Below are 60,948 nucleotides of genomic sequence, written 5' to 3'. Positions count from 1 at the left end.
CTCCGGTCATTTCATTGTGAATTTACCAAAATCCAGAGATTTTCCAGCTTCTCATTTACAAAGAGGGCAGAGTGAACGGCGTTACCATCAGACTCTGAAACTACTTTTTGCCAAGTTCGTAACACAAACCTTCTCGGATGACAGGCCGGCAGTAAACTGTGAAAGGCAAAGAGATGTGGCCCTGACCTCTCTTCTTCCAAATGAGAAGACGTGGCTCCACAGGTGAGACAGGTTCAGACTCCTCAGGGCTCCCTCCCACAGCCTCCTTCTCCCCGCTCTGCCCCCGCAGGTGCAACCGCAGCCCCGCTGCCCGACACGGATGGCGGGCACCAACCAGAGAGGAGTGTCCACCGCGTCCCCGAGGGCTGCTCGCAGGCGGGGAACCATCCCCCAGCAGGATCCAAGCCAGAGCCTCAGAGCTCCCGGGTCACAAACCAGCTGTTTTCTCTCTGCGCTGGAGGAGAGTTTGATTCATCTCCTCACATCTCCCCAGTCACCATGGGCACAATGGCTCCGGTCAGGGAAACTGTTCTTACATCCCTGGAGTTAGGTTCCCCCAGCTGTGAGGAACTGACCACTGGACCCACGACATCCAAATGTGTGTGGTTACTTAACACCAAAGGGTCTAGAAGAATGTGGGCCCAGGCTCACCGTCTCAGCCCACTGCCTTGGCCTTTAGGCTCATGGGATCACCATGGTAGCTGCAGATTCCAGCAGTGTAGGCAGAACATCTTATCAAGGAAAAGGAGGCTTTCTCCTTTTTTTCTTAATGAGGGAGGAACACAGGAGGCCACAGGCAGACATCCCCCATGAAACAGGAAGGAAGGGGCCAGGGCACAACCTTTAAAAGAATGACAAGAGCCTTTGAAGATATGACATAAATTGACTTAAAACTGACTAGGTCGGAGATGGCAGAAGATTTGACTCCCAGCAGATCTTGAGCCTCATTATGCACTCACTGTAATACACTAGCATACGCTAAGTGACACACCATGACATCTCTGAGGCTGATCATCAAAGGCCAAAAAGTGGGTGGTGGCCCCAATCCTGGAAATCTCCTCCCCTTCCCCAAAAGAGTTGGAATAATCCTCCCACTGTAGTCAGCCTATGAAATTACACAGCCCGCAAAAACTAACCTGGGGCGCTCTCACCTTTTGAGACAGTCCGCATTCCGTCTATGGAGTGTATTTCTCCCATGGCTGCTCTCACTTTCTGAGTCGACCCCATGCCCTGGGGTTGCTCTCAAGCCTTTTGAGACGGACCACGTTCTTCTGCCTGTGGAATGTGTTCTCTCTCTAAATAAATCCACCTCTTACTTATCACTTCGTCTCTGAATTCTTTCTGCGATGAGACACAAAGAACCTGAGCTTCAGCAAGTCCTGACAAGAAGTGAGCAATTTTAACTAACAGTGGTTTAAGTCCCAATCAGAGTTGTGTGGTTTCACTTGGGGTCCCACTGGCAGGGACTGGTTCACAAGAGTCTGCTGCGGGAAAAAGCGGGAGGGCACGGAAGGGGCTGGCAGCTCAGCAGTGAGCCAGCCTTTTCCCACGACACCTTCTGACCCTGCTTTTTACCTTTACCTAAATTTGTTCATATATTGTTAAAACATTTATGTTATAAAAGCAATTCATCCTTGTTGTTGAGAATGAAGTAATAAAAGGTACTTCAAAGGGAGCAGTCATTGACAGGCAACTCCTGTTAACATTTTGGTGTCTCCTGCTTGTTTCTGTTCGGTTTCTACAGGGAGAAAGGGGGAAGGGGGAGAAGGGGGAAGAGTGTTATTTAAAACCTTCGCTGCAGCTGCTGCAGCCTTTTAAGAGAATGATGTTAACTCACCACGAGGGGCCTTGATTTTTCATCTGGGAAATGTCTCAAAGGGGGTACTTTAAGGGGGAAATGTAAGTAGCGCTAACCTCCACCCTCCCTCCCACGTGGTCTAAAGGGTGAGAGTAAAACATAAAAAGGGCTAAGTTGGCAGACGTTTTAGACATTATTCTCTGAAAACCTAAAGGAAGGGTAAGGCTTGCAAATGCGAAGAAAGGGTCACATGTGAGGAGAGACTATCTAAGCGCACGTTTTGTGCTTCCATCACTTACCTTAAATACAGAGCAACGGTATCCATCCTTGTCGGGCCCTCCTTTGACTTTACAAGACCCATGAGTCGGCTCTTCCCTTGGGCACAAATTCTGCCAAGGGCCTGCCCACTCAAACTGCCTCTTGGCTTTCGGGGCCCCTTTCCCATGCTCGCTTCCATCTCCTACCAACACATCCATCAACACGTGTCACCTGTTTTGACTCCTTAAAGGGTTGGTCCTATATTAACTACACGTGGGATAATCAAGCAGCTGATGGAGACTGTGAGAGGGTTCTAATCGCTCACACAAAATCCAGGGGAGCTGGCTTAATATAAAGATGAATTCCCAGTGGATTAAAAGAACCCCAAAGACGTCAGATGGGCCTGCCACATTTCTCATACTCACCCTTCCCCTCTCTCTCTCCCTCCATCCTGCAATAAATGCCTACCCGACGCCAAGAGAAAAGAGCTTTATCCCCAAGCTCACACTCAGAAATACAGTTATAAATAGCTCAGCTCCGGCTGCTCTTCATCTGGCGAGTTGATGGGAACATGATAATGCCAAGACCATTTAGCGTAGAGCTGGGGAAAGAGTAAGGAGGGTGAAAGGGCAGCCCTCTCAGGAAAGGGCTCAAAGCACCAGCTCCCAGTAAGCCAGAAAACCTCTGATGCACTGGGGCCGGCCTCAGAATCCAGGTCCCTGAGCCCCTTCTCCCTTTCACGCACTAGGTGTGGCAGATTACTGTACCCCACTATTCCTTGCCCACCCTGTAAAAGAACACAATATTCCTGGCTGCCAAAAAATGACGTGCACTACTTCCTGTGAGACCAAACCCCTGCCCCACCCTGCCACAGACACTGGGCTGGGCATGGGCTTTGCTTTGGTCAGCAGATACAGATGTTAGTGTTTCCACCAGCTCCTTCTCCTTCCACCAGCTCTTTGTCCTCTCCCTCTACAAGAATGGCATGTTCCAGACAGCCTTGCCCTTCAGCTGGGACCCTGAGGTGAGAAGATACACACAGTAGCCAGGGCTGGTAACCAGTAGCGTGCGGTGTGGATGCAAAGAACACATGGTTGTTGTCAACCTCTGAGATCTGGGAGCTGTTCTTGCAGCATAATCTGGCAAAGGCTAACATGCTGGGGTCACAGACTCCATGCTTACAGGCAAGCAAAGTAAATGAGTGAGGCAGAGAGCAGGTAAGACCACGGGGATGTGGCAGGGCTGTGGATGGCAGAAAAGCAGCTGCCTAAGGTTAGGCTCTGTATTAAACTGTTACCAGTTAAAATAAAAGGTGCTATTCATGTGGTTAAACGTCAGAGGCCAAGATTTTAATAACACAGCTGACTAATACTACTTGAAAGCAAACATGAAGTTAAAAACAAAAAATATCACGACCCAACCTCAATGTTTTTCATAATCATTTAACTCTTTAGAGATCTCTTAAGCACCAACCTGTAGTTGAAAAGGAACAATCTTCTAACTGGCAATTACTCACGTTTTACTGCTTTTTTTGGTCTCATCTTAAAGGGAAGGGAAGTTATCTTTTATTTTAAAAGTTCTCCCTCTATAAATTATTTGACTTAGCTTCCCAAATACCAATATAAAGTTAGGCAAATTGGATCAAATCTAATCCTACCACAAAAATAGCCACCACCTGTGTCTTAAAGAAAGTGACTCCCGGGGGGTGGGTGGTGGTGGTGGGATGATTTGGGAGATTGGGATTGACATGTATACATTAATATGTATAAAATAGATAAATAATAAGAACCTGCTGTATAAAAATAAATAAAATTCAAAAAAAAAAGAAAGTGGCTCCGTATGGATGGGAATTAGCAAGGGCATAGATGGATTCCACAGAGTATTTCATTTAATTGATTTTATTGTAACTGGATCAGGTCTGAGAGGAGGGAAATGGAAATAGCCTTGTTATCAAGAATCAAACATTATAATGTTTCTAACTGAAATTAAGCTTTTCTTATAGGAGAATTATAAATATATGAGTATTACAAGAGCTGACTATATATTTTCAAGTTCGTATTTTCTGCCAACAGATTTGATCTTTCACCATCATGTAATCCAGAAAAAAGGAAATCACTTGTCCCGTATCAGGCATAATGGGAAGTTGCACAATCCCAAGAACATGGGGGCAAGGAGTGCTTCTCTTGGACCAACTAGCAGGTCAAAGCTGACCTACATCACCACTCCTATGAAAAAACGTGCTTCTCCATGACATGGAAATCAGACTTGATTTTAGACCACATAGTGGGGCTTTCCTCTTGATGTGAAACCAATAACAATAGCAGCAGTGTTTTTTTCTTCCTTTTTATTCTCAAACTGATTGTTAATTTAAAAAAAACACGGAGCAGTTAACAATGCAACTTGAATCTTTAGTCTTCTCTTTCCAGCTCAAGCACTGAAATATGCCACTCCTTTCATAATATTCTGGCCATCACGTTCTCTCTTTTCTTTCTGGCTTCAGAGTCCTTTCCAAAAGGAAACATGCTGCCTGGCGCTCTACATTACTCCTAGTTTCCAGGTGGAACAATGAGACAGATGAAGTGACATCTAAAAACACCAGGGATTATATTTTTAAAAACAAGGCAATAATTTAGATCTTCTTGCTTTAATTCTTCTCTATATTACCACGAAGAAATATTTATCAAAGTTCAGGAGATTACTGATATGCAATAATGACCGATATCTACACATTAATGGAGCTATTCATAATAAACTCATCAGTGAAGTAACTGGAAAAGAAGTTTAAATATAGAGTGATTTTTCACTATTCTGTTTATACAGTATTGAAACAACCATAACATTCAAACACCCATAAAAGTGCAAAACTTTAAGTACCATTAAATAATAATTGATAACTGAAATACTGCAACATCCTGAAGTATCTTCCGAATGACCAAAAAGAGATGAAATTTTGTTCAGCATAACTTCACTTGTTTTACACACAACTATATATTTTAAAAAACTGTAATCCATGTAAGATATACACAAAACCCTGAACTGACTAGATTGTTCAATGAATAATACTCCACACTGCTTTGCTGTTATGGACAGATGAGCTTATAATTCAATGAAACCCATTTAAGAAGTTTTAATCTATAGAACGACACGTTCAAATTGTTTGGTCCTATGTGTTTTATTAACAAAAACCTCCCATTCCTTTATAAGATGTTTAATTCCTCTGAATCTCATCTTTAAAAGGCCTGACTTGATTGTTGTCAAAATAAACCACAGGTCAAGTACAACCCTCCAGTCTCCAGCCTATAGCCTCTTCATGAGTTTCAGTTCCATGTAAGCCACACAGTGACCTTCCCATGAGTTTTCCATTGGAGATTTCATAGTCTAACTTTAACGTTTTCCACAAAGTATCCCTCCCTTCTCTAGGCTTTGGGTAGAATGTCAAATTAATAATGGCATGTGGTGTTCCTTAGCATAACCTGCCAAAATGTGATAATTTCCTTGGAAGAAAAGCCATGGGCTGCAATCACGCGTCTGAGTTGACAGACATCCAAATGGATCCTATATAAAAAGAAAAGGTTGGTGTCCTCTGGAATGTGAATGTCCACTTTTAATAAATTCAAACAGATCCCAACATAAACATCTTCAAACTTGATGGGTTTTACGTGACTCATCATTTCATAGATTCTTGGCACCAAATCTCTGGACATTATATAACCCAATCCACTGCAGTAGGGAGGAAACACCTTGAAGGGATACTCCTGGTATGAAATATGGGTTTTTTGGTAAAATCCTCTATAAGAATAATTATCAATTAGAGGATAACCTGTGAAAAACTTCTCTGAGTGGTTTAAATTTAAAAGATACTTCACCAAATTGCCAGTATTGATGAAAACATCAGTGTCTGTCTTCATGATGTACCTGGCGTTGGGGCAAAACTCAGTTACCCACCTAAATGCCATAATCGTTTTCAAGGTCAGGTTATTGTACGTGTCTAAAAAATCTTGTCTTATTATGTCGCCATAAAGGAGGTGTTCATCCTCTAAGGATAATGCTAACATTTTGTCTTCCCTTTCAGCCTGCTGGCCTAATAAGAAAAATGTAAGAACCTCATATCCCCACCAAGACTTCTTTTCACCCCAAGTAACTCTAATGGCCTGTCTGGCTTTCACATCTGAGGGGTTTGAGGTCACCAGGATGACCAGAAATGGGTTTTGATGAGAGCAGTTCGAATGCTCTCGAAGTGTGAAGCGGAAGTCTTGTCTGTAAATGGGCTCATACTCATAGAAGTACATCCAGTTCACGCGTTCTATCACATTGTAGTGGGGAAGACTGAGGTACCACATCACCAGGAAGCTCAGGAGTGACAGCAGAAGGAGGCTCCATTTCAGGGATCTCAGCGACATCCTACCCGGAAGAGTGGTCAGGAGCGCTGGGGCCATTCACAGCAACTCAGGAGCACGCGAGCCTTGGGTTCTGGAAGATTTATCAAAGACCTGCTTAGCATGCCACCACCCAAAACACATTTTCAAATGATACCTGATCATCTACTTAAGGAAGAAGAGTTGGGAGAACAAAAGCTCCAAAGCAAAACCAAAAATCCTGACCTGAATCTACTTAACTTCATGTAACTAGAAGCAAACGGATACCAACAACCAAAAGTGTATTTCAGCTTTTTACATTAAGACCAATGTTAAAAACATATCCTCAATTATTTGAGGAAAATTAATACTTCTTGTTTGACCTAACTGTTGAAATAATTCTTTACTTCTTTTTCATAATGGTAAAGAAGAGAAGCAGTTTGCTTTATTTTTTACTGTAGATTTATCTTGTAACTCCCCCATTACTCATCTTTTTCTGTCCCTCTGGATATCTAGAATAAAATCATTAATGCAAAGAGATATTATCAGCAACATGTCCAAATAAACCAAGGGTCTTTCTCAGCTGTGTGATCTGATGTGAATTCTAGCAAATCCGGAGTAAGAAAAACCCAACAGCTACAATTATTCACAGTGACCTGCTTGATATGGGATGAGATAAAGGTGGAGATGCTTCCCCTGAAAGGTCAGGCCTCTAAACACAAGAAGAGTAACCATCTCTGGAGTTTTCAAATGCACAAGACTATGAAACAGCGTTTACCTGCCCAAAATACCACCCCAGCCCCCTTTCTACCTCACTAGCTGAACTCAATGCTCAGTTTGGACAGCAAGTGCTTAAATTAAAGGCCTGCCCATAGTATGAGTTTTTGTGAGTTTCCCATTCTAATCTTACTCCCATCTAATCTAATCTAACTTCCCTGTTCAGAAATCCTGCACCAGATCAGAATCATGGGATGGAACCTCCTAGAACACTTGCTTTTACAGGGAACTTCTAGCTGAGACAAGAAAACTGAGCTAGGAGACACGGTGCATTCACGGTCGCAGCCTCAGCTCTGCTTTGGATCCCAAGGATAAGGTTGGTTTACAATTCGGGATCCCACAGGGCTTTCCTGGTGCCATGATCGTGGGCCTCAGTCCAAAGACATTCATGTACTAAGTGTTTACTAGAACTTCAACATCCACAGACTGCACCAGGCACTAAGGAGGCCACAGGAAGAAGGAAATGGGAGGAGTGCAAATCCCAAGGCAACACGTAAACATGTCACAGCAATGTAGTACAGACTGTTTACATCAAATGCTAAAGAACTTCAGAATGAGGGACAGATCAACAACATGAAGGGCAGGTTGAGGAAGCTTCTGACCATGCCCTTTCACCCACAATCAACTGGGGGAGAGATCCTGGGAACCCAGAATTTGCTGTGGAGGGCATACATTAATGTCATTATATGGAAAGGCTGGTCTACCAAGGGTTCTACCTTGGGGCAATCTTAGGTCTTTGGACATACAGGTCTTCTGCCTCTTAATACATATAAAAATGACAGGATCTCAAGACTCTTTGTCCTTTCCCTCTGGCCATATCTTACCTGCCCTGATTACTTCTTGCTACAATATCCTTTCCTACCTCTAATGTTTTTTATATTTTAAGTCACACAGTACAATGGAATGTTTCGGCAAACTCTCTAGTTCGGTTTCATGTATATGTGTCTTGCCTTTCCACTTATATTCTATGACCTTGTCGGAAAGAACATTTTTCTTTTGACAAGAGTCAAAGTACAAGACAGAGACCTACAGCAAGAGTGCAATGAACACTGACCTGTCTGATGTGCTATTTCTATTTGTAGAAACATAAAATGTAGGTCTATCCATCCCACCCCCATCCTCCTTTCTCCCCCTTACTAGCCTTACACAGCTAGCTCCCAGAAAAAGCTGAAGCAGAATAGACCTAGAACGAGAATTATGGAAGGAATTAATATCTTCTTACACTTTCTCCTCACCTGGCTACTAGACACAGCACAACCCTCGGGAGCTCCACCTAATCTCAGCCATCAATGACCCGTACATTTATTACAACTGTCATCAAATGGCAGTTTTACGTCTCATTCTAACAAACTGGCACATTATAACAAATTTCGGACACATGGAAGGAAAGCATCTGAGTAAGGGGCTTCACGTATAACTGCACACAGGCAATGGAGGCCCGGCTACTCTTCAATAATGGGAAGAACTCAAAAACAGCAAATCTTACTATAAAAGTTATCTTTTATGCATTCTACAAGCCACAGTTCATAAATGTGAAATTGTGTCTGTAGTTATGATGTCTACTGCTTATGGGCCTATGAAGAAAATAAAGTAGCAGCAAAAAGAACAGGAACTATCTATTCCAAAAGTGGGGGAAGGTCTTTGAAGGACTGGCTGGAACAGACTTCAGGTTACCCACAACACAGGTGGCTCCAAAGGCAGAGACCAGAGCCCACACCTAGTTCTGTCCTTTGCCAACCAGGGAGAGCTACAGGTATGTTATTTACCTCCGGAAGCCTCAGTTTCCTCATCTCTACAGAATGAAGATGTTAATACAGTGTGAATTAACAGATGGCCCGTGTCAGGTACGCAACAAACAGAGGCTATCGTCGTGAGCCGTGTTCTACCCTTTGCGGCTATTCCATCCTGTTTATGTTCACTAAATTGATTTTTATTGTCAAAAGGGATTATCCTAAAGAAATAATCTTGATGAATTCTTCTTACTTGATGAATGTTTCGAAGCATCAAAAGATTTTATTTCTTACCTTCTTGATTTATTTCTTCTGAGTGAAAGACCTTCAATTTCATCAACTGAACATTCAGTAGCAAGTAGCAGTCAAAAATAGTGCTTGAAATTTCTGTAAGATACGTAAGAAACTTAACAGCATCTACTTATGGGTCAGGGAATTAGACGTCAAAGAGGGGAACGGAACCCCTTCCCCATTCCAATTTCTTTCTGAACATATGCTGAAATAAAACGTTAAAAAAAGCCCACGAATCCACAGAATTCAGAGAGTTCATGGGTTCATCAGGGAAGAAGAGCACTTGGTATTCAAGATGTAAAACCTCTAAGTCCTCACGTCAGATGGTGTCTTACGACATCCTACCACAGTTCCACTTCCCTGGATAAAGAACTCAGGGTCACTAAAAGAAGTGAAACACGAAACTTCTAAGAGACACTCTGCTGGTATCCTCTCTTTAATTCTCTGTTCCACACACATACACAGAAGGTAACCCTGACATGAGACTGTCAACTACCACTTCCCAATCCACTCCCTCCCCTTTGAACCTCTATCTCTACTTACAAATACCCAAGACACATTAGTAAACCGAAAACTATGAAGCACATCTCAATTCCTGCCATGCTTTAGGATGCTCATATACTGATTTTCATCAGTCAAATTTAAAAACCAGAACAGGATGTGACAAACAGGAAGGCACTGATGTGTATCACTCCTTATACCAAAACCACTCCAAATGGATTAAAGATTCAAATGGGAGAAAAATAAACTGCTAGGAGCACAGACACACAAAATATACAAATGAACATTTACCAGTTTTGAAGTGGGGAAGAACTTTTAGTTATCCCATCTAAGGAAACAACCCAGAACTCATAAAGGAAATTTTGATCAAATAAAAATTTCATAAAGTTCTTGAACAAGGTTGAAAAGCAAAAAAACAATGCGATAAAAAGCACAAACAAGGTTAAAAGATTAAAAAAAAAACAGGGAAAAAATAAGATATTTATAATAATTTATAAGCCAAATAAGAGTTCATACAGCTTAATAAGAAATGGAAAGCAAAAAGAGAATAAACAGCCAAAGGGGAAGTTCTCAAAAGAATTACAAATGATCGATAAAACAAGAAAAGATATTCAAACTCACAAGTAAGCAGAGATATTGACAAAAATCTCAAACTGGAAAATTAAGGGGGAAAAATGACAATACTTAGTTTGTGTGAGGAAAAGAGGCAAGAATTGTGCACTTTTTGGAGAGATTTATTAAACATGTATCAAAGACTTGAATGTGCACACTCTTTGACCAATATCACTGCTAGCAATTTATCTTAAAGAAATAATCAGGCAACTGTGCATAATTTATAATATAAAAAATTATTTTAAAGTCTCCCAATAGGGAATTGGTTAAACAAAATTATGATACATCCATACAACAGTATACATTTATTCATTATATGCAATGATACTTAGCTATACTCTCTTGATATATTACTTAGTGAAAAATGCAGTAGCAAAACTGCATATGTAGTATGATTCCTTTTGAAAGATGAAAAGACAAGCCTCCAGAATCCACATAGCCACACATGCAGAGCAAGATGCCTGGAAGGATGTGTCCCAATATGTCAATGGTTTCAATTCCATGGACTTCCTGGAAGATTTATTTCTCTCTTTCTTTTATCATTTGGATTTTCCATGCTATTTGTGTACTGTCTTTGTAAATAGATAAAAACAAAGTAAAAAAATTGGACTTCATGCTTGCGTATCTCAAAGTTCCAATGAATGGGAGTAACCCTAAGCTAGCAGTTAGGATCCCGAGTTTCACCTTATCTCATCTCTTCTCCCAAGGTGTGAGCATGTACAATTCATGATATTTCTAGTAGGTATTATTCTCTTTGTCTCAGTAAATATTAACTAAGTACAGTAAGCAATGATTTTTAAAATCCATTCAAAACACTGTAATTCTAATATAACTCTAATAGGATGTATATTAGCTAATAATAATAGCATTACGTACACACACAAAACCGTTTATAAAGTATTTCAACAAATTTTATTAGTTCCCCCCAATAACCCAATATTGTGGGCCAACTGGTTTTACTGTACATATTTTACAGGTGAATTTTAGAGTTCAAGTAAAATGAAGGTGAAATAAAAACACTGTGAAATGGACTAGGACTTATAAAGTGCACAAACTCTAGCTAAAAGGAGTACCAAGGGAATGTATTTTAGTATGAAGAAAAATGAACTCAGGAGGAAGGAACGGAATTCAAGAAACAAAGGTAAGTAAAGAGATTATTGATAATGAAAACTAATAAATATACATAGTAAAAGAGAGAGAGAGAGAGCGAAGAACAAAAACAGTGTTTTTTGGTGTGGTTAAAAAAGTGAAACCAAAATACTATATAAAAATGATGTGGTTGCTTTAAAAAGAGTTTCATTTAATAATGTGTATTAACCTTTAGAGTGACGACCCTGAAAGAACAGAGACTGAACATATACATTCCACACAGATTAAGAAATAAAAGAAACAAAGCAAGCTATCAACTCAATAGAGGGCAGGAAAAAAGGAAAAAAGCAGAGAAAATGCATGGCAAATGGAAAACCACAGAAGGAGGTGGCAAAAGTAAATTTAAATGCATCCGATATCAGAGTAAATATAAACGTAAACTCACCTACTGAAAAACAGACTCTCAGATTGGCTTAAAACTCTGCCATATACTACTTATAAGATACATGCCTAAAACAAAACAACACAAAAAGTTTAAAAATTAGGAAATTTTTTAAAAATCAGGAAAATGCCAATCAGAAATCTGCTGTAGTTATTTATTAACATCATGTATTTAAATGAACAGCATTTAAAAGGGACAAGGAGATTTTGTTACTAATAAAAGGAACCAACATATACATTCCACACAGATCAAGATAATTTAACAATCATGAAGCTATAGAAACAGAAACATAGTCTCAAAATACATAAAGCCAACTTTGAAAAGTATCAGTACAAATGGGAAAATCTATAATCCTAATAGGAGATTTTTAACAAATCTCTCTAAATAACTAAATACATCAAGCAGAAAAAAATAAGGATGGGAGTGTTTCAAATAAAATTATTATTAATAGTCTTGATTTAGTACCTTTCATTCAATTAAAAAGAACAGGAATATTCTTTTCACGACCACACAAAACATTTACTAAAAAACTTGATCATGGGCTTCCCTGGTGGCGCAGTGGTTAAGAATCCACCTGCCAATGCAGGGGACACGGGTTTGATCCTTGGTCTGGGAAGATCCCACATGCCGCGGGGTAACTAAGCCCATGCACCACAACTGCTGAGCCTGCATGCCACAACTACCGAAGTCCGCATGCTCTGGGGCCTGCATGCCACAACTACTGAGGCTGCATGCTGCAACTACTGAAGCCCACATGCCTAGAGCCCATGCTCCTCAACAAGAGAAGCCACTGCTCGCCGCAACTAGAGAAAGCCCGCATGCAGCAACAAAGACCCAGTGAGCCAAAAAAAACAAATATATAAAAATAAATAGAATGATTATACTAAAAAGAAAACTGATCATATTAGGTTACATAAGCTGTCTCCAAAATTCAAAACTTAATTTAACACAGGCCCCATTATCTGACCACAGTATTATTTCAGCTTAACTACCAAAACATATCTTGAAAAACACATAAACAAACAGACAAAACATCCTGTCAGGAAACTCAAAACCCTTACACACCTAACTTTTGTTTAATCCATAAACTTAAAGAGAACACCACAGTGGTAATCATAAAATACATGCAACTGAATACCAGCAATGTATAACATTTCAATGAGGAAGATATTATACCAGTCCCTTACTTGAAAATTACTGGGGGAGAAGACAAGTCAAATTTTTTCTCTTGTTGTTTTGTTTTACAGAGTGATTTGTAGTTCAGGGAAGATAAATAGCTCCAAGTGAAAAGGAGAAGCTCTTCTTTATAGAAAACTGCCAATTATGAATGTAGATAGGATGACAGAATAAGAAAACTATCATGTTGCAACCTTTCATGAAATTACTGATTCAGGCAATGATTATCAATCAGTGTTTTAATCATCAAATGGAAGATTGATGGGGAATTAGACATTGTATGGTACCAAAGTAACACCACAAAGATTACTTTTTACTTGTAAGGACTGAAAAAAATATAAAATTCACAGTGAAGGAATGCTACCACTCTCATCCATCATCAATCTCAGCATAAATAATGGAACAAACACATATTATGTGTCTCCAAACGAGATACAATGTGAAGTGTACATCCTAGCCAAAATGTTTAACTGGAATCTAATCACATTTTATATGAAATACAGAGAACAGAAGAACAAGCTAAGAACTCCACAGAGAAACACTCCAACAAACCCAGGAGGTGGGGTGTTCTATGGGACAACTAGCATGGTGTCTACAGCTAGTCAATCCCGTAAAACAAGGGATGCCTCAATATTAAAAGAGATTAAGAGACATACACAATTGCAGTGTATGATCCCAGACTGGATCCTGGAGAAACTGAAGACAATGTTGATATTAGGTGATGTGAAAAGGATTATTTATTTTGTTAGGTGTGATGATGTTAACTGAAAATGTTCCTGGGTAAATAAATGTGCTATATCCATACAATGGAATACTATTCAGCTGTAAAAAGAAACAAAGTACTGATACTTTGTTTGGCTATAACATTTTATTTAAGAATTCAGAACATGGGGATGGCTTCACTGGGGAATTTACCAAACATACAAAGAAGAACTTATACCAATCGTTCTCAAACTCTTCCAAAAGACTGAAGAGGAGGGAACACTCCCAAAGTCATTCTATGAAGCCACTATCACCCTGATACCAAAATCAGACAAAGCACCAAAAAAGAAAATTACAGGCCAATATCTTTAATGAATATAGATGAAAAAATTCTCAACAAAATACTAGCAAACCGAATTCAAGAACACAAAAAAAAGATCATACAACATGATCAAGTTGGATTCATTCATCCCAGGATCACAAGGATGGTTCAACGTATGCAAATCAATCAATGTGACACACCACATCCACGAAAGAAAAGATAAAACCACATGATCATTTCAACAGATGCAGAAAAAGCATCTGATAAAATTCAACATATTCATGTTAATAACTCTTATCAAAGTGAGTATAGAGGGAACATATCTCAACATAATAAAAGCTATTTTTGACAAACCCACAGCCAACATAATACTTGGTAAAAAGCTTAAAACCTTCTCACTAAAATCTGGAAGAAGACAAGGATGCCCACTCTCACCACTTCTATTCAACATAGTATTGGAAGTCCTAGCCACGGCAATCAGAGAAGAAAAAGAAATAAAAGGTATCCAAGTTGGAAAGGAAGATGTAAAAATTGTCATTATAGGTAGATGACATGATACCATATATAAAAAACTCCACACAAAAACTACTAGAACTGATAAACAAACTCAGTACGTTAGCAGGATACAAAATCACCGTACAGAAATCTGTTGCATTTCTTTACACTAAAAATGAAATGTAGAAAGGGAAAGTTTTTTAAAAATCCCTTATAAAATTGCATCAAAAAAGAAAAACACTTAGGACTAAACTTCACCAAGGAGGAGAAAGACTTATATATTGAGAACTATAAGACATTGATAAAGGAAACTGAAGCTGATTCAAAGAAATGGAAAGATATACCATGCTATTGGATTAGAAGAATTAATATTGTTAAAATGGCCATACTACCCCAAACAATCTACTGATTTAATGTGATCCCTATCAAATTACACATGACATTTTTCACAGAACCAGAACAAATAATCCTAAAATTTATATGGAATCACAGAAGGCCCAGAATTACCAAAGCAATCCTGAGAAAAAAGATCAAAGCTGGAGGCATAACTCTCCCAGACTTCAGACAATACTACAAAGCTACAGTAATCAAAACAGCATGGGCTTCCCTGGTGGCGCAGTGGTTGAGAGTCCGCCTGCCGATCCAGCGGACACGGGTTCATGCCCCAGTCCAGGAAGATCCCACATGCCGCGGAGCGGCTGGGCCCGTGAGCCATGGCCGCTGAGCCTGTGCGTCCGGAGCCTGTGCTCCGCAACGGGAGGAGAGGCCACAACAGTGAGAGGCCTGCGTACCGCAAAAAACAAAACAAAACAAAAAAACAGCATGGTACTGGCACAAAAACAGACATATGGATCAATGGAACAGAACAGAAAGCCCAAAATAAACCTATACACCTATAGTCAATTAATCTTTGAAAGGAGACAAGAATATACAATGGAGAAAAGACAGTCTCTTCAGCAAGTGGTGTTGGGAAAGCTGGACAGCCGCATGTAAACCAATGAAGTTAGAACACTCCCTCACACCATACACAAAAATAAACTCAAAATGGCTTAAAGACTTTATATATAAGATTTGACACCATAAAACTCCTAAAAGAGAACATAGGCAAAACATTCTCTGACATAAATTGTAGCAATATTTTCTTAGGTCAGTCTCCCAAGGCAATAGAAATAAAAGCAAAAATAAGCAAATGGGATATAATTAAACTTACAGACTTTTGCAAAGCAAAAGAAACTATAAACAAAACAAAAAGACAAATTACAGACTGGGAAAAATACCTGAAAACGATGTAACTGACAAGGGCTTAATTTCCAAAATATACAAAGGCTCACACAACTCAGTTACAAAAAAACAAACAACCCAATAAAAAAAATGGGCAGAAGACCTAAACAGACATTTCTCCAAAGAAAACATATAGCTGGCCAATAGGCACATGAAAGGATGCTCAACTTCACTAATTATTAGAGAACGACAAATCAAAACTACAATGAGGTATCACCTCACACTGGTCAGAATGGTCATTATCAAAAAGTCTACAAATAATAAATGCTGGAGAGGAAGTGGAGAAAAGGGAACCCTTCTACACTGTTGGTGAGAATGCAAACTGTTGCAGCCACTATGGAAAGCAGTATGGAAGTTCCTTAAAAAACTAAAACTAGAGTTACCATATGATACAGCAAACCCGCTCCTCATCATATATCCTGAAAAAAACTCTAGTTTGAAAAGATACATGCACCCCAATGTTCACAGCAGCACTATTTACAATAGCCAAGACGTGGAAGCAACCCTAAATTTCCATTGACAGATGAATGGATAAAGAAAATGTGGAATACAATGGAATGCTACTCAGCCACAGAAAAGAGTGAAATAATGCCATTTGCAGCAACATGGATGGACCTAGAGATTATCACATTAAATGAAGTCAGACAGAGAAAAACAAGTATCATATGGCATCATCTATATGTGGAATCTAAAATATGATACGAATGAACTTATTTACAAAACAGAAACAGACTCACCAACACAGAAAACAAACTTATGGTTACCAAAGGGGAAGGGGGATGTGGGATAAATTAGGAGTCTGGGATTAGCAGATACAAACTACAATATATAAAGTAAATAAACAAGTTCCTACTGTATAGCACAAGGAACTATATCCAATATCCTGTAATAAACCATAATGAAAAAGAATATTTATGTGTGTGTGTATATATATATGTGTGTGTGTATATATATTTACAGACACACACACACACATATATATATAAATGAATCACTTTGCTGTACACCAGAAACTAACACAACATTGTAAATTAACTACACTTCAAGAAAAAAAAAAAAAGAATTCAGAAAATGGGTGAACCTAAAAAACATTATGCTAAGTAAATGAAACCCAACACAAAAGACCATATTATCATATGAAATGCCCCTATAGGCAGTAGGTTAGTGGTTACCTGGGAGTGGGTCCGTGACTGACTACAAATGGACACAAAGGATCTTTTTAGGGTAATGGAAATATTTTAAAATTTGACTGTGGTAATGGTTGCAGAACCCTGTAAATTTAGTAAAAATCATTCAGTTGTATAATTAAAATGAAATAATTATATGGTATGTAAGTCATACCTCAATAAAGCTGTTAAAAATTTTTTAAATTTAAAAAATATATTCCTATTTTTAAGAGTCATACACTGATATACTTAGGAGTAGAATGTCACAACATCTATACCTAATTTAAAATATTTCAGTAATAAAAACTAAAGAGAGTTAAGAAAAGAAAAAAATTCCCTCTCTCATGTATTTCTGGTAGAGTAAAAAGTGGTAACACCTCTATGGAGGGCAGTTTGGAAATACATACTTATACAAATTACAAATACTTTTATTATTTTATCAGTAATTTTGTTCCTGAAGTTTATTTCAGATACAGGTGCATATGTCCAAAATGATGCATGTATATAAGGTTATTGGCTGCAAAATTGTTTGTAACAGTAAATAATTAAAAATAAGCCAAGGGATCACAATGAGAGATTTCATATATAAACCATGATACATCCACCCAATAGAAAACTTTACAGCAGTTAAAAAAAAAAAGAATAAGGATGTTCTCTAAGTACTGACATGGAAAGATTTCTAGAATACATCAAGTGAAGAAGTAAGATATAGAACAATGTTTATAATATGTTAACTTTTGTGTTAGAAAGGAATACAAAATAAAACCAATATTTGTATGTACATATGAAAAACAGTGGCAAGACACACAGAGTGGACAGAGAGGAATGCGGTGGATAAGAAAGAAAGGTGAGAGCACTCCTTTTTATACTACTTTGTTATACTACTTGGCATCACTTTGTTATATTACTTAGTAATATCACTTTGTTATATTACATTGTTACCTATATTTTTTTTAAATATTATTTTGACTCTTGAATACATTAAAATTCAAAACAATGAAAACAAAAATTTTCCCTCCTCATTTAAAAAAGTACTACATATGAAAATGCACTAGGTATTACTAAAACAATCCTTACAGAAAATTAACTTTTAAAAATAATGTACTTTTTTAGGACTTCCCTGGTGGCACAGTGGTTAACAATCCGCTTCCCAATGCAAGAGACACGGGTTCGATCCCTGGTCCAGGAAGATCCCACATGCTGCAGAGCAACTGAGCCCGTGCACCACAACTACTGAGCCTGTGCTCTAGAGCCCGCAAGCCACAACTACTGAGCCTGAGCGCCACAACTACTGAAGCCCACATGCCTAGAGCCCATGCTCTGCAACAAGAGAAGGCACCGCAATGAGAAGCATGCACATCGCAACAAAGAGTAGCCCCTACTCGCTGCAACTAGAGAGCCCGTGCACAGCAACGAAGACCCAATGCAGCCAAAAATAAATTTATAAAAAAAGAAAAAAGAAAACATAAAAATAATGCACCTTTTTAAAAAAGTAGAATTACTTTATGTATTTTTTGTATCCATGTGATATATTTTTTGTATCCATGTGATTTTTTTTTACTGGCTTATATCAATCCTTCCCCCAACATGCAGGCAACCACTGATGTTTTTCATCCCTATATTTTTGCCTTTACCAGAATGTCACATAAATGAAATGATATGTTATGCAGAGTTTTTAGTCTGTCTTCTTTCATCAGCATTAACAGATAACATATTTCAGAAAAAAGATTGAAAATAAATGATCTGAGTATAAGAAATTTAAAAAATTCCTATGTTATTACTAAGAAAATAAAAGGAATAATAAAGATAAAACAGAAAATAATGAAAAACAAAAAAACCAACACAGGTGATTATTAAAAAAAAAAATTAGGAATAGAAAGGAAGTTCCTTAACCTATTGAAGAAACCATAGCAAACTTAATGATGAAACTTCAGAAGTATTTCCATTAAAGTCAGGAAAAAGACAAGGATGCCCACTATCACTTCTACTATTCAGTGTTTTTCTAGTGACCCTTACTATCCCCTAAACAAGAAGAGGAAATATGATATAAAAATTGTCAAGGAAGAGAAAAAACTGCCCTTATTTTCATATTATATAATCATCTACATAGAAAACTCAAAGGGAAAAAGATGACATGAAAGAACTAACAGGTTTTTTTTTGTGTGTGTGTGGTATGCAGGCCTCTCACTGTTGTGGCCTCTTCCGTTGTGGAGCACAGGCCCCGGACGTGCAGGCCCAGCGGCGATGGCTCACGGGCCCAGCCACTTCGCGGCATGTAGGATCTTCCCGGACCAGGGCACGAACCCGTGTCCCCTGCATCTGCAGGCAGACTCTCAACCACTGCGCCACCAGGGAAGCCTGAACTAACAAGTTTACCAAGATGCTGGATATAAGCTTACATACAAATCAGAAACATTAAAACAATAAATAAAATTAAAATCTAACACGAAAAACACAATAGCAACAAAAACTACAGCGTCAAATAAAGGTAACAAAAGATGTGCCGAACACTGATGTAGAAAACTTAAAAAATTTCTGAAGAGTATAAAAAAGATGTGAATAAACAAGAGAGATAACATGTTCGGGGATAAGAAAACTCCAATGTAAGATTCCACTTCCCCAAACTGATCAATAAATTCATAGGATTATGAAAGGAACTTAATGATCTAGGAATAACCACCAAAATTTTGAGAACAAAGAATGAAGCTGGTGTTCGGGTGGATTTGGTGTTATCAAATATTTTGCAGAGCTCAGTAATTAAACCAGAGGAATAGAACAATGTATTAAACAGCTGGATAACAAGACCAGAAATAAACCCACCCATCCATAGGGACTTGAAAAATGGCAGAGATGGCTCTTCAAACCAATGGGGAAAGGATTCAATAAACTGTTTTGGAATAAATCTGGAAAAAATAAAATTATATTCATATTTCCAAAATAAAATACCGAGTCGATAAAAGAATTAAATGTAAAAAAAGCAAAACTAATACCACGATAAGAAATACAGAAATTTGTGACCTTAGCATGGGGAAAGTCTTTGTAAACAAGTCACAAAAAGCATATCCCATAAAAGAAAGGTGAAAGAGATTGGGTCACAACAAAATATAAAACTACTTATAAGACAAGACACCATAAACACAGTTAAAGGATGAGCCACATGGGACTTCCCTGGTGGTCCAGTGGTTAAGACTCCATGCTTCCACTGCAGGGGGCGTGGGTATGATCCCTGCTCAGGGAACTAAGATCCTGCATGTCACGTGGTGCCACCAAAAATAATAAAATAAAATAAAATATTTTAAAAAAATTGATGAGCCACAGGCTCAGAGAAGATATTTACAACAAGTAAAAACAAAGGACTGGATATATATTCATTATATAATATATATTTGTAATAATTTGCTGTCATTTTCTGTTTATATGAAGTTTATATAAAACTTACAAATCAAAAGGAAAATGAGTGACATGAACAAGAAGCTCACAGAAGAGGAAATAAAGAGCGGCCAACGGACATGAAAAGAGGGTTGATCTCAAAAGTAATCAGGGAAATGCAAATTAAAGTCAGATACAGCATTTTTAAACCATCAAAAAATCTCAAAGTTTAATATTAATCAGGTACTGGAGTAAATGCTATTTGTCACACACTGTGAAGCACAAACTGTTGCAGCCCCTCTGGTAAGCAATAGGGCTGCAACTAGCAAAACTGAAAACCAGTCACTCCTCTTCTGGGAACACACCCTAGAAAAACTCTCATACGTGTACACATGTGGAGACATGTACAAGCGTGCTCATTAGGGGGACTACGAAAGTGGAAAATTCGAGGTAACCTAATTGTCTATCCATAAGATAACAGATAAATAAAAGCTGGTCTGTCTTCCAGTGGAATCCTACAAGATAGTTACTGGATTTGTACACAGTGTATCAATTTGAAAATAAAAAGTTGAGTAAAAAATACAAGTTGAATGATTACACATATATAAAATACACCATTTAGATAAACAGTTTTAAAGCACACACAAGAAACGGTAAGCTTTCAGAAGCAGCTATAAAACTATTTTTTAAAGGGACCGCAGGAACACCTTCCACACTAAGCAGTGTGGGTGTCACTGAAAGAATGAAGGGTGTGTGTGGGGAAAACGGGGAAAAAATAGATTAGACACAAATACTCTAAAATATTAGCAGTTGTTAATTCAGGGTGACAGAAAAATAGGTCTTCTCTTATATTTATAGCTTTCTTTGTAATTTAAATTTATCAAAACAGGAAAAGCAGCATAATAAAAATGCAGTAGGATGGCTCACCCTCAATCTTGTCTGCAGCACTTAATGGCAGTGTGACCTTGGAGAAGTTAACTTCTCAAAAGTGTCTCCTTCCAGATATAAATCATCAATACCAATTTACTTACTGTGAGGTTTATGTGGAGGACATGAATTAACCAGTCAGCACTAGGGCACTCTGTAGTTTCTGAAGTTAAACGACATTCAGCCACGCACATAAATGCACACACTATGAGGGCACAGAAATCAAGCTGGCCTAGCCTGAGACCTGGGATTGGCTCATTCCCTGACAGTGGGATCACAGGACTTCTTAGGAAGGCTGAACAGGAGGCTTTGTGAACCCTGACACTGTTCTAAATCCCATGTCCCAGGGGAGGGACAGAAAGAAAAACCAAAAACATCAATGCATAGAAAAATATAAAAAGGCCCAATATGGACACTGTTATTTTATTACTGACTTCTTAAATAATAATGTCACATAGCACCGTCAACAAATAAATTATATTTATAATTTAAAAATAATTTTCATTTTATAAAAAATAAACTTGTGATTGTATTACCTGCACACGCATTCACCAACTAGATTCTAAATAATTTACATTAAGCAAACCATCTTCTCTGTCTTACAAGTTTAGCACAACGTTGGGTGCACAGCAGGCCACCAGTAACTATTGTTGATTTGGGGGCTGATCAACAACAGCTGAAGAAACATCTCAAATAATAGAAAAGCCCAGAAAACCTACAGAGACAAAACAGTTGTCAGCTTCCGGATTTATTAAGCGTGCAAGTGCTTTAACCATCAAATGAAACCACTGTCCTCAGAGAAGGAACCAACATCTCAGTTATTAAGCACAGAACTTTATGGCAGCCAAAGATGGCTGCATTTGTGTCTTATCTACAGGTGTTACAGAGCCTCAAAAGGGCTGTGGACCAAAAAACTGGAAATCATTCAAATTATTATTTTTTAATGGAGGGCTTTTCAGAGTTTTTAATGTTAATGTACATGCTCTGAGAAGAGGATATATTATGCAATGTTTCTCAAACTTCACTGAACACAGAACCTATTTTAAGTTTCAGAGCCTCTGGCAGGACTAGAATTCCGCACTTTGGGAAATGCTATCCTAGAATATCTTTGTATTCACTGAATCACGAAACTAATTTTGATGATTTAATAAATAAATATTTAAGTAGTAGTTTGAAGTAAAAAAGGAAACCCAAAAAACTAAACAAACTGGTTTAACTACTTTGGAAAATTTTTTAGTGTTATTCACTAAGATATAACATACATGTACCCAATGACACGGCTACTACACTCTCAGGCAGAACACTCAACAACGTGTATGTCCATAAGGACATCAAAAAATGTTCACTAAAGTTTTTAATAGCACACTATTCATGAGAGCCCCAACCTGGAAACAACCCACAGTAGAAGAAAGAAATTTAGAGAATAGCACATTATACAAAATGAAAACGAACAAACTACATCCTCACATGACATCATGGAGAATCTCTCAACCATAAGGTTGAGCTAAAGAAGCCAGGTACATAAAGAACAGACACTATAATGCGATTTATACAAAGCTGAAAAGCAGGCAGAAGTAATCTAAAGCATTAGAATTCAGGACACTGGTAACTTCTGGGGAGAAGGAGGAAATATAACTGGGAGAGACTGGAGGGGACCTTCTGGGGTGTTGGCCATGTGCTGTTTCTGTACCTAGATGGTAGCTACAGCTATGTTCACTCTGATAATTTATCTTCTAACTTGCACACTTTTCTTTCTGCATGCCATACTTCAACAGAAATGTAAAAAGAGCTTGGCAGTCCAATCAATTATCTGTTTATTCAGATACGATGTGCAATCAGTGTAGGCAGGTGTCCACACGATGTGCTGGCCCTGGATGCCCCAGCTATGGGAAGAGCACCAGGTACTAAGCCATGTCATCTTCAAGAGAGCCCATGAATTAAGGAGCTTTAAAGACCTTTACTGTTCACATTTCACAGGTGAGGAAACTAAGGCTTAGAAAGAGTCAGTAACTTGCCCAAAGTTACAGGCTGTAAGTGGTAGAGACAAAAATCAAACAGGACTCCAAACCTCATGTTCTTGGCCACTGCCCTTCCTATCCTGGGAAGTCTGCTGCAGCCCTCTTGACCAGAGCTGCTCTGAGTGGGTTTTAACTTCTCGCAACCATTGAACCTTGAGACAAACAGTAAAGCAGCATCACACCCTTACCATCTTTACACAGAAACACTCAAGATTCACATTCTCAAAATCTGAAATATGAGTTACTAACAACAGTAATGAATAGTAACTAATAATTCATGCAGGTATGGACCTTTTATTTTGCATCAAAAACATGCTGGGCACAAGAAAATAAACTGGGGAGTGGGCAGAGGGATCAGCTCAAATGCAAGGGCTCTGGAGAAATGGAAAAGAGAGTTCAGTTACAGCAATGGTACAATTATTTAAGCAAAAATAACCTGATATTCTTTCCTGGGGTGCAAAAATGTTGGTTATTTTCTACAGAGTGAAAGTAAATTTAATTATTTAAAAAATATATAAAATGTTTCTAATTGCAAATGTAATACATGTTCATCAGAGAACTGTGAATGCAAAAACAAAGCACAAAGATAATGAAAGCTGAAAGATAATGTTAACATTTTTTTTTTTTTTTTGGCTGCACCATGCAGCATGCGGGAATCTTAGTTCCCAGACCAGGGATCAAATCCGTGCCCCAATTTTTTTCCTTTTTATGGCTGAGTAATATTGCATTGTATATATGTACCACATCTTCTTTATCCATTCCTCTGTTGATGGACATTTAGGTTGTTTCCATGTCCTGGCTATTGTAAATAGTGCTGCAATGAACATTGGGGTGCATGTGTCTTTTTGAATTATGGTTTTCTCTGGGTATATGCCCAGTAGTGGGACTGCTGGGTCACATGGCAGTTCCATTTTTAGTTTTTTAAGGAACCTCCATACTGTTCTCCATAGCAGCTGTATCAATTTACATTCCCACCAACAGTGTAAGAGGGTTCCCTTTTCTCCACACCCTAATGACTGTCATACAGAGTGAAGTCAGAAAGAGAAAAACAAATATCGTACATTAACCCATATACATGGAAACTGAAAAAATTGGTATAGATGATCTTATTTACAAAGCAGAAATAGAGCCACAGACGTAGAGAACAAATGTATGGATGCCAAGGGGGAAAAGAGGGGGTGGGATGAATTGGGAGATTGGGATTGACATATACACACTATTGATGCTATGTATAAAATAGATAACTAATGAGAACCTACTGTACAGCACAGGGAACTCTACTCAGTGCTCTGTGGTAACCTAAATGGGAAGGAAATCCAAAAAAGAGGGGATATATGAAATCCAAAAAAGAGGAGATATATGTATACATATAGCTGATTCACTTTGCTGTACAGTATAAACTAACACAACATTGTAAAGCAACTATATTCCAATAAATATTAAAAAAAAAAAAACATAAGGAACTCTTACAACCCAACAGCAAAAAAATAAAAAGATCCAATTAAAACATGGGCAGGGTTTCCCTGGTGGCGCAGTGGTTGAGAGTCCGCCTGCCGATGCAGGGGACACAGGTTCGAGCCCCGGTCTGGTAGGATCCCACATGCTGCGGAGCGGTTGGGCCCGTGAGCCATGGCCACTGAGCCTGCGCGTCCGGAGCCTGTGCTCCGCAACGGGAGAGGCCACAGCAGTGAGAGACCCGCGTACCACAAAAAAAAAAAAAACAAAAAACAAAACAAAACATGGGCAAAACACTTGAATAGACATTTTTCCAAAGAAGATTTACAAATTTACAAAAGGCCAACGTGTATATGAAAAGGTGTTCAGTATCACTAATCATCAGGGAAATACAAATCAAAACCACAATGAGATATCACCCTACACTTGTTATCTCTTGTGTGTTTTTCATGGTAGCCATTCTAACAGGTGTGAGGTAAGAAGCCCATGTACTGCAAAAAAAAAAAAAGAAAACATCCTGCCATTTGTAACAACATGGATGGACCTTGAGATCATTAGGCTAAGGGAAATAAGTCAGAGAAAGACAAATACTGCATGGTCTCACTTATATGTGGAATCTAGAAACATTTAATTCATAGAAACAGTAGAATGGTGGTTGCCAGGAACTAGGGGGTGGGAGAAATGGGGAGATGTTGGTCAAGGGGTACAAACTTCCAGTTATAAGAATGTGTCTGGGGAATCTAATGTACAATGTGTGGACCATTCAACAATAGTGTATTGTTAGTACTTGAAAGTTGCTAAGAGAGTAAATCTTAACTGTTCTCACCACAAAAAAACAAAAACAAAAGACAACCCACGACCCCTGCAGTGAAAGCACAGAGTCCTAACCACTGGACTGTCAGGGAAGTCCCACAATGTTAACATTTTTGATGAAGATCTATCAAGCCTGTCTCTCCTCAGGAAAACATAAGCCCCCATCCCACCAGCTGCCACTGCCCTCATCCTATCCCTGTTTCAGCCACAAGGGCTTCCTTTCTGATCCCTGACTGTGTCAAACTCTTTCCCTCCCTCAGGGAGTCTGCCCTTGTTCCCCCTCTAACTCAAAAGTTAGAGGTTCTTGGAAAGTCTGGCTCCTTCTCATGCTTTAGGTCTCAGCAAAATGTCATTTAGGATAGTCCTTTCCTAGCCCCTTATCTCAAGTAGTTCCCCCAGCCCCTATCTTCTAGCACATTCCTATCACATATCACATTCCCATTATTCTCCTCTAAGTCCTTAACCCTACCTGGAATTCTTCGCCTGTTTGTTGTCTGTCCCCTTCACAAGGATGTAAGTTCATGAAGGAAAGGCCTTGCCCATATTGTTCAATGCCATAAGCCCAGAGCCTAGCACACAGTAGGTGCTTGATGGGTATCTGAATATTGTACAAATGGTCTGGTAATGTGCTTTTATCCACTTAACATATTACGAAAATGTTCCCAAGAATAAACTGAATCCAAAAGTAAATTCCTGAGTTTCTGTTAGATTATGCTCACTCTTCTTCAGCTATTTTCTAATACAAAGCCTTATTCTAATAGGCTGCACTGATTCTGATACTGTTCATTTAAAAATAAAAGGTCCAGACAGGAAAAAACAAACACACAAACAAACAAAAACAAATTTCAATGAAATTCTGGGCCCAAGCATGGTAGATTCAGAGTCATCCAAGGCGAAAACATAAGCTAACTATTAAAGATAATTACTGGAAACTCCCTGGCGGTCCAGTGGTTAGGACTCCACACTTCCACTGCAGGGTTTGATCCCTGGTTGGGGAACGAAGATCCTGCCCGTAAGCAGCCAAAAAAAAAAAAAAAAAAAGATAATTACTAAACTGCTGCCAGTTGTGCAACATTCTGACTTCTTCTGCATAAAACATGATACTACAAAGAAGTATAAATCCTAATTGCCTAAAAAAGGTTCTATGCATATAGGGTTTAATACAAAATGATAGGACTTCCCTGGTGGCACAGTGGTTAAGAATCCACCTGCCAATGCAGGGGACATGGGTTCAATCCCTGGTCCAGGAAGATCCCACATGCCGCGGAGCAACTAAGCCCGTGCGCCACAACTACTAAGCCTGTGCTCTAGAGCCCGCGAGCCACAACGACTGAAGCCCGTGCCCCTAGAGCCCGTTCTCCACGACAAGAGAAGCCACCACAATGAGAAGCCTGCGTACCACAACAAGGACCCAATGCAGCCAAAAATAAAATAAATGAATTTATTAAAAAAATACATATCCTTGGGTTTCTCTGGTGGCGCAGTGGTTGAGGGTTCACCTGCCGATGCAGGGAACATAGGTTCGTGCCCCGGTCCGGGAAGATCCCACATGCCGTGCAGCGGCTGGGCCCGTGAGCCATGGCCACTGAGCCTGCGCGTCCGGAGCCTGTGCTCCGCAGCGGGAGAGGCCACAACAGTGAGAGGCCCGCATACCGCAAAAAAAAAATACATATCCTTGAAGAAAATTTCCCTAGTAGTACCCTCTCAAACTGAACACATTAATTCATAAACAAAGCAATATAAAATTCTGTCATTCTTACCTCCTCCAATTATATTAGAAACAAACAGAACCAGTGATGTCTGACCACTACTTCTCTCTTCCCTTTTCTTTCTTAAGCCAGTGGTTCTCAAACTTTATTGCATATTATCATCTCTTGGAGAACTGTTATTATTATTTTTTTTCTTTTTGCGGTACGTGGGCCTCTCACCGCTGGGGCCTCTCCCGTTGCGGAGCACAGGCTCTGGACGCGCAGGCTCAGTGGCCATGGCTCATGGGCCCAGCCGCTCCGCGGCATGTGGGATCCTCCCGGAACAGGGGTAATGAACCCGTGTCCCCTGCAACGGCAGGCGGACTCTCAACCACTGCGCCACCAGGGAAGCCCAAGAGAACTGTTATTATTATTACATCTACTGTATGCTCTCTGGAGAACTGGAGAACTAAAAAATACATGAACCTTTTCAAACTGAGGTATGAGATATTAAGAGGCATCAAGCTACTTTAAGGATTAAGCATATTTGATAAGACTTACATTTCTTCTTACTTTGAAGCACACAGTTGGAAGTATAATAGGGAATCAAATTTTATTTATTGAATGAATGAACTGCAACCACTACATGTGCATAATCTAATAATGCTTAAAACTGAAATATTCTTTACTCTGTCGGGGCGAAAAAAGTTAACGTCAAAAAGAACTTGCTTTCTATCTTACCTAACTTCTTCATGCTCCCCTCTCTCCGTAACTGTAGCAACAGCACCTGCCTGGTCCTGGCACTATAGTAAGTGCTTTGGAGACCTGCTCCTTAGTCAGGGGCTCACAGGCAGCAGAGCAGGGCTGGAAATCCAGGTGTCCTCACCCCATAAGTGGGGTCTGGAACCTCTGCAGTACAAGGCATCCTTCCTGACTTGTTTTTATCTCTCTAGTCTGATGTCTTCATACTTTCCTCCATGTAGTGAAGCACCTCTGTTCTTCCCCAGGGATAAAGAGTTGACAAAGCTAAACCACAAACTTAAAAAAAGGGAAATCCTAAATGCAAACACAGTTCAATCTCCAAGCAAATCATGCTCAGCTCTTTCTAATTCTCACCCAAACAATTTTCAACAAGTCTCTTCCAAGTACACTTTTCAGGAAGGGCGGAATTGCTGAGGGAGAATAATGTTAGTGAGTTTATATTCCAAATAACTCTGAATAAGCTCCCACACTTCTGTAAACATTAGTGAACACTTCGACACAGAAGCAGTGGCCATCAGGAGCCAGCAGAGTTGCTAAGAAAATTTCACCTGACTAACCTCATCTCCATATTCAAAAGGGTTCCTTGACCAGAAGATCAAGGGAAGCCTTAGATAACACACAAGAATTAAGCTTCTCTGAAGATGGCAGTGCACTGAAAGGTCCCTCTGAACAAAATGGAAAAAGCTGAGTCCAGTGGCAGTGCCTAGATGGTTCAAAATCAGCTGATCCCTCTTGGCCAGTGGCTTTTTCACAGCCAGTCTTTTGTTTAACACACGCCTCTTGGGCGCAAGCTAGAACTGTGAGAATACAGTACTGACCAAAACAGCCAAAGACCTGTCCTCCCATTTATGTTCTAAGGCTGTTAGAGCATCTTTGTCAACCTGGGAGAAAAACTCTAGGGTTTAATCACACGCCTATCTTTAACCTTTTCCTGTTTAACACTTCTTATGAAAGACAAATGAATATGGGTTTATTCAATTTTGAAGGCAAGGCAAAGCAGGAAAAAATAGCAAATTCATTAGAAGATATAATTGCAATCTAAAAAGCTTTCAACAGGTTAGAATAGAGCCAAAGCAAGATGAAATCTGACGGGAAAAAATTTACTGTCCTATATCACAGTTCAAAAAACCAACTGCATAAGAGAGGATGGGAGACCATTTTAACACCCGTCTAAGTTAGGAAGACCTAAAGGTTTTAGTTGAGTATGAATTCAGTATGAAGAAAGGTGATGGTGTAAAGGAATAACTGGAGAGTCAGGAAACAAGGATTCTAGTTCCAGGGGCTGGGGGAGGGGGCAAGTTACTGGATTTAGGGAGTTGCTTCTCTCATCAGAGCCTTTAAGGGATTGGGCCAGGATAACTCTCAGATCCCATCTAGCTCCACCATAACAAAGACAATGCTCACTTCTGTACACTGCTGTGTCCCCAGCACCTAGCACGGAAAGCATTCCCCAGGTGCTTGTAAATGAATGGCAGGGCTAACAGAAATCCTACAGGTTAGTACCATAATGTGCCTCCCTCCCCCAGCTCACACACTAAAACTCCTAACACACTCTTGGGTTCAAGAAAGAGAAAGGAGTCTGGGCAAAAGGGATCATAAACCCATAGCCACATATATGTTCCATTTTAAAAGGATCCTTGGCAAGTTAGATTTACAGTTGAGAGGAAGGTTAAGGGGTTGGTTTCTCAACTCCCATAATAAGAATTGGATGAAGCAGTGGCTGAAGGAACTGAGGAATGTTCTGTTCTGGGGAAAACAAAAGCTTAGAAGGGCCATAGTAGATGCTTTCAGATATTTTGAACAATACGTCAGTGTAACTCCAGAAGGCAAACGGAAGTCCAAAGATAAAAATCAGTGGGGGACTTCCCTGGTGGCACAGAGGTTAAGAATCCTCCTGCCAATGCAGCGGACACAGGTTCGAGCCCTGGTCCCAGAAGATCCCACATGCCACGGTGCAACTAAGCCCGTGTGCCACAACTACTGAGCCAGCGCTCTAGAGCCCATGAACCACTACTGAGCCCGCACGCCACAACTACTGAGCCAGCGCTCTAGGGCCCGCGAACCACAACTACTGAAGTCTGCGTGCCTAGAGCCCGTGCTCCGCAACGAGAAGCCACTGCAATGAGAAGCCTACGCACTGCAACGAAGAGTAGACCCTGCTCACCGCGACTAGAGAAAGCATGCACCGCAATGAAGACCCAACGCAGCCAAAAAAAAAAACCCGTGGGAAGGTTCAGTATAGATTACTAGAATGGGCTGCTCCTCACCAACAGATCTCTTCAAGCAGCTGGCAGGAATGTTAAAAAGGTTAATTCCTCACTGAGTTTTAAGTTATTTTAGATAACTTCTAAGGTCCCTTCCAACTCCAAGATTCCATGACTTTGTTATTCATATTTAAAATGTAGTATACAGAAAAGGTTTGGGACTTCCCTGGTGGTCCAGTGGTTAAGAATCCACCTTCCAATGCAGGGAACGCCGGTCGGATCCCTGGTCGGGGAACTAAGACCCCACATGCCGTGGGGCAACTAAGCCCGTGCGCTCTAGAGCCCACGCACCACAACTAGACAGGAGCCTGAGTGCTGCAACAAAGATCCTGCAACTAAGATCCAATGCAGCCAAATAAATAATTTTTTAAAAACCTTTAAAAAGAAAAGGTTTCATTTTGCATAAAATTTTTAAATTGTTCCATTTTTAAGAATGAATCTGAAGTACTCAATGAGTTTAAGAAAACCCCCCATATGAAGCATAACTCTCTGTGGTTGTTATACAGTTTTAGGTAGACAGTGAGTATAAATACCTAATGCTCCATTATTATTTCCCCATTCTGCCCTTGCATCCCCGGCTGGCTGCAGTGATACCACCCTCAGATATTCTGAGATGTATGGGAGAATGCCCTTCATTCTAGCCTCATTAAAATGGAAACCTCCAGCCTCTTGCGTGTTGAGGTAGAAGACACCTGGGTTTTTAAAAACCTATTTTAAAAACACATATCATATACCGTTTGCAAACAAAGTATTTTATTGTAGTAACAATATATGGGAACACAGCGCTCTGCAACCATGGGCTCCATTAACTTTGGATCAAAAATATTTTTAAAAAAAATTCCAGAATGTTCCAAAATGCAAAACTTCAATTTGCCATGTATGCTGGCAACTATTTACATATCACTTACATTGTATTTACAACTAACATAACTAAACGTTATGTTTTACATAACATTTACATTACATTAGGTATTACAAGGAACCTAGTGATGATTTAAAGTATATGAAGGATGTGCATGGATTATATGCAAATGCCATGCCATTTTAGGGACTTGAGATGGATTTTGGTATCTGAGGGAGTCCTAGAACCAATCCCCTGCAGATACTGAGGACAACTGTATTTTATAGATTTCTGGGCTTGCGGCATGTAGGATCTTTAGGCTGAGAAAGATGAGGAGAGGCCAAAAGTAGTAGAACATGACAAGGAAAATTTATTTGAGATTTTCTCTTTGCTCCTGCCTTATCTGCACTTGCATCCAACCCACACAAAAAAATGTACTCTTTGTAATAAGTGAGACTTTTTTTTTTTTGCGGTACGCGGGCCTCTCACTGCTGTGGCCTCTCCCGTTGCGGAGCACAGGCTCCGGACGCGCAGGCTCAGCGGCCATGGCTCACGGGCCCAGCCGCTCCGCTGCATGTGGGATCCTCCCGGACCGGGGCACGAACCCGTGTCCCCTGCATCGGCAGGCAGACTCTCAACCACTGCGCCACCAGGGAAGCCCAATGAGTTAGACTTTTAAGCAGGGTGTTTTTTTTTAAGGTTAACTGGACTCTTGGGCTTAAGTCTGTATCACTTCTACAGCAATTTACAAAGCACATTTCACAACATGGTAAAATGGGTATCACTATCTCATTTTTCAGAGACTGGTGCAGCCCAGAAACAAGGAGACCTGGAACCCAAACTTAGGTTCAACTCCAACTGCTGTGCTCCGCCTCCAGAGCACAGTGCCTGTAGAAGAGCCCAACCTCACACCCAATCCCATAGCCTCTTGAGATTCCTGGGTAGGGAGCAAAGAGTACAACAAAAGTGGACTCACTCTGCCCTGAGTGGTAGGCAGTCTGAGGGAGCCATGTGACAGAGCGGCCTATGGGAAGAGGCAACAGGATAACCAGGTTCAGAGAAGCTAGGAAAACTGGAGCAGAGCAAAGATGACACAAGTCAGGCAGAGGAGCACCAAGGCCGCCTTGAGAGCTGGGCTGCCTGTCTCTGTTTTGCTACAAACAGCTTTACTCATTGGAGGAAGAGGACAGTGCAAGCTGCTCTAGTTAACACTTCTTCCCATTGTTGCCCTAGGTGAGTAGTATTACAGATCTTTGTCATTCTTGTCTGTTAAGCTAAGTTACTGCTTCCCTTGTCCTTAGCTATTTGAATGTATTTCATTCAGTCATTCGATATGCCAGACATGTGTTACAGGCTAGGCTGCCTGGCCCTCAAGTTGCTGACACCATGCAGCGCATGGACAGTCATGAAAAGGTTCATGACTCCAAGTTTTAGATTGAACATTATGAGCAAAGCCCACCTGGAGAAGATGGAGGGACACCCCCCTCCCCAGCCCCAGCTCAAATGTCTCCAAACCTGCGGCCACCGGACATGACAAGGTGCTGAGTTTGCACTCTCAGAATGTGTAGATGCCCGCCAAAGTGCAAATTATACAAATTATATCAGTTTAGAGAATGAAACTAATACTGAGATAAGAGTTGATTATAATTTTTTCTCTCAGCAAGTGGGTAACTCCGTTCTTGAAAACAAATTCTGTTACCGAAATAATAGCCAAATATAGCTCCAGATAAGAGACATGGTTGGAGCCCTCACTGTCATGCTGGTAGTAGGTGGTTGCAGACTTGTGAAATGTTTAACGGGAGCAGTACTTCCTTAATTCAAACTTAAAAGAGCCTACTTAAAGTGCACTGATTTGGAGGTTAGCAGAAATCTATGTTCTAGCCAAGGAGTGGGCAAATTTTTTAAAAGTAAAAGGCTAGGGCTTCCCTGGTGGCGCGGTGGTTGAGAGTCCGCCTGCTGATGCAGGGGACATGGGTTCGTGCCCCGGTCTGGGAAGATCCCACGTGCCGCGGAGTGGCTGGGCCCGTGAGCCATGGCCGCTGAGCCTGCGCGTCTGGAGCCTGTGCTCCGCAGCGGGAGAGGCCACAACACTGAGAGGCCCGCGTACCGCAAAAAATAAAAATAAAAAAATAAAAGGCCAAATGGCAAACATTTTCTGTGGGCCACATGGTCTCTATCCCAGCTATCTGATTCTGCCTTTGTAGCGAAAATGGAGCCGTAGACATTATTAAACATATAGATGTGACTGTGCTCCAATAAAACTATTTTCAAAATAGGCTGCTGGTCTGAAAGTGTTTGTCTAGCCCCATGAAATGGCATCTCAGAACAGCAACAAAACCTCCTAAGGTCTCTCTTCTCTATGTTTCCTCATTACCCCAGAAGGCTATGTCACTGAAAAGGGGATCCTAGTGCTCATAACATGTTCCTTACATGAAATGGTTCCTGGAGGGTAGCAGGGCTGAGAAGTATTAAACTAGGCTGTGGATGCTATAAGGGGACAACAAAAGGCCTTGACTTCCTGACTAACTACCTGTGTCAGGGTCAGATCCACACAGAATGGGAAACAATCTACTCTAGCTCTGTTTTTTATTCCTTAATTTCTCAGTTTCAAGGAGTGCAAGTTACACCCCTAGTCAAATCTTCTATCCTGTTGCCTCTCAGGGTCCCACACTACAGACTGTTCTGCGGCTTCATCTCCCCCTCACCTAGACATGCCCCCTACAAGTTGCTTCTAACTTATACCATCGCCTTCCCTCTTCTAATTCACAATGTATCAAAAGCTCCGATTGCAAAAGCAAATCGATATTTATAATATGCAACTTTTTACTAAAGCAAAATCATTGCTCATAGTCCAAAAAAAGATACCTGCCAAAGAACCTATTAAATGAACTGCAACTTTTGAATTTATCTGCTGTGCCAGGTCATTTAAGAGCATCCTGTTTGACCCTCCAGTTTTGACCTCATTCATGAAGCTGTAGTGTGTTTATCTACTACACAGTGAGCAGGGATGAGCAACGATAGCTGTTTTCTGATGTAACAGAGAAGCATATTTGGCCTGGACATATTATGGTTGCAGAAGGAATAAAGGCATTTCCTAAAATGGGATTCTACCTGTATCATCCAATGGTGGACAGAACAGAGCTGGAGACTGGGCACAAAGACAAGGCAAATCATTTGAAAGGGAAGGAAAAGAGAGAAAAGTAACCACTGGTGTATTTTCTTAGGGATAAAGAGAGTTGAGTCTGATCGTGAGTTGAATATGACCACTAAAATAAGTTTATATAGTTAAGTTCTCCTGAGATACCATGGTATTTTAATAATGATTCAATTTTTTAAAAAATATATATATATAACCTAAAATGGTTTAATTGAGCTTAACTCTTCCAACTCCTCAAATCCTTTAGGGAAGAAATATACTAGAATATATAACAAAACATGTAGCTGCATAAATGATTCTTAAAATCTTATAAAGGAGACTATTATGGTCAATTTTAACCGATAAGGATAATTTCTCAATTAAAATAAGAGGAACTTACCTGTAGAATTTCAGATGAGACTAAAACACTAGCTGAAGTTTTTTGTTTTCCGTATTCCATGCTTTAATTAAAAGATATGCCGTGCACTACTGAACAGAAGAACAGAAAAAGAATATATCTCAGTCATAACTTAACAACATTGGGCATGAGACATCTAAAATTAATGTTCTATACCTAGCAAGCTGCTATAGGAGCAAACCATTATATATCAACATTCTTTTCATTTTTGGAAAAGCTTTGATCCTCTCTTCTTCCTCCTTGCTCTCAAATCACTTCATGCATCTCATCTGGAATTATACTTGGCCACTGTCTTGTTAACAGGCTTTATTTTCAGGACTGGAATTACCCAACAACCATTCATTTGAATGAACTTTCTAGTCAGGAGAAAAAAAAAAAGGTCTTAGACTCTTATCTCTAAATAGTAAATAGTTCCCTTCTCTACACTGATACAGGTTCAATGTATGCTTTTATCAGGCATCAACACATTCTGAGAGCACAAAATCAGCTCCCTACCTCTGTCTAAGCCGCCTGGGGAAAGCTAAAACACAAAGCTGTTCCCAGGTGAAGACTGCAAACTCAAATCTTCCTCACCTCTGAAAACAGAAAAAAAGACATGGTTTGGTAATTTGTTCCTTATTGATAGCTCTACCTGACAAACCAGCCACCTCCTAAACGCTGGTACTAAGTGCAAAACACATGAAGGAAAGAAAACCGTCTCTGCTTTGCACATTCTCCTTCCTACAACAGTGGAAGACAGAGAAGAAACACGGAATGCCACTCTTGCTTGCTGCTGGCATCATTCCCTATTGCTTGAAAAGTGAGGCTCCATTGCACCTTAAAGATTTCCTTTAAAATGCCTTGTATGCTTGCTAAGACCCCTTTTAAAAACCTTGTAGCCCTAGCCTCTTCGGGTTTCCTCCTCTCTCTGGCCAATTCGCCCATTCTCCTCCTTAGGTCCACATTCCTCCCCACCCCTCCCCAGGAGGAACAAGCCTCCCACAATTCGGCTGCTGGGCCCTTCCCTAACTCCTTGTCAAGGCTTTACCCCAGGCCTGCTTGGGGAATCCGACACCGAATCACCGTCCCCGTCCGCTCCCCCGCCGACCCGCCCAACTTGCTTCGTGCTGCTCCCCGAGGAGACGGGAAGGGAGTAGTCTGCGCGCTGGGGCAGAGCAGGGCGGACAGCATGCTCCTCTCAGCCTCGGCCTGGCCCTACCACGCACCCCGGCGCTCCTAGGTGTCGCCCGCGGCCCCACCTCCCGCGCTCACCTGGTGGGGGAACAAATAGTCGCGGAGGCCCAAGCGTCTGGGCGCGGCCGCTCGCGGCTCAACCCCGGCCGCGCTCCGAGAGAGGGCCGGAAGAGTGGGCGGCGCCTCCCGGCCCAGTTGTCCGGGCCTCGGTGTCCCGGAGGAGGGCACGTCACCGGCGGAGCAGGTACCAGCGCCACGCCCGCCACCCAGCCCGAGGGCCTCCGAGGCCTCCGCGCCGCCCCAGCACCCACCCCGGACCACACTCACCCACCCGCGTGGCGCGCACCGTGCTCCGACGTGGGCGGATGGCCTAAGCTCCAGCCCCGCGCGCACACGCAGCCTCACCGCAGCCGCACGCGCGGCCGGGCGCGCGCAGACCACGCGCCGGGCCCTAAGCCCCTTGTCCTCTCGCTCGCACGCACGCACGCGCGGGCCCTGACCCCCCAGGAGGGCGGTGTCGCGCGGCACCCAGGCCTCCGCGCTAATCCGGGCGCGACCTCGGGATTCTCGGCTTCACCTTGCATTCCATGCACCGGGGTGCTACGTAGTCATTTTACATTTGAGCTTGGCAGCGGTTAGTCGATGGGCTGACCTCGGGAAGGATTTCTGTTGAAGACTCGCTTCTCTTTGCCCCGGCTTGCCCTGTTTTCAAGTTGCGTAAGTGCCCGGCCTCGCGGCAGTCCGGGAGGTATTTACTTACTAAAATTCGCACAGAGCTATGAAGGGAAGAAGACATCTTGGGAAGTTCTTTGCTCTTGCAGACGAAATGCGCGTTCTCCTTCTAGAATCAATAGAAAAAGAAGGCTGGGGATACGTCGGGGTTGCAATGGTCTGGGGTGTGAACAGGAGTCCCGGGAGTCGCATGCTCTCGAGAAATGCCTCTCAAAACCCTCCTTTGGTCTGGAGAATTCAAAGGTCTGTCCCACCCTGAGTTGTCACTAACTGTTGCTTCTTGGAAGGAACGGAGAAGCTTTGAGGCGCGGGAGCTGAGTGTGCTGTATGGGCTCTGTTTGCACCGGCCTCTGGGTGGAGGTTGTTGAATTAATTCAGAAATAGTATTTACTCTCCTCTCTTGGCACCCCTGAAACAGTGCCATCTGAAAACAGTTCCCCATTCAGGCCGCTTGTCTGTGGCACGGTGAACAGGTCGGCAGAGGCATCACGGTGTGAAAAGTTGAAAGAATAGTTCAGTGAACAGCCATGTACATTCCTCCGAGAATGAATAACTCAACATTTTGCGGTAACTGCTTTCTTTCTCTCTCGCCTAAGTAAAGACAAAGACATTCCCCTATGCAACCACATAAGAAACTAAATTACATCTAAGAAACTTAATAATTTGACATCACCTAATATCCAGCCCATATGCAAATTTCTCCAGTTAGCAAAAAAAGTCATATATTGGTTTTGTAGAAAGGTAGTCCCATGGCGTCCAGTTCTTATTTAAGGGATGCAATATCTTCTCTTACCGAATGGATAATAAGACAAATCTCAGGACTTTCTCTTTTAAGTTTCCTCTGTTTCCTGAATTGTCTATTTAATCTTTTTTTTATTGTTTTAAGCTCTTTCAAGTTAAAGACTTTTTTTCAAATTTGTGTGGATCTCTGCTTAACATTTACATTAAAGACTGCTGCTAGTCAAAAGCAAAAAAAAAGAGAGTCCTGTGAAGATTCATGCATTGTATTTGTTATGGTTGTCTCTCTCTTTTTTTTTTTTGGCGGTATGCGGGCCTCTCACTGGTGTGGCCTCTCCCGTTGCGGAGCACAGGCTCCGGACGCGCAGGCTCAGCGGCCATGGCTCACGGGCCCAGCCGCTCCGCGGCACGTGGGATCCTCCCGGACCGGGGCACGAACCCGCGTCCGCTGCATCTGCAGGCGGACCCTCAACCACTGCGCCACCAGGGAAGCCCTGGTTGTATCTTTTAATGTGGAGCAATCCTCCACCTGTTTTGTTTTTGTGGTATTAACTTTTTAAAGAGTCTTTTGGCAGAGGATTCTACTTTCGCAATTTGTCTGACCTTGTTTTCCTCCTGATGTCATTTAATTTTTTCTCTAGATCCCATATTTCCTGTAAGCTCGAAGGAAGGTTGAGAGGTTTGATTAGATGGCAAGAATCCTTCTAAGATGGTACACTTTATGAGGTGCTCTTATTGTTTTCCATCAGCAAGAACATAATAATAAATATTAAACCCCTGTTATTTTTATATGCATAATATTAGGTTGTCCCAGTATCAGTGGTCACTGAAATCTGAAGTGTTCTCCAGATTTCTCTATTAAACTACATTTTCTCTTTTGTGGTTAATAGGTAATCTGTGGGGTGGAGACTTTGGATCTGTTTGGAGGAGAAAGTCTTAGATCCCTGCAAGGAGGACATGGGTTACAAATCCATTCACCTAGGTGGATAGAGTAATCATCTGGATCATTCTGGTACCCAGTGTTAGGCGCTTCATTGAATTAGGTACTAGCTTCATTCAAAGAACAGTAAAACTCTGGACTCTGTGGAGTTTGGGCCACTGTAGGGTTCCTGTGGATAATTCTGGTAAAAGCAGTGATACTTTCTACAAGGTCTTGTGATGTCTGTTTTAAGAAGCCTTGATAAAATCCAAGAGGAGTTTCCTATATGTAACTGGGCATACCTGAAACTAAACCCCCAGTTCCATTCTAACAACAGAAACAAATCAAGAATATGTAATACTAAAAAAAAAAAAAAAAAAGAATATGTAATACTGTGTGTAAACTCTGTCTGTGATCACCTGGTCTCTGGCTCATATCAAACACCTGGGGGTGTGAGCTCATCCATTTAAGCTTATAAGCCCCACTGGGTGAGATCTATGTCAAGTTTACTCTGTATAACAATGACCACTTCAGCTCCCACAAGAGGAGTCTCAAAGGGCATCTTCATTCCACAGACAAATGTAGGGGTTCTAAACAGAGAGCCTGTATCTCCACTTTTATAATTTTTAGTGAGTCAGTCAGTGGATCACATCAGTGTTTTTTGTTTGCATCAGCAAATTCGTGTCTGCTCATGCCTCTGCCAGTTGATCTGAATTTCATCAGAGTCAGCTTTCTAAAAGTCCAAGGCAGAAGCTGCAAGGCAGAAGCTAGACTTGAAAGTTATGTTGCATCATTTTTGTGACATTTTATTGGTCAATAGGAAGCATAGGACTGTTCAAGATTCAAGGGGAGGGGATCAGACAAGGCATGAACACGAGGAGATGAGGCTCACTGCGGAGTCGGAGGGAAAATATTTGGAAAGGAGCTACCACACTGCTCTAGGCCAAATGCAAACTTAGATGTGTAGTATTGATCATAGTGGTGCTTTGCTCAAAATCAGGTGGCTCTGGATCATCTGTTTAACTTCAAGCCTCGTCATAACCACCCATCCCCAATTGTGATCTACACATTTACGTGAAGACTATAAATATGGGCTCCCATTTCTTTTTTTTTAATTAATTAATTTATTATTTAAGTTTGGCTGCGTTGGGTCTTCGTTGCCACGCACGGGCTTTCTCTAGTTGCGTCAAGCGGGGGCTACTCTTCATTGCGGTGTGTGGGCTTCTCATTGCGGTGGCTTCTCTTGTTGCGGAACACGGGCTCTAGGTGCGGGAGCTCAGTAGCTGTGGCTCACGGGCACTAGAGCATAGGCTCAGTAGTTGTGGTGCACGGGCTTAGTTGCTCCGCAGCACGTGGGATCTTCCTGGACCAGGGATTGAACCCGTGTACCCTGCATTGGCAGGCAGATTCTTAACCACTGCGCCACCAGGGAAGTACCCCCCCCCCCCCGCCGTTTCTTTTTGTTTACAGATTTCTTGGTTCAACTGCTTCTCCCTTACAAAAGCATTGTTTTTTTGTTTTTTTTTCCCTATGGGAAGGAAAAAGAATAGGGGCGTGAAATGTACATTTAAAAATTATTTATGGTATTTTGGAGGTTCTCTGAAAATAATAGAGGTGGAAATAGGAGTTAAAATGGGTGTACAACAAAATTATTTGTGGATAGTAGCAGTGTAAGTCTAGGCACTGGACTTCTTTGACACTGTGTAAATATTCAGATCTGAATCCCTGGTTGTGATTCTTTTTCTGGCTCCAGCCCTGGCAGGTAGCTGTGCCCTTTGCAAAGGGTAAAGTGATTGCTACCTGCTGATGCCTTTATCACAACCATTCTTCACCTCACCTTGGCTGACACTTCACCTCACTAAGTAAAGGAAATCCATTGGTAACAAAACTAGGAAGGGTCCATTGCAAATAGAGTAATATACGGAAAAAAATAGACCTCTGTATTTGGAAGGATGCTTTAGGACACTGATATTATATCTTACAAATTCTGTATTTTTATTTTTGAAAAGTTATATTCCGATACCTGTTTTTAAAATGTTTTGAATGTCCTATGAATAATGAGTGGATATATGTGCTCATAGATGGCAAAACCTCCCTAGAATGCAAAACAGAGCCATGGACAGCAGACTAGGGGGACGAAATCCTCTCAAGTGAAATGATTGGGAAGAAAAGGTCCAAAACCTTCGAGAGCTTATTTCCTTCGAGGCAGTTTCCTTGTTCCTTGTGTAGCATTTATTCAGCTTGTGATTCAGTTATCTATTGCATCTCATATATTAAAAATATCCATTTAATATTTCTCACGATTCTGAGGGTTGGTTGGCTGACTCCTCTGTGGTTTTGTCTGGATTTACTCACACAGTTATATTCAGCTATAACAGGGGCTGGCAAAAGTTTCTGTAAGGGGTGGTAGATCGTGCATATTTTAGGTTTTGTGTCTGTTGCATATTCTTTGTTATTCATTGATAATTTTTTTTTTTTTTTTTTACAAACCTTTAAAAAGCAAAAGCTATTCGTAGCTCAAGGGCCCTACAAAGAAACAGGCTGAGGGCCAGATTTGGTCTGCAGGCTGTGGTTTGCCAACCCCTGAACTGGAAAGTCAGCTAAGCTGAAGGTCAAAGGTGACCTCACTTACATGTCTGGCACTTGGTGATGCCATCCACTGAAGGCCATGGTTCTCCTTCTGGAGAATCTTCAGGGCTTCTCGTCCTCCAGGGGCTCCATTGTCAGTCTGTGGGCAGCATCCAAGACAGTGGAGGTGGAAGCTGTCAGACTCGTTAAGGCATAGCTGGGGAATCACACAGGGTCACATATGCCACATTCTGTGGATTAGAGGAGACCACGAGGCCAGCCCAGATTGAAGGGATGGGCAGCCAGACTCCCTGTCAGTGGGAGGAGCTGCCGATGTCCTGGCCACAGCCAGCTTAACTAAGTGGAGGATTTCTGCTGTCCGCATCACCCAGGGAGATGGAGGGCTGATGCTGACCTTGACATTAGCTTGGCTCTCAGAGCCTTATTCAGATAACTTCACATTGAGTCATAAAACTATGGATTTCTGATCTCTGATGGCAGCTACTGTTCTTACTCTTCCTTTTGACCATATCACCCCAGACTGTTTTGAATTCTGTGAGCACTCACTCATTTCCCTCAGTACTAGTTTATAGGTGTCTCTGCTAAGAGATATCAGCTCCTTGAAGGAAGGACCATGCCCTACCACTCTGCCTTGCTGTGATATATCTTCAATAGATAGGTACGGAATTTAATTAAATAGCCTAACTAAGGTTTAACATCAGGTTATTTGCTTACTTCATAAAAGCAAAACTAATTTAAGAATCTTGCACATTACCTCCAAATTCTGGAAGAACAGCATGCACCAAAGAGTTACGTTTCACACCCAAATACTGTCTAATCAATCACATTGTTAAACTTCCTAGCAGTTTTCCAAACATATAATCAAACGTTAGGAAGCAGTATGCTTAATGACAAGTTTGAACTAGCAATCAGCTTTAAGGACATATTACATTTTAACTCTGTGTCTGCAGATGAAAATCAAAATGTAGCAGCATAGGGAGCTCAGCTTGGTGCTCTGTGATGGCCTAGTTGGGTGGGATGTGGGTGCAGGCAGGGAGGTCCAAGAGGGAGGGGATGTGTATGCGTATGACTGATTCACTTCGCTGTGTGGCAGAAACTAACACAACATTGTAAAGCAATTATACTCCAATAAAAAAAATAAGTGGAGGAGGGGAGAATGTTAAAAATCTGAGCCCATTAAGAGTGAGGTTAAGGGGAGAAAAACAAATCCAATAAATATATGCTATCAAGTAAAAAAAAAAAAAAAGTAACAGCAGTTTGGAATATATGCTATGTATGTTCCAAGGCAGAAGTAATTCTGGAGAGGGTTTCTAATCTACAGTAAATGCTGCTACTAATTGCTTAGTTGAATTTTTTAATATGTGTTTTCTCCCAGATCTCATTGTAACTCCATCTTCTTCCACTTGATGGAAAGCTTTGACAATTTATTATGTTTAGAAGCAGCTGGGGTGTATTTCTAATTGATGATTTGTTATCCTGTATTTCTTACTTGACTATCCACATTTTTCATTCTCTTCAGCATTTTCCTCCAACATCTCCTGTCTCACTGAACTAGATGGATGGTGCTCCTTTTGTGCAAACGCAGGCAGTATTTCAGTCCCTCCCCTGCTTCTTCCTTCCATCGGACCTCAGGTACATACAGGACTGATGCTAGATAACATGTATATGGCACTTAAACATTAACAAAGTGTATTCACATATCTGTATCGGTTGATTAGTAATACATCAGTCCTGTGAGATAGATGCTACCACTACCTTCATTTAGCAGGTAGGGAGACTGGTGAACAGCTGTCCCAGAATACTTCAAGAATGTGTCCAAGCCAACTTCAGTACCTTCCCATAAAATCTGTTTATTCTTCTGGATTTGGTTAAAGCAGCCCCATTTATCAGTCGCCCAAGTCTGACCCTCAATTCTTCCCTCTCCATTACTCCACATGTCCAGACAGCCACCAAGATCCTGTGGATTTTCTCTCTCTGCGACCCTGACCTTCTGATCCTCTGCTCCCCCAAAAGCCTCACTTCTCACTTGGGTTTGTGTCAGAGCTTTCTGTCTGCTCCCCTGACTTCTGAGTTGCCTATCTAGTCCTTCACATTACCATGAGGGCTGTCTTCCTCAAACCCAGATCTTTCCATGCACTTCTGGTTTTACGTGGGTCAGTGGTTCCCCACAGGGCACAGTCTAAAGGGTTACAAAGCTCATGAGACTGAGGAACTGAATTTTTAATTTTACTTAATTTAAATTAATGTAGCCGCTATATTGAACAATAAGGCTAAGTGGTCACCATATTGAACAATGCAGATCTATGTGAATCCCTTTTTGTCTGTCAAAACTCAGTTCAAACGTGGCTCAGCCTAAGGACCAGCTACACAATTTGTGGAGCCCAGTGCAAAATGAAAATGCAGGGCCCCTTGTAAGAAATTATTAAGAATTTCAAAACAGCACCAGCAGAGCATTAAACAAAGCACAAGGCCCTTCTAAGTGCAGGGCCCTGTGTGACTACACAGTTTCCATGCTTATGCAAATGGGCAGTAGAAAAATTCACAAAGGGTATGAAGAAGCAATTTACAGAAGAGGAAATCTGCATGGCCAGTAAATATCTGAAAAGATGCACATTTTCATAGGAATCAAGGAAATGCAAATTAAAGCCACAATGAGACAGTTTTATACCTACTCATTGCCAGAAATTTTAAAGTCCAATAATATTAAGTTGTCAGGTAGTAATCACTGCTGATGATTGTATAAATCACTTATCTAATAAAATTGAAGATGTGCATATCCTGTAAACCAGCGGTTCCACTCTTAGATGTCTTCCCTGGAGAAACATGCACATGTGCACAAGAAGGTGTGTACAACAATGTTTATGACAGCTTTCTTTTAACTGAGAGGCATCTGAAACACACTAATATGCACAAATGGGAGGATTGATAAATAAATGCAGCATGTTTTGGGAAGAATTTCATGTAATAATTAAAATGGATAGATTAGAGTTATATCTCTCAGCTTGGATAAATTTCAAAAATATAATGTTGATCAAAGAAAGCAAGTTCCAGAAAGGCGTTATTTATGAATATGTTTTACAAATGTGAAAAACATAATTATATTATTGTTTGTAAATATATATATGTATTGTAAATATATATGTATTATAAATTTATATATGCATTATAAGTATATATATCATATATAGTAAACATATATAACCAAAGCACAGGAGTGATTACCTCTAGTGAGGGGTAAGGGGACAGAGACTAGGGTGGCACAGGGCACTTCACTGAAGCTACAGTGATTTATTTCTTAAAAAATAATCACTTAACTGAAATACACACAGACACACAAAGAAAATAATGCAAGTAGTAGAAGAAAGTGTGAGTGAATTGCTATATAACATAAGAAAGGGAAAACCCCACAAAATATGACTCAAAATGAAGAAGCAATAAAAGATTCATAAATGCATTTATACATAAGCTTTTAAAAGAACACTTTTCATGAGGAAAAACTATAAGCAAGTAAAAAATCCTGACAACTTGGAGAAAATATTTGTAATGTCTATCATTAGAGGGCTAATATTTTCCCCAATATTTCATTATGAACATTTTCAAACATGTAGCAAAGTTGAAAAAATTTTGTAGAGAACACGCACCCTCTAGATCCTACCATCAACATTTTACTTGCTTTATCATGTATGTAATTTATCTCTATCCATCTGTCAATCTATATTATTTTTTGTTGTGTTTCAAAATAAATCACAAACCGGTATATTGATGCATGTATATTATTAACCAGAATTCAGTATTTGTTTAAGGTGTTTCTTGTGATATAAAATTTAAATAAAATGAAATACACAAATCTTAATTGTACATTCTCTGATTTTTGACAAATACATATACCTCTGTGACTGAAACCTTGACCCAGAAGGCTAATATTAGTAATATATAAAGAGCTCCTAAAAATTGAGAGAAAAATGCCAACAGTGCAATAGAAAAATGAGTAAAAAATATGAACAGACAATTCCACAGAAAAAGAAATACAAATGGCCTTTAAGCACACGAAAAGGGGGCTTCCCGGGTGGTGCTGTGGTTGAGAGTCCACCTGCTGATGCAGGGGACAGGGTTTCGTGCCCCAGTCCGGGAGGATCCCACATGCCGCGGAGCAGCTGGGCCCATGAGCCATGGCCGCTGAGGTTGTGCATCCGGAGCCTGTGCTCCACAACGGGAGAGGCCACAACAGTGAGAGGCCCGTGTACCGCAAAAAAAAAAAAAAAAAAAAAAAAAAAAACCACACACGAAAAGGTGCTCAGCCTGCCCATCGTAAGAGAAATATTTTACAATGAACAATGTGAAAAGGAAATTAAGAAAACAATTCCATTTATAATAGCATCAAAAAGAATAAAAATCCTTGGGAATTAACTTAACCAAGTAAGTGAAAGAGTTGTATACTGAAAACTATAAAACATCGCACAGAGTAATGAAAGAAGACACAAATAAATGCAAAAAACATCTTGTGTTCATGGAATGAAAAATTTAATATTGTTAAGATTTCAGTACCACCCAAAGTGATCTACAGATTGAATGCAATCCCTATCAGAATCCTAACATTTTTTGCAGAAAAATACATCTTAAAATACATGTGGACTCTCATGGGACCCCAAATAACAGAAACAATCTTGAAAAAGAAGAAAAATGTTGTAGGTCTCACACTTCCTGATTTCAAAACTTATTACAGAGTTACAGTAATTAAAACACTGTGAACTGGCATAAAGACAAACATATAGACCAATGGAATAGAATAGAGAGCCTAGAAATAACCCCTCATATATATGGTCAGACGATTTTCAACAAGGGTGCCAGTACCATTCATGGTGAAAGGACTTTTTCAACAAATGGTGCTGGGAAAACTGGATATCCATTTCCAAATTAATGAAGTTGGACCCTCATCCAACATCATATATAAAAATTGACTCAAAATTGGGAATTTAGTGGTGGTCCAGTGTTTAGGACTCTGTGCTTTCACTTCAAGGGCCCGAGTTCAGTCCCTGGTCGGGGAACTAAGATCCCACAAGCTGTGTGTTGTGGTCAAAAATAAATAAATAAATAAACAAACTCAAAATGGATTGAAGACCTATACATAAAAGCTAAAACTATAAAAACTCAGATGAAAACAGAGAACAATCTTCATGACATCAGATTTGGCAATAATTTCTTTGATATGGTACCAACAGCATAAGTAACAAAAGAAAAAAAAAGACAAATTGGACTTCATCAAAATTAAAAACTTATGTATGCTAAAGGACACTATCAATGGAGTAAAAAGGCAGTTCACAGAATGAGAAAAAATATTTTCAAATCATATATCTGATAAGGATTAATATCCAGAATATATAAAGGACTTCTAAAAGTCAACAACACACACAGACACACAACTCTAGTTCAAAAATGGGCAAAGGACTTGAAAAGACAATTCTCCAAAGAAGATATACAGATGACCAATAAGCACATGAAAAGATGTTCAACATCACTAATAATGAGGGAAATGCAGATCAAAACCACAATGAAATACCACTTCAGACCCATTAGAATTGTTATTATCAAAAAACCCGGAAAACAAGTGTTGACAAAAATGTGGAGAAATTGGATCCCTTGGGTGTTGCTGGTGGCAATGTAAAGTCATGCAGCTGCTGTGAAAAAAAAATATGACAGTTCCTCAAAAAATTAAACATAGAATTACCATATGATCCAACAGTTCCACTTCTGGGTATATATACAAAAGAATTGAAAGCAGGGATTTGAACAGATGCTTGTAAACTAGTATTCATAGCAACATTATTCACAATAGCCAAAAGATGGAAACAACCCCACTGTCTATCAATGGATGAATAAATAAACAAGATGGAGCATATACATACTATGGAATATTATTTAGCCTTAAAAAGGAGTGAAATTCTAATACATGCTGCAGCATGGATGAACCTTGAGGATATACTGTTAAGTGAAATAAGCCAGACACAAATATACAAATATTGTAAGATTCCACTTAACATGAGGTACCTAGAATACTTAAATACATAGAGACAGAAGGTAGAACACAGGTTACCAGGGGATGAGGGGAAGGAGGAGTGGGGAGTTATTGTTTAATAGGTATAGAGTTTCAGCTTAGGATGATGAAAGTTCTCTAGATGGACAGTGGCGATAGTCAATGTGCACATACTTAATGCCACTGAACTGTCCACTTAAAAGTGGTTTAAAAGTTAAAACTTACGTATATTTTACTACAATGAAAAACATTTTAAAAAGTAAAAAATAAATTAAAACAAAGACATGCTAATTAACACTGAACTGAGTTGCCATTTCTCACCTATCAGATTGACAAAAATCCAAAACTTTGACTATGTGAGGCTGTGAGGAAACAGGCCTTCTCATTGCTAGTGGCAAGGCAAAAAAATGTAGTATAACCGCTATGGTGAGGAGTTTGGCAATGTCTAGAAAAATTACATGAGCATTTACCCTTTGACCCAACATCTGCTCATTCCAGGAAAGTCTCCTGGAGACATACTTGCAAAAATATGAAATTGTTATGACATATAGCAATTTATGTTTATGTCATAACATAAATTGTTATTACATAAAAATTATTATAATAGGCATAAAGCTACTTATGGTGGCATTGTTTGCTATAGTAAAAACAAAACAAAACAAAACAAAAACAAAACTGGAAACAACCCAAATGTTCAGTGATAGGGAAATGGTCTAGTAAACTATGGGGCATCCAAGCAATGGAGAACTACACAACTAAAAAGGAGTGAGGAAGGCCTCTATATATTGGTATGGAACTATCACTAGGCGATTGTTAAATGAGATAAAGCAAGATGCAGGACGGTGTTTATGTTGTGCTACGTTTTGTGTGAGAAACAGGTAAATAAATCATAAACATATTTGTGATATTTTTCAAAAGGTAACAATGAAATGCTACATCAAAAACTAATGAGAGGGCTTCCCTGGTGGCGCAGTGGTTGAGAGTCCACCTGCCGATGCAGGGGACACGGGTTCGTGCCCTGGTCTGGGAAGATCCCACATGCTGCGGAGCGGCTGGGCCCTTGAGCCATGGCCGCTGAGCCTGTGCGTCTGGAGCCTGTGCTCCGCAACGGGAGAGGCCACAACAGTGAGAGGCCCGCGTACCGCAGAAAAAAACAAAACAAACAAACAAACTAATGAGAACGGTTTCCTAGATTGGAAGAGAGGGTGCAAGATGAAGGGGCAAGGACAGAAGAAAAAGTTCTGTGGGTGCATTTTTGGCTTTGGAACCATATAAATGTTTATATAATTCAAAAATGGGAAAAAACAAATCCCTAAAATTGAACACAAATGGAAACAAATGAACTTAACCATATATCAATTTGATGCCATAGTGGCATAGAGAAAATAACTCCTTATTTAAAAATATAGGATACCCTTAGTGGCGTATAGTCTAAAGAAGAAAAGAACCACAAAGAAATTTTATATTGCATTCTTTTTTGTAACACTAATAGTGACATGATGTAGGAAAAACAACAAATAGTTGTGTTAATGCTATTAGAAACTTAGATTTCCACAGCAAGAGAAAAGAGATACAAGTGTAAAAATTTAAAAGTTAAGTAAAAACAGGATAACGACTGCAACAGATTGAAACATCAAATATATATAAATCTGAATTCATGATGATGCTTTAAAAACACACTGGTTACCATTGGGGGTTGCTAGATTACTAAGTCACTACTCTAAACATTGATGAATCAAGGGAAAAACATCAAGGATCCTACCTTTCCCATATAAATGAAATAATTAATGAGGAAAAGTCCTCTTTTATAGATGAATTTCAGCTAATGAATAAAGAAGCAGTGATAGAATAGCCCTCCACCATTTTGCAACCTCTAATGAAATAAAGGCTATCTAGCTACCCAAAATATTAGGTAAAATGTTGATAGGGAATGTTAAAGTGGAGAAAATTGGCCGACACCACGAGAACCCGAAGACCTTTAGCAACAATAAAACTAGAACAGCTGGTAATGTGTGCCTCATGGTAAAATGTAATTTGAAGCACACAACACCATTGGTGAAGTATTCTTGGATAAAAATCTAATCAGGCTTCTAGATCTAAGTCTATTTTATAGAAAATATAGGGGTTAGAGCAAGAATTAACAGTTAAAGCAGTGATAGGAGGAAAATCAATAGCCTAAAATAATATTATCAGTAAAAATCGAAGATTGAAAAATAAATGAACTAAAATTTCAATCCAAACCTAGAAAGAGAAGAGTAAAATAAACCAAAAGAAAACAGGGAGAAGAAAATAATAAAGATTAGAAAGCAGAAATTAATTATTACAATAGGAAAAATAAATAAATCTTTGGGAAAAATAATCTAAATTGTTCTTTGAAAAAACAATTAAATAGACAAACCACCAGCTAACCTAATCATGAAAAGAAAACAATGGAGAAAATATACAAAACAAGAAATGACAAGGGATATGTAAGCATTGAAAGAGAAGAAAATGTTAAACATTTAAGACACCACTCTGCACAGCTTCATGCAAATACATTTGAAAACCTAGTTGAAATAAATAATTCCCTTGGAAAATAAAAATTTCCAAAATTGTCACTAAAGTTTAAACAAATCAATTTTCAGAGAAGAAATATTGAGAACTACCTAAAATGCCCATCTATATAAGATGAGTTGAATAAATGATGGTACATCCAAACAATGGAATACTATGCAGCAAAGATCTCTATGTACTGATAAGGAGTGTTTTCAAGGAATATTTTGTTAAATGAAAAAAAGCAAGGTATAAAAGAGTATATTTAATGTAAACATATGAAAAGGAGATAAATAAGACTACATATATATTTGCTTATAATTTTTAAAAATATAGGAAGGATAAAGCAGCAACTAACAAAAATGTTGAAAATGAAATGCAAGTTCTTTGAGTTTAGTGCTTTATATAGTTTTCTCTTTTGAACCATTAAATGTTTTGCATATTAAATCAACAAAAATTTAAAAGGCAAGTCCTAACGTTGAACACAAACAGCCACAAATTAACCTAATTAATGAAACTATCAAATTGATACCATGGCCATTCAGAAGAAAGAATTAATTCAACTGACTTTTGAGCAGTGTACTCCCTAAATAAAATGTATTTTAAGTACAAAAAGAATTACAGAGAAATACTGATCTTTTCTTAGGTTTGTTTTTTATAATGATATCAGTGAAGAAATTTTGAAAATATTTTTTATCTATTATAGGTTAGAGAAAATTGTTGGAAACCAGGTTTTTTCTCACTATGGCATAAGGGAGATACCAGTTGCAATAGGAGAATGTTAGGAAGAATCATTTTTTTAAAAATTTGATTTGATTTGCATTGGAGTTATCAATATTAACTCATGGTTTAATGTTTTCTAACTCTGAAATTTTTATTTTCTAGGCTCCTGAAAAGCCTAGAAGCAATAATATTTCAATAACATTGGGCATACCTAGTATGCAGATGCTGACTTCTAAATATTGTTCTCCACTGAAAGGAACTCAGGTTCTTTGGAGAAATGGCTGATTCCAAGTCTGGGATACAGAAAAGTACACAGTAAGTTGGAGACATCTGGTGCACAAACATGAGGAAGTGCTCAAAATTAATGGGGACATGTCAGAGGATATAGGAGCTAGCTTAAAGTTGTTCCTGCTGGCCAAGTTTGTGATAAGTTGACCATCAAAAAGAATAATGATGGTAATGGTTATATTATCTTGAGTTAGAAAAGAACCCATTATTCCAAAGTGACTCAGAAAACTAAAAATAGAACTACCATATGACCCAGCAATTCTATTTCTGAGTATATACCCCCAGAAAACTAAAACACTAATTCAAAAAGATACATGCACTCCAATGTTCATAGCAGCATTATTTACAATTGTCAATATATGGAAACAACCTCAGTGTCCATCAACAGATGAATGTATAAGGAAGATGTGGTACATACATATAATGGAATACTACTTAGCCATAAAAAAGAATGAAATAATGCCATTTGCAGTATTATTGAGCAATAGGATATTCACATGTTATCATGTATCACCCACAGTTACTTATTGATTACAATACACACACACACACACACACAAACACACACCCGGAATGTGTTGAGACTAGTACGCTGATCTTTATAAACCTTCAGTAGCCTGGAAATGGGAGGAGCTCTTTTATGAGTTCTTCCACAGTAATCTTCATTGGAAGAAGAGACTTCCGTTTGTCTTTGGGTATGTTGTTTTGGAATGCTTCTACCTCTAGAGACATAAAAATATTGTTACTGAGGGAGACTGAGGCTATCAGAGTAGAGATGTTGAGAAGCTAAACCAAGTGCTTTATTTTGTAATGTAAATCTGTTGTGTCTTGCCCCAAAGAGGTATTTTAGCAAAGCCAAGACCTTGCAGAATTGTGTCTTCCACAGGAGAAAGGATTCTTTTCCATATTTGGATTTAGACTGTGCTCTGTTTGGTTATTATCGCTGGAGATGTGTGTATGTTCTTCTTTGTGGAGTAATGCACAGAGACTCAGGAGCAGAACCTCTAAAGCTGCAGGAGAGATATGCACACCTGATCTTCCTCTGGGACTTTGAAGTGAGCTACCCTAGGTCCAGTGTAGCACAGAGTGGATTGTGGATACACCCACTGATTCCATAATCCAGATTGTGCTGATACTAGGTTTTATGTTGTAATTGTCCTGAGGGGTGAGAGGGGGTGGAGCTCAGGATAACCAAAGCCCTGAGGGTTAGGGTGGGAATTCTTTTGAAGGGAAACATAATTCCACTGGCAGTCATCCACCTAAATAATGGAGTGTGTACCCATTATTCATTGGCTGTCTGCCCTTCTTATAATAGGTCCACAATTATAAATTCCTGGGGTGTAAAACTTCAGCATGGAGGCGGGGGGAACTAGAGAGGAAGGAGAACTTTTCCCCTGGTTTGGGTCTTGTTGAGAGTTTGGTGTGGACCTTGAGGCATCAAGATATTTGGGAGCCCAACTGGGAGGCAGTCAAGGCAGGGCGCACTGGGGGTGGCGTCTCTGAGAGAAGCCACTTCTAAGAGCATCTGGAAGGGCGTGACTGCCTGTGCTAAACTTCCCTGACAGCCTGTCTCAGCTATGCTGAGGTGATTAAGGGAAGGACCTGCCCCAGCTAGGGGGACGATGGTAAAGGGCAAAACACTACCTCTCCCCTGGAGCCAAAGGGGAGATAGCAGAGATGTTGCCAGTTAGCAAAGATACAAACATACTTTCCAAAGGGTAGAGGTCATCAGGCATAAATTCTGTGTGTCTGTTAATTAATGGAGTATGTACCCATTACGCATTGGTTGTCTCTCCCTTATAATAGGTCCACAATCTCCTATCAGTAATTCTGAAATCCCAATGAATTTGAAAAAATATTTTTTTCATAAGTTTGCAACTGTCTCATCTGGTGGCAAAACTTGACTGGAACTTATGTGAGATTATTTATACTCTTTATTTATCTCACTTGATTTCTGAAAATGTATATGCTTTGCTACAGAAAAATTGATGTGTTTGTTAATAGGGTACTGCCTCGGAGTTCTCTGGGGCCCATAAATCTGAAAAATTAAAAACCTGAAAACTGCTGAATTCCAAAACCTGTCTGGCCACAAGGGATGAGGATTTAGACCTAGATATGGGATTTGTAGCTGTATGAACCTTCCTTTAAGCTGGGGATCTGCTTCAGGACCCTTAGGGAAGCAGGGCCTGTTTCTTTTGATCCTTGGATATAAACTCCACCCCACCCCGCCTCCTGCTCTAGGATAGGACCTGTGCCTAGTCTGCACAGGTTTAAAATATTTGAATGTGTTGCCAACAGTAAAAACTCAGGCGGTTACACATAAACGTCTAGATTTCTAGTGTCTATTGGGAAGTTGGAAAGCTAGCAGTATTGACTTTGCATTCTGACAGATCAGAAATTTGCTGGGACTGAAAAGCAGCTGCCCTGTTTGCTGGGAAGATTGTCTATTTGCCACAGTTTCCACCACTCTCAACTATGATATGAGACTCAACTTAGTCACAACCTAGAAATCCATCTTTCTTTAAGTTGGTAGTTATTAATATATATATATTTTTGAGAGGGATGGACAGGGGTGGTGGGGCAATGGCTTCTAGTCACCCTACTCACATCATTTATTTTTATTATGCCTCCAGCTACTGAAGGCATTTCAGTTTTCGATACCTACTGTACCCCAGAATCAAAGCTTTTTCCTCAAAGTCCCTGGACTCCACCTGCGTTGCCATCCTAGCTATAGCTCTGACCCACCAATGACCTTAAGTTGACAGAGCCCACGGCGTTTTCCATAAGGGGCTTGCTCCCCCGGACTCACTCCTTGTCTGTTCCTTTCTCCAGGCCTGGGATATCTTCCCAAGAACTGGCTGTCTTCACCGAAGCCCTTTCTAGTAAGTGCATTTCTTTCCACCTGCCCTGTAGATGCCCTGTAGCTTTTCAACCTGTGCCAGCTGGTGCCGTTCTCACTCTTACACTGTGGTCCTGGCCCTGGTGGCAAGGCGTGCTGCAGAATGAGTGACCCTCTCCTGCGTTTCTGGCTTTGATGAGGTGCTCTGTTCTGATCCTAAATGATTTCCTGTTCTTTGTGTTTCCAACCCCCGCCTGGTCACCTGTATTATTATTTCCCCTCGAGCCAGCACTTTTGTTAACCCCACTGCATATCTCAGCCAGAAGGACCCAAGGCCTTCATCCTGACACATGATGGAAAAACAGCACTCAGCCAGGAGCTAGGAGATCTGGCCTCTACTCCCAACTACACCCTTGTTGGTAGAAAGTCCATGAACAAATCACTTTCCTCTCTGGCCCTTGGATTTCTCAATTGTAAAATGAGGCAATTTTGCTGTAGGTGTACTCAATATCTTTTTTTTTTTTTTTGCGGTACGCAGGCATCACTGTTGTGGCCTCTCCCGTTGCGGAGCACAGGCTCCGGACATGCAGGCTCAGCGGCCATGGCTCACGGCATGTGGGATCTTCCCGGTCCGGGGCACGAACCCGTGTCCCCTGCATCGGCAGGCAGACTCTCAACCACTGCGCCACCAGGGAAGCCCCTAATATCCTTTTAATCCTGCATACTGGGCATCCCCCTCCCAGTGGATAAAACATGCTTGATTTATTGGTGTGCAGCCCCCTTTTTTCCTGTTGGTCTTGGTTGGAGGAAGAAAACATTGGTCTTGATAGAAGAAAACATTCATTTCCTTATTTAGTGCCTGAGGAACCTCTCACATAATAGTATACCGTATATACTCCAGAACTGGCCTCTCTCCTGGGTGCTGACATAGGGCCTGAGTAAAACCAGATCCACCATCTGGGAGGGGCTGGGCCCCAGACCTTAAGATCAAGTGCTGGGCAGGCAAGTGCTCTGGAGCAGTGGTCCCCAACCTTTCTGGCACCAGGGACCGGTTTCGTGGAAGACAATTTTTCCACGGATGGGGGCGGGTGGGGGGGGATGATTTCGGGATGATTCAAGTGCATTACATTTATTGTGCACCTTATTTCTATTATTATTACATTGTAATATGTAATAAAATAATTATACAACTACCATAATGCAGAATCAGTGGGATCCCTGAGCTTGTTTTCACTCGCCACTCACTGATGGGCTTTTGATATGACTCTGCAAGCAATTGATTTATTATGGTCTCTGCAGTCAAACCTCTCTGCTAATGATAATCTGTATTTGCAGCCACTCCCCAGCACTAGCATCACTGCCTCAGCTCCACCTCAGATCATCAGGCATTAGATCCTCATAAGGAGTGTGCAACCTAGATCTCTTGCACACGCAGTTCACAGTAGGGTTCGGGCTTCTATGAGAATCTAATGCCGCTGCTGATCTGACAGGAGGCAGAGCTCAGGCAGTAATGCGAGCAGTGGGGAGCGGCTGTAAATACAGGTGAAGCTTCGCTTGCTTACCTGCTGCTCACCTCCTGCTGTGCGGCCTGGTTCCTAACAGGCCACGGACTGGTACCAGTCCGTGGCCTGAGGGTTGGGGATCCCTGCTCTGGAGAACAACAGGTGGAAAGAGGTGTAATTTAACCTCATCATCACTTTACATTTCCTGCCAGGTAGTCTGCTGCTGTTCTTGAGGTCAGAGATAGGCCTCATTTCTCATGGAGAAGGGCAAGAGCAAGGATCTCTGTTTGGATCACAGCTTAACCACTTACTGCTGTGTGACCTTGAGCCATTTACTTCACCTCTCCTAGTCTGAAAAAGAGGGCAATTACAATGCCTTCTGCATAGGAATGTTAGGATTAAATGGGATAATGTATGTAAGGCTCTTAGCACAGAGCCTGGCACATATTAAGTATCCGAAAGGTGTTATATACCTTAATCATTGTTAGCACACTTTATTTCCCAACAGCCTCTAGGTCTATCAGGGAAAAATTGTATTCCATCTCAGGAGTATGAAAAAAAAAATCATTCTCAAAAATTAGCTTATGAAGAAGTCTCTCCCATTTAACTCTTGCCCTTTGCCCTAGTGGTTCCCACTGACAACCTGAGTAGATACTTTTAGCTATATTTAATCAGAGAACAATTAAAAGCCACTACCAGAGCTCCATTCAACCTAGAAAAATCAATTACAAACTAAAAATCCAGTTTTATTGTACCTTTGCATGGAGCTCATAATGTAAGCTACAGATATTCTTAAAGCTCTTCTTTGAATATAAGAACATTTAGTGATCATGACATTTCATTACTTTAAAAAAAAGTTTCTTCCTTGAGCAACGAACAGGAATATTTTATTGAATCCAGTGAGGATTTTTCTGGATTTGTATTTATTTTCAATCACACACGTAACACTTTAATACATTCTGGTAAAACAATTCAAACAATGCAAATGAAAAGAAAGTGTGAAAGTCCTTCTTAACACCATCCCCATTAGAAGTAGCTTCCCTACCCCAGTGGTAGCCCGTCTTTTCACCCCTATCTGAGGGGATTAACCCTGACTTGTCTGAGGAAACTGTAATGGCCTCCCCTGAGGCAATTGCCAAACAAGGCAATGTGGGTTCTCCTCATAACCCACTCCCACTACCCCTCTCTGCTTCTAGACCTATAACTAGACTCAAGTCCCAGCAGCCCTAAAAGTGAGTTGCAAAGTATAACCCATGAGAAGGTGTGCTATACTCCAAAAGAACTAATTTGAGTTTTATAATTTGTACAGAAAGAAATCTGGAGAATATGTTTGGGAATGGATATTAAGGTGTGGGATAGTGGTGGAAGGAACATAAAGTTGGATCTGGCCACATGTGTTGCTACGGTCTCTCTAAGCAGAAATTCTGCATTTAATATTGCAGCTTGAAGTGTTAGGAAGAGCTCTAGCAGTTTGCCTGCTTTGCTGGCTGAAACATGGATCAAAAAGGGGCCCACGATGAGCAAATTAGAAATTAGAAATGGTAGACATGCCTTGGTTTAATGTAGAGGGAGGGATTCAAAGGCTTAGGGAGTTTGGAATATTAGACTGGATTTGTCATTTAAGACCTACTTACCCACACTGGAGGGTCCAGAAGATATACCAGTCATCACTACTGCGAGAAATAAATTTGAGAGAGGAGCCCCAGCATTCTTAAAGAGTTCTGTGACTGGTCTTCTCTGTACACCAGACCTTACAGTGGGGACTGTAGTCACTGAATTGGGAAACCTAAGGGCAGTAGGATCTGTGGATGGCAAGGGCCAAATTGCTACATTCAACCCTCCCTGTGGACAGAACTTTGAGCATTGAACTAAGTTGTTCACTTTGCTTGGAAGGAGATGTGGCCTGACATGTGATTATATACTCGTTCATGGCTGTGGCCAGTGGTTTTCCTGGATAGTCAGGGACTTGGAAGGAACATGATGAGAAATTTGGTGACAAGGAAATCTAGGGAAGAGGGATATAGATAAATGTCTCTGAATAGACAAAAACATGAAGGTATTTGAGTCCCATATGAATGCTCACCAAAGGGTGACCTAAGCAGAGGAGGATATTAATGATTAAGTAGGTAGGATGACCCTTTCTATGGAAACCAGTCAGCCTCTTTCCCAGCCACCCCTGTCATCTCAACGGGCTTATGAGCAAAGTGGCCATGGTGGCAGGGATGAATGTTATACATGGGCTCAGCAACATGAACTTCAACTCAACAAGGCTGACCTGGCTCTGGCCACTGCTGAGTGCCCAATCTGCCAGCAACAGAGACCAACAATGAGTCCTAGATATGGCACTGTTCCCCAGGGTGCTCAGCCAGCTGCCTGGTCGCAGGTTGATTACATTGGACCAATTCCATCATGGAAGGGGCAGCATCTTGTTCTTCCTGGAACAGATCCCTTCTCTGGATACGGATTTGCTTTCTTGGCACACAATGCTTCTGTCAGAACTACCATCCTACTTACAGGATACTCTATTTACCATCATGGTAGTCTACACAGCATTGTTTCTGATCAAAGAACTCACCTCACAGCAAAAGAAGTGTGGCAATGTCCCCGTGCTCATGGAATTCACTGGCCTTACCTGTTCCCCACTATCCTGAAGCAGCTGGCTTGATGGAATGGTGGGATGGCCTTTTGAAGACTCTGTTACAGCATCCACTAGATGGCAATACGTTGCGGGACTGGGCCGAATTTCTCCAGAAGGTTGTGAATGCTCTGAATCAGTGTCCAACATATGTCGCTATGTCTCCTAAAGCTAAGATTCATGAGTCAAGGGGTGGGAATGGGAGCAGCTCTACTCATTATTATCCCTAGTGACCCGCTAGAAAAATTTTTGCTTCTTGTTCCCATGACCTAATGCTCTATTGGCTTAGAGATCTTAGGCCAGAGAGAAAAATGCTTCCACCAGGAGACACAATAATGATTCCATTGAGCTGAAAGTTAAAATTGCTGTCTGGCCACTTTGGACTCCTCATGCCTCTGACTCAGCAGGCAAAGTAGTGAGTTACTGTGCTGGCTGGGACAATTGATCCTGACTACCAAGAGGAAACTGTACTTCTACACCACAACAGAGATATGGAAGAGTATGTCTGGAATACAGGAGATCCCTCAAGAAGGCTCTTAGTATTACCACTCCTTGCGATTAAGGTCATTAGAAAACAACAACCCAATCCAGGCAGGACTACTAATGGCCCAGATCCTTCGGGAATGAAGGTTTGTATCACTTCGGTGTGTAAAGAACCACCACCAGCTGAGGTGTTTACTGAAGGCAAAGGGAATATAGTATGGGTAGTGGAGGAAGGTAGTTATAAATACCAGCAATGATCATGTGACCAGTTACAGATATGGGGACTGTAACTGTCATGAGTATTCCTCCTTATTTTGTTATGAATGTGTGTGTGTATTTTAAAACAAATATCTTTGTTTTCTTCCCTCTCTTATTCCCTAATTGTGTAACATAAGATATATTGACTTTATATCACAGTATTTAAGTTATAGGATATCAAGGAGAAGAGTAAACATCACTCAAGGACATTATATTACCTCTTCTGGGGAAGGGATTAGTACGTTTCTGGTTATACACAGAACAGTTGTATCATGTTAGGTGGAATTATGATCTTGTTAATGTATTTTTTGGAGATTAAGTATAGTTTAAGAAGGTGCAGGGCTTCCCTGGTGGCTCAGTGGTTGAGAGTCCGCCTGCCGATGCAGGGGACACGGGTTCGTGCCCCGGTCCGGGGGGATCCCACATGCCGTGGAGCGGCTGGGCCCGTGGGCCATGGCCGCTGGGCCTGCGCGTCCGGAGCCTGTGCTCTGCAACGGGAGAGGCCACGACAGTGAGAGGCCCGCATACCACAAAAAAAAAAAAAAAAAAAAAAGAAGGTGCATATGAGTGCCAGGTTGACAAGGAGTGGACTTGTGATGATTAATTTTGTGTGTCAACAATACATAGGGGGACTTCCCTGGTGGCTCAGTGGTTAAGAATCCACCTGCCAGTGCAGGGGGCACAAGTCTGAGCCCTGGTCCAGGACGATCCCACATGCTGCGGAGCAACGAAGCCCATGTACCACAACTACTGAGCCTGCGCTCTAGAGCCTGTGAGCCACAACTACTAAGCCCACGTGCCACAACTACTGAAGCCCACACGCCTAGAGCCCATGCCCCACAACCAGAGAAGCCACTGCAATGAGAAGCCCGTGCATTGCAATGAAGAGCAGCCCCCGCTCGCCGCAACTAGAGAAAGGCTGTGTGCAGCAACGACGACCCAACGCAGCCAAAAATAAATAAATACATTAATTAATTAATTAAAAAACACACAGAACAATACATACGGTGCCCAGATATTTGGTTAAACATTATTTCTGGATGAGATTAACATCTGAAACAGTAGACTGAGTAAGGCAGATTGCTCTTCCCAATGTGGGTGAGCTTCATCCAATCCACTGAAGGCCTGTATAGAATAAAAAGCTGAGTACAAAAGAATTCTTTCTCTCTGCCTGACTATTTTCAAGCTGGAACATCAGTCTTCTTCTGCCTTTGAACTCTTGGACTTGGAACTTATGCCATCAGCTCTCTGGGGTTTCAGGCCTTTGGACTTGGACTGGGACTTACACTGTAGGCTCTCTCGAGTCTACAGCTTGCCAGCTGCAGACGTTGGACTTCTCAGCCTCCATGACTGCATGAGCCAATTCCTTAAAATAAATCTCTCTCTCACCATGTGTAGATATAGATGTAGATATAGATACAGATACAGATATAGATGTATAGAGGTAGGTATCTATTTATGTATTTAGAGGATATATATTTATTGATTGTGTTTCTCTGGAGAACCCAGACTATATACTAGATAACCAATGCACTCCTTCTTTCATAAAATACCTGGTCAGGGAGAGCTTTCCTGTCATACATTTACAACAGCCTCATTCTTTGTAACTGCTGCATGATATCCCTAGTTCTATGGTATTTTGAACCATTTCCTTTTTAATGGGTACTTAAGTTCTTTCGGTGCTCTGTTCTCAGAATAACTGCTCACAGCATCATTGCAGAGTGGGTTGCTTCCATGATAGACTGAGTTTTGCTGAGTCAGCCCTGGCCACAAGGTGGAACACACATGAGAGGAAAATGGAAGTATCTTCCACAGTGAGTTTTTGTTCATCCTGTACCTTAGGAAAATAGCTCCCATCCTTGTGGCTTTGTGACCTTGTTTTGCCAATGTCAAAGGACATTATTAAAAAAGCAAAATAAAACAAAAAGCTTTCTACCTGTTACCATCATAATTTTTTTTTAAAGCCATTCTAACATAAAAGCACAAAGACAACCTTAGAATAATGGATGGTCAAATTGGATAAATTCAATCTTATTAAAAATTCACAGCACTGTCATTTTTCTCTCTGTGTCAGCAGGTGAAAACTCTCTCACTCGCCTGTTTCACTTTCCATCTGCATTAGAAGGAACTGCCTTAATATTTTTCTGACTTCTAAATTAACAAAGAATTGGGAAGAAAGCTAAAGTGAGACCTTCTTGCTCTCTTTTTTTTTAACTTTTTATTTTATATTGGAGTATAGCCAATTAACAATGTTGTGATAATTTCAGGTGCACAGCAAAGGGACTCAGCCATCCATATACATGTATCCATTCTCCCTCAGACTTCCCTCCCATCCAAGCTGCCACATAACATTGAGCAGAGGTCCCTGTGCTATACAGTAGGTCCTTGTTAGTTATTCATTTTAAATATAGCCGTGTGTACACGTTGATCCCAAACTCCCTAACTATCCCTTCCCCCCATCCTTCCCCACCCTTCCCCCCAGTAACCATAAGTTCAGAGAACTTCTTGCTTTCTAAGAGGGAGATCACAGTCTAGTAAAAGAGGGTTAAAGATGTTTCATTGGACTCGGGCCTAGGAAGTGATTCTAGGATGAGTTGGAAAGAATTCAAGCCTTAGTTCCTGAGACCTTAACCGAAAGGAGGCCTGGGATGAAAAGATGAGCATGAAATGGGTGTGGGGTTGTGTGAAGAGATTGCAGACCCATTGGAGATGAATGGTGGTGTGGTCCACAATGGAAATCAAAGAGCTGTCGTAAAACAATTAAAGGTACTAGAATGACCTATTTCGAGAATAACATCTGAATCTATTAAATCATCTCTA

At 40.6% G+C, this 60,948-nt stretch overlaps 1 protein-coding gene across 27 annotated transcripts; it reads right to left on the bottom strand.

Moving 5' to 3' along the window:
- Nucleotides 1–4,758: 4,758 nt before the first annotated feature.
- Nucleotides 4,759–36,770, bottom strand: B3GALNT1 (beta-1,3-N-acetylgalactosaminyltransferase 1 (Globoside blood group)). 27 transcript variants are annotated; one of them, XM_060298453.1, is made up of 8 exons: nucleotides 35,938–36,176; nucleotides 35,182–35,261; nucleotides 34,669–34,757; nucleotides 26,504–26,583; nucleotides 24,569–24,608; nucleotides 11,857–11,921; nucleotides 9,213–9,305; nucleotides 4,759–6,526 (listed from the first exon to the last, which is right to left on the bottom strand). In XM_060298453.1, exon 8 carries the CDS (start codon nucleotides 6,490–6,492, stop codon nucleotides 5,497–5,499), a length of 996 nt encoding a protein of 331 aa, XP_060154436.1. In that variant the 5' UTR covers nucleotides 6,493–6,526; nucleotides 9,213–9,305; nucleotides 11,857–11,921; nucleotides 24,569–24,608; nucleotides 26,504–26,583; nucleotides 34,669–34,757; nucleotides 35,182–35,261; nucleotides 35,938–36,176; the 3' UTR covers nucleotides 4,759–5,496. The 27 variants fall into 27 exon arrangements, with proteins under 27 accessions (XP_060154436.1, XP_060154432.1, XP_060154437.1 ...); XM_060298449.1 differs by lacking the exon at nucleotides 24,569–24,608; XM_060298454.1 differs by lacking the exon at nucleotides 26,504–26,583.
- Between the last annotated feature and the right edge of the window lie 24,178 nt (nucleotides 36,771–60,948).

The sequence above is a fragment of the Globicephala melas genome, chromosome 4, assembly GCF_963455315.2.
Source record: "Globicephala melas chromosome 4, mGloMel1.2, whole genome shotgun sequence".
Taxonomy (NCBI): Eukaryota; Metazoa; Chordata; class Mammalia; order Artiodactyla; family Delphinidae; genus Globicephala; species Globicephala melas.
The sequence above is the reverse complement of the archived record's forward strand: the minus strand, read 5'-3'. Positions and strand labels throughout refer to the sequence as shown.

Excerpts from the sequence above, each read along its gene's own strand:
- B3GALNT1 (XM_060298452.2), bottom strand. The coding sequence starts at position 6,492 with ATGGCCCCAGCGCTCCTGACCACTCTTCCGGGTAGGATGTCGCTGAGA.